The sequence below is a fragment of the Coffea arabica genome, chromosome 6c (genome assembly GCF_036785885.1).
Source record: "Coffea arabica cultivar ET-39 chromosome 6c, Coffea Arabica ET-39 HiFi, whole genome shotgun sequence".
Taxonomy (NCBI): domain Eukaryota; kingdom Viridiplantae; phylum Streptophyta; class Magnoliopsida; order Gentianales; family Rubiaceae; genus Coffea; species Coffea arabica.
The window spans coordinates 13,846,130-13,918,218 of NC_092320.1; the positions used below are offsets into that span (position 1 = coordinate 13,846,130).

The following is a 72,089-nucleotide window of genomic DNA, read 5'->3' on the forward strand; positions in this document are numbered from 1 at the left end:
TTGTTCTTGCCCTAGTACTCTTGCCCCGTTTGCACAATTATACAGGCTCTGCATTTGCTAAAAAGCTTGAAATTTTCTCCAATTTTGTACTAAGAACAGCAGCAAAAAATAAAAGCCATCTTGTCACTGGATTACTTAAAATTGCTCCAATTTTGTATTAAGAACCGCAGCAAAAGATAAAAGCCATTTGTCACTGGATTACTCAAATTTTACATTTTTATATGTTGGGTATCATTAGATTCTCTCGCATTTATCTAACACTCTTATCCCTTCCACAATAACCAACAACTGAAATGGGATACCCTAAACAATGCCCCTCAATACATTGGTCCCTAGGTTGGATTAGATCAACATTGGATCCAAAAGTTCTTCTTGATGGGATACAAACGGTCTACATATGATTGGACTCTCTCACCCAAAATTTAGTTGAAGGGGTAAACTTTTCCTTATCCTTTTCACAATTGATATGACATAAAGGTACAAAACCAACAGAAGAATCAAGGATACTAAAAGGGGTGCTTTTGCCATCAAATTTAGAATTGATCAAATTCACGTTAAAGAAGCACAAGACTCCTTCCAAATTGTTTCGTGGAATAGACGAAACTACCATTTCATTTAGCAATTTCAATCGTTTACATATCTATACAGAAAGCTAATTGACCAGACACCAACAAGGCAAGAAGAAGCCGCTGTCTCACGCCATCCCTATCTATATTAAGCCGACACTAACGTTAGTCCACCCCACCACTTCGTGTATTTCATTGAAAAGAATTTCTGCAGCAAAAGTTCTTCTGGGCTCACCAAAAATGACTCAAATCATGAAATGTCTTGCATCTTTTTCACTCTTCCTATCAGCACTCATATTATCCCTTTGCTCTCCAATCTCATCAGTTAGCCTTGATGGAGCTGTGTCAAGTACATCTTCTCTGGAAGTCCAACAAGGGAATCATCTTGCAGCATATGAAACTAGCAAAGTCTCATTCTTTGCAAACCGGAAGTTAATACAAGTTCAAAGCAAAAGAAGAGGGCGTTCTGTAAGACCACCGGTCGGTGCTGGTTCCAGAACAAGATCATCATCTGCGAATAGGAAGCAAGCATCTTCGTCCCAGTTGAATGCTCTGCCGGTTTTCTCCATTTCATGCATCTTCTTCTTCTTGGTTTAGTTAGTACTAGCTACTACCATTGCAAATGTTATTTATAGAACTAAGGATATTCGTGCAGCTATTCTTAAAAGGTGAAACGTCTCCTCTTTACAATCCATGGAAGCTTCATCATCCTAGAAAACTCTCTGCCTGTGTGCTCGTTGGAACTTGTTTGTAAATTGCGGAATTCCTTTGCACATATCATTTCAGTGGATTGAATTGCTAGTGAGTGATTTGTGCTTTATTTGCCATTTCCATATATGTCAATTAATTCATTGAAGTGGAATTGTTGCACAAGTTTTTTTTCCCTTTTTTTTTAATTAAAGAAAATGACATACTGAGCTGTTTTTTAGAAGGTATATAGCTTAGATAGGGGGGCAAAAAAAAAAAAAAAGAAAAGGTCTTTGCTGAGACCATATTAAATTTTTGTGGAATCTTACTGAAAACATTAATTTATTTCAGGCAGAAGCAGATCATGCCTAATCTAAAAGTATTGCAAGGATTTTTTTTTTTTTTTTTTTTTTGGCGCAAATGACTTCATACTTGCGGTATAATCATCAGTCAAGGAAGCTGAGAAAGGCATTAAATATATCTAAAGGCTATATGATTATATCCCAGACAATGACCGCCATAAAATGTTCGGGTTTCTCTTGTAATTCGTTCGTTTTCAAGAGAGAAATAGCCTTAGTGGATAACAAAAAATGAGTTGAGGAAAGTCTTATCTCCAATAATTTTAACTGCCTGGTGGATTTGGCATTTCTTGAGGCTAAGAAGGGTATTGGCAACTTGGAAACTATAACTGGAATTCAAGTTAACTGAGATTATGAGCTATGTGTAAGGAGGCCCTGAACTTGTATCAAATGTTGATCCAGCAAGGATACTCACTGTGCTAATGCCTTAAAATGTATATATAATAATATAACTGAAATATTATTGATTTGACTCGTGATACAAAGAAAAATAATAATAATAATAATAATAATGAAGCCCCTGCTGGTTTACAACCAAATTTATTTCATAAATTAAATTTAAAAGTTGAATAGATGGAAATAGACTTTTCAAATGACGTGCATGAACATAACATCACCAAGTTCCACAAGATTTGGTACAACTTTCTAATTTTTCTAAAAAAATAAAATTTTTGATGAATTTGGTAGGCGTAGAAAAGTTGTTAGGACATTTTTGTCGTGCAAAACTGCAACGGTTTGCTTGAGTTTGGGTTATCGAAAAAATTTGAGGCTAAGTGGCAGCTATATATAGAAGAAGAGACATTAAAAACAAGGGAAAATCGTCCAAAACGTCCCTCACATTTTATAAAATAACTTTTTTCGTTCCTCACTTTTAAAAGTGTAATTTTATATCCCTTACATATTCACATCGGACAAATTTAGTCCCTAACTAGGTTTCCGATCATTTTTTGGCGGGAATCCATTGTGTGCAAGGCACGTGATCATTTTTGAAGGGTAAATTTGTCAAATTATATTTTACATAATCTGATTTATAGTTCTCCACATTTTATAAAACAAATTTTTTCGTCCCTCACATTTTATAAAATGATTTTTTTCATCCCTCACATTTCACAAAATAAATTTCTCCATCCCTCACATTTCAAAAAATGAATTTTTCATTTCTCACTAATTATGTGTGTGAATACATTTTTTTAAACACATGTATATGTTTATTTGATTTTGCTTCATAATAATAGTATAAACACATGTATGTAATTGGCCCCAACTTGCGGGCTATCTTCTCTTTTTGTACGATTATGACTAATATTTACCAATAGAATCTTAATTTGCATATTCTTATTGTATTTTGACCGAAAATAGCTTTATTGCCTAACTTAACAATGAATGCAAGATTATTTACTAACTAATACCAGATGAAATCAAATGATCACGTATAATATATGGTATTCGTATTGTTAAGTGAAATCAAATAGACACATACATATATTTATGCTATTTATATTATTAAGCAAAATCAAATAGACATGTACATGTATTTAAACAAAATGTATTCAGACACATTTTTTTTTAGGGTTTCCCTCACATACATAATTAGCGGGGGATAGAAATATTCATTTTGTGAAATGTGAGGGATGGAGAAATTCATTTTGTGAAATGTGAGGGATGAAAAAAATCATTTTATAAAATGTGAGGGACGAAACATTTTGTTTTATAAAATGTGGAGGACTATAGATCAAATTATGTAAAATATAATTTGACAAATTTACCCTTAAAAAATGATCACGTGCCTTGCACATGATGGATTCCGGCTAAAAAATGATCGGAAACCTAATTAGGGACTAAATTTGACCGATGTGAATATGTAAGGGACATAAAATTACACTTTTAAAAATGAGGGACGAAAAAGGTCATTTTACAAAATGTGAAGGATGTTTTGGACGATTTTCCCTAAAAACAAACACTAATTTGGAAACAGTAGATTTGAAGCAGCTATTTGAGTATTCAGATACATATGACCGATGCCTTTAGAGGCCCAAAACATGGCAACGGCCTTCTACGCTTAGTTTTGAAACCCACAAAAGGTAAAGCCGCCCGTTCTTTACTTACTGGACGCGGCTATGAGCCCGTCAGTCATCCCTTCAGATCCAACCCGTTTCGTATGCCTGATTCCTTCAGTAGTTATTGCTTACTTTGTGTTTGTTGTGATTATTATGAGATTATCCATACGCTTGATTAATGTTTCACACAACTTCTAGTTTTCCATCATAAGATTGTGGGAAGAAGAAACAATTATTTTGCATCATAATATCAAGCTCAAGCTCGAGCTCGACTGAAAAACGCCTTTTTATTATTAATTTTTCAACCCCCATCCAGGCATGGAGTTCAAATGCTTCACAGAAAACACCAAGGAGATGCATTTCATGTATGTGTTTAAGGCTTGAGGGATTAAAGAGAAAAAAAAAAAAACGCAAAGAGACAAACTATTTATGACTCCATATTCTATGTTAAAACTTATCAACAAAACCTAGTTCAATATTTTTTTTCCTGCAATAGATTGTAAAGTGTAGAATTTCCCAGAAGTCGTGTGTTGCATACACGAGCTTTTCGAGAATTCTATCAGATAGCCGTCTGTCAGGACGAATCGACACCTATGGTGTGATTACTTCAATATTAGAGACATATGATCTAATTAAGTTACTGATGTAAAGAATTTAGCTTGATTTTTGTCGGTCCATGCAGCTTCTTCCCTGTCAAGTTCACCTGGGCAGTTAAGAAATATGAAAGCAGATTTTTTTTTTTATATATATAAAAAAAAAGGGCAAACCTTATGAGGATTAGAAGATTTGCATGGAAACATGCACCCAAAAAAAGGAAGTTTTGCATAAGAAATGTGAATAGGTTGCAAGCAAATTGAATAGGTTGCATAAGAGTCGATTCGGTCAAATCTTGATTTGAATTTGGTCAACATCGAATTTGAGTCGAATTTGAGCCAACTAATTCAAGCTATCGAACTCGAGTTGAGTACAAAGAAATTCAACTCGTTATTTCGCTAGTCGATTCGAATATATATATACATATATGTGTGCGTGTGTATTATTTTTTATTTTAATAGTAAAATTACTTATATATTTTTATTATTTATTAAGAAAAATGACTATTTTATTTATTTTTTTAAAATAAAATAATTATTTTTTATTTTTTAAACTCGAGCGGGTTCAAGTTCGAGCTTGACTAGGCTCAAATTTGAGATCGAACTCGAACTCAATTTTTACATTGAAAGTTCGTCGAGACTCGATTCAATTAGGACAAAACTTGACTCATTTGCTGCGGTCCTAAACCTGAGGAACCACGTTCATGGAACACAAGTTGTTTAAAACAACACTAAAAAGAAAGTGGGGGGGAAATTATATCACCAAACAAGTCCAGTCCTCAATCTAAGCCGATAATGAGCATGAGCATGTGCAGCAGCATTTCCTGTTCCCTATTCTACACACATGTAGAGTTCTGCAATGCTACTTGTTGATGTTGAATGCAATAGCAATCGAACTTAGTGGTTCCAAGTCAAACACCTCAATGCCTATCCATCAGAAGCCTACTGTAAAGCCACGATTATTGCCAAAATTTCAGCATGCTCTAAGTCTAAATCAATAACATTTTGCTAAACCCCTTGGATTAGACAGCCAGTACTCCCCTATATCTGTACATATCATCACGCGCTAGTGCTTCAACCTTCGCCTTCCCTCTCTTCCAAGACTCATCAGCATTAAATCTCAACCCTTTCTCAAGTGGCTTTACCCATGTCCTAATCAATTTATTCGGTGTCTGAACTCTAGCAGCCATCCCTCACGTAGCGGTTTTGATTTATTTTTTTTTGGTAAGTATTATTTGAAATAATTACTGTAGTACTTTTTATGATGTGGTGTATGTGAGATAAAATATAAATTGAAAATATAAAAAGATGAATTAAAAAATATGTTTACGATGCAAGTAAAATATTATCTGAGATAATTTGGCAATCCAAACAAACTCTTTTATTCTGCAAAAGTACTTAATTCAAGGATTACGTGATAATTTTAAAATTTTAATAGTAGATTCTTGATATGCTTATCGCGTGCCACTAAATATAAACAACCTTTGCACAATGATGCTATTTAGCCTCCTAAATGTACCTTTATTTTTTTAAAAAAAAAAAATCTCAGAATCTATAATAATGTTTGCAGCTCTTCTTGAAGATGTCATGCTAATTATCAAGTCTAAAGCCAAACTGATTAACATAGTCGAGAAACCAAACCAACTAGTGATTTCAATTTTGTAGCCGTCCCAGGCAGGAAGATCCCCTGATTTGTGGGTCGCTGTCCTCTTATAATTATTACTGGTTTACTGGTGACTGTCTCGACATGCAAAACCATCATTTGTGAGTATGGGGCCAAATCTTATAGGACATGTGGCTAAGATTGGGATCAAATCCAATGAAACCGCCTCAAAAGTCCAAGCACGTTTATGCTACCCATTCCAAAAATTTGTTCTGGAAGCAAAAATTGGATCAATTGCTGATCAGCCATTTATGCCGGGCATCTCAGTCAATAATGATAAAATACAAATATCCTTTAGTAACTGGATGGTGTCTTACTCTCAAACTACAAGGTTGAAAAAGCTAACAAAGAATTATACCCATTCATCTTAAACCATTTAGACCCTTGTTAAATATATTCTTCATGGGTTGAAGTCTCAAATTGCAATTTCTTGGACTACTAGAATTCATCATTTCTGAACTTGATGGATACGTCTACACGGTTGGAGTAAAAGTTTGCACCAATATCGGGCTTGTTTGGTAGATAAGTTTTTTATCAAGTTTTTTTGTTACAAGTTTTTTAAAAATTATATAGCTACAGTAATTTCAAAAAAAATTTCAAAAATTTTAAATTATACATTTCAAAATATTCAAAAAAAAAATACACTTTAAAGATTTTTTTAAAAACTTTTACAGTAAACACGTGAAAAATTCACTTGTCAAATGGGCCTATCATTATATGCTTTTCCTGGAATGAAATCATGAGGTGCCAGCTACTTGCCATTTGGTCCAGTGATCATCACCATTATGGTGATGCTGGAGGGCAGGGGATCAACCCTGCCTCTCACAATTTAGCCACAATATGTCCCTGCCCGTTCCCTTAGACTTTCCTTAGACTAGATTAGAGTATGTTATATAACATCTCCCGTTGCCGGGAAAAAAAAAAAATCATGAGGTGCCTATTCGGTCATGAACGGGAAGTCGGTAACAAGCACGTGATTTGTGGGGAATTGAATCAATGAAGATATTAAAATAGGGGACCATGGCATGATTGTTCGTAGAGTATATATTTTGTGATCCATGCAAGGTATACGTATGTACATATTTAGTCACGGGTAGGGTACAGCCATACCCTACTTGCAAAGCGATCGCTCTAGAAGCATGGCCACGGTTGTCCAGACCATCACAAATTGAGCAGCTTTTCTGGTAATAGAAATTTGTTTTCTGTTTGGATTTGGATTTTCTTAGTTTCGATGTAGTTTGATGCCTAGTTGGGCAGGTTTCTTTTTTATTTTGCTAAGACAAATTTTGAATGGATTCAATTCAGATCACCGTCACGAAACAGAATATACATTCAGAATCATAGATCTCTTGTAGAGATTCTTATGTATCATTCACCAATATAGTTCTCGCACAGACAGCGGCTAATCTTTCAATTATGGCTGCATAGCATGGCGAGTCTAGAACGTCCCAGGGATGTTGTAGTACAACAATTATTGTCTTCCCGTCTGTGGTTCATACAACAATTATTGCCATCGGCTTGCAATATGAACATCTGTGCTTTTTTGGACTTTTCTTTGACGTTAATAATGTCACATCCTTCAACTATTCTATAAGGAGTGTAGAGGGGACAAAGACAAAAGCCAGCCAATTCTGAGAGATTGAAATTTTGTGGTGAAAAGGGTGGAAAGGCATGTGAATTGTGCGGTGCGGTTGAAAATTTTATGATGTTTTTGGTGTTGAATGCTTCATGATTGTACTAGCATCAAATTTTATTTCATTTTTTTTTATCTATTACCTAATATGCAAATCAACTTGATTGCGAAATGTACATCTTAACCTAACCAACATTAGATTGTGCAATTGTATATATACATGTATATTTACTGTTTTTAGTTGCTTTCAAATTCTCTATATCATTGATCGTTTATGCCATCAAAGCAAATTCCAATGGGCTTTAAGAGGTACGTTCTTTAATCAATTTCAATTCCTTTTCAATCGTTTGTATTCTACAATCCAATCCACGATTCATAAGTATGGACTACAAGTCTTCTTGGTCTTCTATTGAGAAACAACTTTTTACGGATCTTGACAAGTTAATTTGGTGTCATTGAGTTTCAAGTGACTTGTCTTCTTCTAGCGGTTAAAATTGAGAACTCAGAACTTAAAAATTTTTAAAGATTCTGAATTCAAATCTCATTTCGCCAACTTATACGCAACATTGAACTTTAGCAACAAAAGAACGATACATTTCATTCCCTGTGTAATTGTCCAAATTGAAACCACAGAGCAAACAGGAAAACAAAGCAGAAAATCACATTAACATGGCCTACAACCTCAGAATCTGTCTTAGAATTAGACTTGGAAGGTATTGCTCATTAAAGACCCCCAAAAAAAAAATTTAGCCCCATTAAAGACCTTTGGACAGCAATTTTTCTAAAAAAAATTACTATATTTTCTGCGAACACATTTTTCTGGAACCCTTAGGACCCCAAACTGGAAAATAATTTCTAGCCTTTCGTCCAATCATCTTCTCACTAGATGTGCTCGGTGGCGCAAGGTCTTTCGCAAGTTCGGTATCATTTTCTATATATTATATATAAAAGTCTAGTGGGGTGACACATGCAAAGTTGAATCTAGCTTTTAAAATTAAAAAACGTTGTCTTTGATTTCATGCAGAGCAAAATACCTGCTCTTTGATTTTTGTCTTGGTATAATTATTGTGTAAGGTTGATGAATCAAAAAAACCTAGTGGCTGCTAACTTTTCCATGATCCACGTTTTGATTTTTTTTCCCCGCTAAAATATTGTGCACGCCCGAAATGCTTCGGGAGCAGCCATCGTTACAGTCAGCTGCCCATGAACACCCAAGGCGCACAATGACAAGGGTTAGGTGCCGATTCCTTTTCAGAAACTGAAATAAACTCACACCCACTTAATTAGACTAAGCACGAAAGTTAACAGTTAAATCGATCCGAAAACAATACAAGAAGAGATCCACAAGAAACATACATCCAACCAATTGGTGAAGACGGTGCTTCTAGGGTTAGGTGCCGATTACGTTCTCACGGATTGGGTGGTCGGTGCCAAATGATGGGATGTTGCATTTATTGCTCTGTCATGGCTGGGACCAAAAAACTTCTTGTTTGAATAGTAGGTTTTTGCGAAAATTTTTTATATTTTTTATAAACATATTTTTTAATTATATTTTTACTTTATATATATCAATACAATATATATATATATTTTTTGTATATAAAAATTTCTAAAAATAATAATTCAAATGGGTTTCAAGGGTGCCAAATGATGGAACTTTTGTCCCCTCGCCAAAAATTTAGATTTATAAAGACACATTTTTAAAATTTTTTAATTTTTTAAACGGAGCAAATCAAAACCTAGGCTCCTAAGACTTTGGATTGTTAAGGAAAAAGTGACATCACTTTGCTTGATAATAGTCAAGTTAAAATATACTAAAATTTATTGAGAATATGCTCAAACTATTGCTTTTGGGCATATAATTCTCACTGCCCACAAACCTTGAAAGACAAGAAGTTGGAAAAATAGTCGCGTGACCTTTGCTCAAACTGACATTTCAAAGTGGTGTTGTAATTACACGTACCTATTTTATTACGTAGGAATTTTGAGCACAAAACCTTCTTTTCAACTCTCAATTTTTTTTTTTTTTTGTTCCTTTCCTTAAGGGCACTGGCACAAGTTGAGTTGAATTAATCTAGTTTAGTAGCTTGCCGGATGATATTTGTGTTCAGCAGTAGACAATTAATATGAGAACCGTGTTCGTCGTTAATATATAAATATTTTATAAGCAAAATATGGCACCAAGAATATGTTCTGATTCATGACGATTTGAGGGAAAATCAAACTGACTTTTAAATATGATTAAAAAAAAAAAGTAGACAATTGATTGGGATCGTACCCTTTCTATACCCAAAAAAAGAAAAAAAAAATCACAATTCTTGATCTATAATTTGGAGCAAACGCTCCTCAATTAAGATAGATGTGCCGTTCCCATACCCAAAAGTCTCGAATTTTTCTTTGCAGCTGAACCTCGTTTGAACGTTGGGTGATATCTAGTTAATGATTAGACTGATTCCTTCTAGAACAAATTATATCTCACAAGTTCAAACCACAACAGCAAAAGAGCATACGGTATATTTGCTGAAATAAGCATTCATATCATCTTTATTTATGCTTGTTTTAGTCTCGACCAGTTAATTCAATAGGCTCCAGAGCCCTTTGGCTGTTTTGTTCTTGCACGTTTCCTCGGAATTTGCAGATACTTGTCGGTTCAGACTTTTGGCACAGGAATTTCCGCTCACGTTTTGACCTAGACTGCAGCGTTGACAGTCAAACTAGCAATAATTATCGTGGAAAATATAAACAACTCATCTCTGTTAGGTTTGGTTGGATAGGAGTTTATTTGGATGATTTATTTGAAATAATTACTATAGTACTTTTTATAATGTGATGTATGTAAGATAATAAGATGATTGAAAAAATAAAAAGATAATTAAAATTTGTGAAGTAAATTATTTTATCTGAAATCATGTCAATCGTTGTGTGCCAGAATTATAACCTTGGCAAATCAATCATGAAATAAAGGGTTAATCACATTTTATCCCCTTAAAGATTATCCAATTTCTTAGTTTACTTCCTAATCTTTAATTTTGCTCATGTAACCCTCATTAGGACAAAATTGTCCTTACACTATTTTGACTTTTCATTGACCTTGTTTTCCTTTCTTTTATTTTTTCTTCTATTTCTTCTTTATTTAATTCTTCCTCTTTCCCTAAAAAATTTTCACTTTAATGATTGAAATTAAAAAAGAGGAATTGCAGAGGTCTATCTTTTCCTTAAATGATTAAAAAAAATATTCAAATCACTTTTCTAAAATACAATTTTTTTAGCATTTCAATTCTTTTAATTTTAAGTTTTCCTCTTTCCTTTCTAGTTTCTCATTTTATTCTCAAGAAAATATTATAAGATGAAATTGTTTTCCTTTCTATTATTTCTTTTTCTCTTTCTTCTCTCTTTCATCCTTCCCAATAGAAATTTCATTTCAACAAAAATTTTTGTTTTGAGTTTGTAATTGCATATTTCTGGGTGAAGGTTTAAAAGGCATCAAAAACTAATTTTGATTTTTTATATGATGCCACGTGTCATAAATTTCAATTGATGATTATTAATCAGGTCACAAATTCATTTTAAGATATTTTCTTGGGAATAAAATAAGAAACTAAAAAGGAAAGAGGAAAATTCAAAATTAAAATAATTGAAAGGCTAAATTTTAGGAAAGTGATTTGAATATTTTTTTAATCATTTAAGGAAAAGATATATCTTTGCAATTCCTCTTTGTTAATTTCAATCATTAAGGTGAAGATTTTTGTGAAAAAAGGAAGAATTAAATAAAGAAGAAAGAGAAAAAGAAATAAAAGAAAAAAATAAGGTAAATAAAAAGTCAAAATAATGCTAGGGCAATTTTGTCCTAAAGGGGATTAAGAGAACAAAATTAAAAGTTAAGAGGTAAACTGAGAAATAAAATATTTTTTAAAAGGATAAAATGTGATTAATCCTGAAATAAAATTTAAAAAAAAAGAATTATACCTTCACCCACCTAATTAGTAATTGCAGGCTTATTATTCCGTCCTTAGAATATTCATCACCTTTAACATGACTGATGATGCAATACCGTGTCCAACGAAATCTTTTACTATTGGGGGCCTGAACCTTCAATCAAAGAAATGGTTTTTTTTCCAAAGTATACTGTCAATCAAAGAACTTTTTTTTTTTTTTTTTTTTTTCCAAAAGTTGTGCCTTCTGGCGTGACTAGCAAGCACATTGAACGTCAAAAATCAGGAAAAGCAGACTTGACCCAACAGTTGGAAAAATACACAAACCTTCCCCCGGTGGAGAAGCGTAATGGAGAAAAAGACACCGCATGGGGTAATTTATTGACGTAAAACAAAGGTTCAAGGCTGGACATGCACGTTTCCCCCCTCTTTTTCTCTGCAAATATCTTACTTCTAATTATCAACAATTTTTCCTCCAATTTTTCTTGACGTTTTACCAAAACAATTATTGTTGCTCTGGTTTTGCATGTTTTAGTCCCTCATGTTTCATTTTAACATGTATTTGTTTCCTTAAGTTGCAATATTTACCAACAAGTTTAGTTTAGTCCCTTAATTTTATAAAATTTACACTTCTGGTCGGTTATCTTGAATTCTCAAATAGCAATAAATGTGTCAAACAAATCTTTTGGGTTAATTTCTGGATAGGTGGCCAAAGACGTATAAGAAATGCAACTGTCCAAAACACACGGAATAACGATGAAGGGGAAATAGTTTTAGCTTACTAATCCTCGGCAAGAAAGTCGGCCTTGTTTGGATTGCTTGTTTCCGTCGGAAAATATTGTCGTTTTCTGTGATCACATTTTTCTATCACCTTTTTTCCTCACATATATCAAATCGCTACAGTAATTTTTCTATGAAAAATGATGGAAAATGCAATCCAAACACAACAAACTTTCGTTGAAATAGTCAGGTCAACTAGCAGATTTCTAATTTTTATTTCTTCAGCAGAATAAAATTTAACTTTCACTAATATCTACTATACTTAATTTAAATAAGCCTTCGTCGCCTAAACTTTATTTAGTCAAGGAGTGATAAACTGGAATTGGAGTGTCGGCATAACTCCCTTTTTTTTTTTTGTCAATACAGGGGTGTCCGGATCAATCCTTACGGGGTCCGACTAATCCCCTGCAACCCGAGAGAGGAGGCCCCACTCCATACCAAGCACGTTAACAACGAGACTCGAACCCTAGACAAGTCAGGAAAGTCGCTATACCCTAAGAAGGGGAAGTGGACCGCTCGAGCTACCCTGTGAGACAGAAGACCAGCCACGTATAGTGCCGGCATAACTCCCTGTCAGTCATTTTCAAACATTTATTTTTTGTAACTGTCAAATCACTAAAATGTAATTATGGCTGCATCCTTGCTATTAATTAAAACTTCCCTTTTGTTGTCTTAGTATGGTAGTAATTAGCAAGAAAGAATGCAATCGATGTAAACAGTAGGAACAGGTGATAGATTAAAAATAAGGGCAAACTACATTTTAGCTCTTTGTGATTTACTAATTTTTTACATAACCCCCTACAGTTTCAAAAACTATACACAGGCTCTCGTGATTTGGATTAAATTGCTAAAGTGACGAATGCAATTTATAACGGAGTCAACTAAAATGTCAAAAATGCCCCCGTATAAAGTTGAAAATTATTTATTAATCATGGGGGTTTATGTATATGTTTTAAAAATCATAAGATAGTCATATGGTAAATCACTAAACTATAAGGGGGTTATATGATAAAAAATATAAAATCATATTGGGTTATATGCATGTTATGCTTATATATTTTGATCACTTCAACCATTTTAAATTTTAAACAATGGTAATTTCGATATTTGTATATGTTCCATTATGAATGATTATTTTCGTCATTTTGACACTAGAATACAAACTATGATAGATTATATATAGTTTTTAAAACTATAAGAGAGTTACGTAAAAAAATAGCTATATCATAGAGAGGTAAAGTTTTTTTTTGCCCAATAAGCCACTCACAGATTCACCATCTAACACCTATTTTTGCACTAATCTTCTGTACTTAAGCTTATTTTAGTCAAGAAAGAAGTTATCTTTTGGGTATGCAGTGCTACATAGATAACTCCTAGTCCTTGTCATCCATTTTCATCATTTTTTGGGTAACAGTTTGGCGATTAAAACATAATTAATCCTTGTTATGAATTATTAATTAAGTTCAAGTGCTGTTTTATACAGTAGTGTTATTTGTATATTATATAGGCCACATATTCCTCCATCAAATTTACAACTTCAAACTAATCCGCCCTTAATCCTTGAATAGTTAATGCTAGTTGTAGGATAATACAATTATTCATCCTTAGTGCACGGTTTCTACACAGCCATCAATCGGACCACAAACTATGAAGGAAGAAAAATAATTTGATTTAGTATGATGCGCTGGAGTGTAATGATTGGGTACGACCTCGCGTAACTGTCAATTACCATAATGCTATTGCTAAATAACAACGCGAGAGTATATTGTGAGATATCTTTATGGAAAAAAAATGATGACAAATTATGACTTCAAAAGAGTGAAAAAAAAGGGGGAAAAATGAGTGGGATCCTTTTCATAATGTTTTAAAATTTAAAATTTAAATCCATTAAATTATTAAATTGTAAGTACTAAATTTGATATATATGAGTGTATATCACATTAAAATTTGATACATTTGAATGCATATCGCATTAAGTGATTAGTGGATAGCCCATCATTTATTTATTAAAGCAAGTTTTGTATAAAAAATTCTGCCTCACTTAATTAATATATTTTAGTTTTAATTATCAAAGGCATCTGAACATGTTAAGATCTGAATCCATTAAATTTAACAATAATTTTAGAAACCTTCCCTGACGTTTCTGACTATTTCACTTAGTTCTTTTGAAATTTTTAAAATTACACTTACCTCCCTTGATTTGACACTTTGATAATCAAACCTTAAAATAAGGTCAAAAAATTAATGAATACTGTAAAATACCCTTATCTTATAATGTTCAATTCATTCTTCTAAACAATTGTAAATAATTTGACGCAATTATAAAAATAAAAAAGGAGATTCAAGTTTTTCATACCAATATTTATTATTTAATAGTCAACTATAACAATAAATCTTTTGTTATGATAAGCTATTTTTTATAGTGCTTTATTGGGAATATAGATTCTTTTGAGATAGAGAAAAAAATGCTACCTTGTGTTTTTTAAGTTCATGGACTATTTTTTTAATAAAAGTTTATGGACTAGTTTAGTGATGGAACAACCATAGTTTGGTAGTGATTGTGGGCCATTTGTTTTTAATTATTGTTGATTTTGATACAAAAAAAGAGCTACAAAAAAATTGGATGATATGAAAGTCATAAACAAAAATTACTAATTTAACGTTTGATCTAGATAGATATTGGCGACAATATTGATAATTCTTCTATACTTGTAATGAAATATTAGAGAAATGAATAAGAAGGCAAAACGAAAAAAAATTATAAAATTCATCCTCAGTATAAACATGGCAACAAGAGAGTTTTATTAAAATATTAAAGTTAATATTATTGTCATTTTAAATGGGTAAGGAAGGTAGGTATAATTTTTGAAACTTTAAGAGAGCCAAGTGAAATTATAAAAATCTCAGGGAAGGTTTCTGAAATTACCTCTTAAATTTAAGTGCTGAATTAGTTTATCAAGTAATGCTACTTTGTTGTGTTTATCAATTTTCATAAGGATAAAGAAATTTCGTGGGAAAAAAAAAACCTTCTAGTGCTTCTCATGCCTCCTTGTTTGATCCATTTTAGTGACCTAATTCATGTTACAACAATATGCTATACTTTGTGGTTCCTTTTCCTTTTTTGTTAGGCAACAATTTCATGGTATCTGAATCATTCGCTGATATGATTGGTATCTACAGTTGTAGCGCAATAACACAGAATGTTTGATCACACACTTCTCGATATTTGAATTTAAAACGAATGGCTTTATCCCAACAGCGAAAACTCATGCCTGCTTTTTCTTTTCCTTTTGGCCAAATGAATTATGAGATGATATGATATGTTCCTATTATTAAAGTTTCAAAAAGCGACAAATATCTATTGCACCTGATTGTACGTGTATATCCTGCGGCCCCGTGGCTGGCAATGCAACACCATAACAAAAGCCATGTGGTTGGCTGCTTTGAAGCTTCAACAGGCTTAAAGTTTAAACCTGATTTTGCATTCTTGTGAATATATGAATTTCTACAAATGCAGCTTCCAATGTGTAAACAGCTTGTAAAGGACCCAGCAGCCCAAGGCCTAGCAAGATAAATCCCCTTTCCATATTTATGCCAGTAACCATCTTAAAATTCTTTATTGATATCCAATGAACGTATTACTAGAGAATATGATACGAAGTCATTATCCAAATTAAAACTCCGTTGGAGTGTTTGAATTCTTAATTATTTGGAAAAAAAATATTGTAGCATTCCCTCAACACATTATCCTCCAAACTAAAACATGTGGGCGTGTTTAACTTCTTCGTTATTTGGAAAAAGAATTTTAATATTTTCTAAACACAATTTCTAATTATTTTTTTTATTTTTTCTATAAATTTTTTTATTTCATACATATCACGTTACAGAAAAGATTATAGTAAATAACAAAAATGAATTTTTGGAATAATTTTCAAATCGAGACGCCCTTGGAACCCATAAATGTTCCAAAGTCAATTCAATTCAACATTTTAAATAACCAATACACATCTTTTTTTTTTTTTAACCTTTATTTGAGGATGTGGCATTATCCATCTTTTAAATGTCTCCGCCAATGAATTTCTTAATGAATTGGGCCAGAAGAGAAGTTGATTGTGCATAATCACAAGGGACCATGCCCGGGTAAATCTAGTTAACATAATGAAACCCTGTGGGCAGAGTAGCATCAACTGAAACCTCATGGGTGTTGGACTGCAAATAGCACTTTCCTTAAACTAATTTATTGAACGTGAAAGGTGATCCATTAAATTGAAATAAATACTTTATGTTTCAAGTCAATAAAGAACGAAGTAAATACTTTGTGTTTCAAGTCAACAAAGAATATATATATATATAAAAATTTAGGGTATGAAATCATAAAAATGGCTTTTTGCTTTTGCCGGGACAGGTACCATGTGACATCCACGTATATTCTTTCCTGTGATTGCCATTGGAAAACTTTATTCAAAGTTAGAATGAAGAGAAGTAATTTAATTAAGGATAAATTGTTTCTTTCGTCAGAAGGAAAAAATGCAACGAAAGGGGAAAACATCGACCTTGTTTGGTAATCAAGTTTTTGATCAAGTTTATTTGCTATAAGTTTTTTAATAACTTTATTTATAGTAATATCAAAAAATTTCTCAAAATTTTTAAACTATACACTTTAAAATATTCAAAAATTTACACGTTTCAAAATTTTTTTTTACAATTTCTACAATAAATTACAGTAAAATTTTAAATAAACATCCAAAAAAAACTTACTTGTCAGACGGGCCATCTTCCTTGCCAATGTGTTTTCCTTGTCATTTCGCTAGCAAAAAGCCAGGAAAAAGTGGACCTGGCTACTACATTTGTTGTGGTGTGAAAAACATGGGCACTTTCACAAGTGATAATTTCTCATTCAGCTTTGTGAAACGTTAGATAAGCCCTGTGCGGCAGTCGGATACTATCATTTCGGCCAGCCAACAATAGCTGTGTTTCCTTGTCATTTCGCTGGCAAGAAGAAATGGAAAACAGTTCACATAGCTGGATGAGAAATTATCACTGTGAAAGTGCCCATCGTGTTTTTCACACCACAACAATGTAGTACAGGAGTGGCCGGGTCCATTTCTGCAACACATGTTCAATTGTACGTGTTTTTTTAAATCTTTCTCTACGTTAATGCAATCCTCAAGAGTGCCAACACATTTTCGTGCCGAGACTAGAAGTGGCCAAGTGAAAGTGAAGCAGAACTCTTGAATAGCAAAGAAAGGATTGAAGAACACTTGTGAAAATTGAAGAGCAAAGACGCGACAAGGTAAGTGCCAAGACTGAAAGAAAATGTAGGACATTTGATTTGGTATTCTATCGTGTTTAAATTGCTATTTTTAGGAGTTTTTTTTGTAGAAAATATATTATAGCGATTCGATATATATATATATATATATATATGTGATAAAAGGGTGGTTGAGAAATGTATTGACGTCTTAACTTAGTTCAATTGCATTTGAATGAGACCCACTCTTAAATATTAATGGCTCAAATTGGACATTAATGCAATTTCATTCGAAATCTGATTATTAGGCTAACCATTTTATTTAATGGCTCGAATTTGACCCTTTTATTCATCTAATAAACAAAAAAAAAAAGAAGAAAGAAAAAAATAAGGGTAAAATACAAGGAACCTCCTTGTGGTTTCGCGAAAAGACACCTCACCCCCTTATCGTTTAGAAACCTACACATAAACACCATAAACTTCATAACTAAAATGGAAATTACCTTTTGAACCGGCTTAGTTACCGGCAGAAGGTCAAATACCTTGGCAGGCTGTCCAATTCCTTCACAAAAAAGAAAAAAGCTACTGTCCAGGGAAACTAATTTGTACAACGTCGACCAAAGAGATATCTGCGATTCGACTTCACTCTCCCACCCGATATAAGCATACAGAAGAGAGAGAAGGCAGAAGCGAAGAGATCCGCAACACTCCTCCTTTCTCCAGTCTTGCAATGGTATCAGCAGCATGCGACACCACCAAAGCAAATTTGCTATGAATCAGATCTGCCATACAGATTGACAAGAAACGAGCTTTGTCAGGAAAATTGGTGCTGATAATCACGTGAATGCAGATGTCGAAAAGAAATGTTTGCCAAGCTTGAGAAGATTGAAAATAAGAGATTGCAGTTGTTACGGACTTCGAATCTGAGGAGAAGAAAGTGCAGTGAGGCTTGTTAAAACAGAGACCCAATGCTTCAGGTCTGTAGGAACAACATTGATGAAAGAGGGAATATGGTATCGCAAGATTTTCCATCCAAATTTTTTATTCTGAGTTTGAATATCCTTCAGAACACTCTGCAACATGAGACGACCTTTAGTAGTGAAGACATACCTTTCATTGTTCAGAAACGGGAGAGTTGAGTTCTAGCTTTACCATGTCTGTCATTGAATGGATCCTCTGGTGAAAAATTGCTAAAATACATAACCAGTTCAATTTCCATATATGGCAAGCAAATTTAGTCAATGAAATTCCATCTGGAAGTTGTAAATTTTTAAAAACCAGAAGACACACGGATCAAACACTTTATCCAAAACCTGTGCCCACTTAAAAAGCAAAAAGACAAAAAAAAAAAAAAAGGAATTAGCAGAAGTTGAAATACTGGTCCTGCGGATTTATTAACTATTTGTATTTGTAGCCCTGGGTTAGTTCTTCACTACATTAATTTCGAAGAGATCGGTTAACTTTGGCTCAGATCTGCTTTAGCCTTTGGAATTTGTTTGAACCTTGCCTGAGTGTAGCAGTCAATGAAATCCGATGTTGTAATTTCGATTCTTTAATCTGTAGTGGATTACTCTCCATTCATGGGGATCGAGAAGGGTGCTGTTCTGCAGGAAGCGAGGGTCTTTAATGATCCTCAATTGGATCCTAGGAGATGTTCACAGGTCCAGTTTTCAGCCTGTCTTGTTACCTGGTATTCGACCAGCACATCCGGTTAAAGGTCAATTTTCACTTTAGTAATGAAGTTTAAGGTGTTTATGTGTATGTTTCTAAACGATAGGGGAGTAAGGTGTCTTTTCGTGAAATCACAAGGGAGTTTTTTGTATTTTATCCAAAAAAATAAAAAGGAAGAGAGAGAAAATTCAACGTAGCTGTACTATAAATATGTACAGCCAGCGGCAATTACAGTCGTTGCCTGGAAAAGAGAAGCCTCCCTCTTTCACAAGACACTTTTGTGGTCATCTTTCAATAGCCGCTCTTCCTCATCACATTCCACCAAGGACAAAGGTACGGGTACTTATAGCCAAGCAAAATTGCACAAAGTCATTTTCCAATTTGCTTCTGAAACGTCAGGACAAAAAAAATCTGTAACTCTAACACATAAATTTTCAATTGACTTCCAATTCCTCTATCTCATCTGCCCTGCACTTCTATTTATCTAGACCATTTGTCCGTCTACACACCTTTCTTCTCCATCCCAGCTCGTTTCTGACAAATCCCTTTCGTCAATCAACAAAACTCTTTACATATTTTCTGCTAAATCTCAGCTTATTTCATCTTGTTTGATCAGCGTGGGAAGCGAGAAAATGAAGATAACCGTGAAGGAAACAGCAATGGTTCGTCCAGCCCAACCAACACCCACAAAGAGGCTATGGAACTCGAATTTGGATCTTCTGGTAGCAAGAATTCATATCTTGACCATCTACTTTTACAAGCCTAATGGTTCTGCTAATTTCTTTGATACCCGTGTGCTCAAAGAAGCATTGAGCAATGTTCTTGTCTCTTTCTACCCCATGGCTGGGAGATTAGCAAGAGATGAAGAAGGAAGGATTGAGATCGACTGTAACGGTGAAGGTGTACTCTTTGTTGAGGCTGAATCAGACTCGAGTGTCGATGATTTTGGTGATTTTGCACCAAGTTTGGAGCTCAGGAGGCTCATCCCGACCGTCGATTGTTCTGGTGACATTTCTTCTTACCCCCTCGTTATTTTCCAGGTAACCTTTTAGTCCTCTTTTGAACAACAAATTTTACTACTACTACTACTACTATTTTTGCTACCTTAGTCCTTTCCATCTGAGGCGGTGCTTGTTGAAGGTTTGACCGTCAAAGGCTTGGATATATTTTTCCACAATGAAATGAATAATGAACAATAACCGAATGGATACGTTGTCTGAAAGTACTTGTCTCTAATCCAATCAATCTGGACCTCATAAAACTTATTTGGAAAGTCTAGAGAAACGTGGGCAACTAAGGGGCTGCTTTTGGCTGTGGAGAGGTGTAGCGAAATTTGATTGGGGCATGTTTTCTCCCTTGACTTTTCTCCCCTTGTCTAGCCATTATTGATTTCATTTTTTATTTCATCAAATTCTTGAACTTACAAATTTTGCATTTGATTGTACTCTTTAGTTTGATTTTGTATTCTTCATGTGATGCTTTGTTCAATATGTTAAATTAACAATACAAGGTGCGTTTCGTTCACGGACCGGAAAAGAGTGGATTTTTTTTTTCTTATTCTTAGGACTGTTCATTTTGGATTGACACAGATGAGTAATGTTTATGTTAGATGGGATGTCTTAGAAAATAATAATAATATCTCATCCTGTGTTTAGTTGGAAATTCGTGAGGAAACAAAGGTCAATTGTGATCCGTATTATATGGGGCAAAGATTATATTCAAATGTGCAGTACTTTACTTTTTCCTCGTTGTTTGAATTGCAAAGTGTACTGTAGCAATTTGATATAGACAGTCGATTGAAAAATATATTCACGAAAAATATAGAAATTTTTTAATGAAAACTGGCTTTCCAAACACCCTCAAGTCCTTTATACTTTGTTATCCCAAAAAAATACGTACTTATCTTTTCTCGTTTGTCTCTAGCAATGTTCATTTTTCCTGAAAACAATTTGGATTTTGCAGGATAATCTCTTCTTAGAAAACCTTGAGTGTGTTTGGACAGTCAATTATTTGGCCAAATATATTTGCTGACATCACCATTACAATTTCCAATACACCTTTTTATCTTCCCAATTACCTTTTTATCTCACATACATCACATCACAAAAAGTGCTACAGTAAAATATATTTCAAATAACTTACAATCCAAACACACTCAAGCTTGTGTCACACAAAAGATCTTGTAATAGCGTAAGATTAATTAACTATGCTACATCCTATATTTTAATTTTGTGCAAGTTTTAGCGTTTGTGTGTTCAATTTGTGATACAAAGAGCAGTTAGGGCACCCCCCCCCCCACAAAAAGAAAAAAAAATCATAATTGATGTAAATAAGTGTATATAGCCCACATTAAGTACTTCCGGCTTGAAATTTAAATCCAAGTCTGAAAAATTCAATACGGTAGACGGGTAGTTACTAGTTTACAGTTAGACAGACCAACATTTACTACCCTTTTACCGGTGGCTATGAATGAATTCTTTAAAGTCACGTGAGGCACTGACATGAATGAGGTACAATATAACAGTCTAGACGATTTGCTCACGTTTCGTCCACAAATAAAAGAATTCTGGAGGGGTCCTAGTACGGAGTTCGGTACGGGTGGAGAAAATAATCGTGGAATAAATAGATCCAAAGACCATAAATCTAGAAAAAAGGGCCACACAAGTTCACTCGATTCACAAGGACGTGTCACTTTCTCGTAAAATGTCACGTGTTCGAAATTTGTTAGCAATGTGTGAATTACGATAATGGGTGATTGGTAAAAAGGTTTGTAAGCGACCTATGATCCCGAGAGCATACTTGGTCCGTGATAGTAATCGAAATCAAATCCATCTAAATTTTATTATAGTTAAAAAAAAAAACACGGTCAGAATTCAATAATTTAGAAGTATATAACAAGGTAGTGAGAAGTAACATGTTTTACAAGACAAGAAAATTAATTGATATTGTCCGACACTTTTAGTTTGGTACAAATGGTTTGTTTTCCTAGTACTTTTGTGGATGGTGTTTTAGTTTGGCTACCATGTAAAGGATGAATAGGGATTGAGAAATGTAAGCCTATGCATCATCTACTTGAACATCAGGAGCAAGTAAAGTATCCAATACTTTATGACGGGCAAAAGATCAGAATAGCGACAGATTGGTATTCTAGTGTTGTTAGCTTTTGGTGGCATAACTTTGTGCTGAACCAGTTTCAACCATATGGTTCAAAAGGGAAACATGGTTGGTGTTCACCACTATCGTTTAATCATTTTTGCAACCGGAGGACTGAAATAGTCCCCACTCAGAAAAAGTTGATAGGAGAGTTAGGAGCTAAATTTTATACCTGTTCAAATTAGACTCAAAGTTAATAGTGTTTAGACATTTATTAGATTTTTCAGTTTCGTCGCTAAAACGATGCAATGCAATGAGTTTCTCTTTCTCTAGTCTCTTAGAATCCATGTGCTTCAATAGGAATCATAGATTTGAAATGTTTGTTTTTTCTTTTTTTGTTTTGGTAACATAGCGTCTGTTCGTAACATATTAGGGTTTGATTTGATAGGTAACTCGTTTCAAGTGTGGAGCAGCAGCTCTTGGAGCTGGGGTGCAGCACAATTTATCAGATGGCGTTTCATCTCTGCACTTCATCAATACATGGTCAGACATAGCTCGTGGCCTCACCATTGCTGTCCCTCCGTTCATTGACCGGACACTTATCCATGCTAGGGACCCTCCCGTGCCTGTATTCGAACATGTCGAATATTATCCGCCCCCTCAACTAAAATCAGATTCAAGAATTCAAGAACTCAAAACAGGCCCTAGGGCAAGTACCACAGCTGTACTAAAAATCACACCTGAACAACTTAGCCAGCTTAAAGCTAAGGCCAACAATGAGGGCAGCACTTATGAGATCTTAGCAGCACATATATGGCGTACTGCATGCAAAGCACGTGGCCTCACCAATGATCAATCCACCAAGCTGTACGTTGCCACTGATGGCCGGTCTAGGCTGATTCCTCCCCTGCCTCCTGGCTATCTAGGTAATGTGGTCTTCACTGCAACTCCAATTGCTGAATCCAGTGATCTTCAATCAGAGCCCTTGACCAATTCTGCAAAAAGAATCCACAATGCCTTAGCAAGAATGGATAATGATTACTTAAGATCAGCCCTGGATTATCTTGAAATTCAACCTGATTTGTCTGCTTTGGTTAGAGGGCCTCGGCATTTTGCTAGTCCTAATTTGAATATCAATAGTTGGACAAGGCTTCCGTTTCATGATGCAGACTTTGGCTGGGGCAGACCTATTCATATAGGGCCGGCAATCATTCTTTATGAGGGTACGGTATATGTATTGCCAAGTCCAGGCAAAGACAGGACTTTATCGTTAGCTGTGTGCTTAGATGCCGATCACATGCCACTCTTCCAAAAGTTCCTGTACGATTTCTGAGAAATTTTGAAATATCAACAACAATCAATAATCAAGCTTCTGGAAGAGAATGGATGGAATTACCATTTTTAGATGGTACAAATCAAGGCAGCCTCGTGACACTTGTGATTGGATTGGGACTCTCTTTTTTGTATTGGTGTTTTGCTTAGTGATTTTCCCATTTTCTTTATCATGGCCAGAGCATTAATTAGCTGGATAGAAATGCTTGATTGCTTGTTCCGCTTGCAAAATAGGGCATGCCGCAGATGATGCGTATTATCAAGGACTTGTTGCTATAAGCCTTTGACTGGTTGCCTATTGCCTCCTATTTGATTGTTGATGTGTGTCATTATCCCTTCGCGAATCTTTACATCATGAACGGTTGAGAGTTCAGAATTAGTTAAATCTAAGGTGCATTCGAGTCGAGGGGACCGTGTGTAGTGTGACTTGAGGTAAAATAATTGAATTTGAGCTCAATATCGAACTCGTCGAGCTTTTTTAAAAGTCGAGTTCAAACTCGAGTATGATTTCAGTTTATCTTATTCGAGTTTGAATTTGAGTTCGAATTTAATTAAATTTAATTGAGTCTAATCAAAATCAATCGAATTTAATTCGAGATTAATCAAGTTCATCTAACAAAATTAGGGAAAATTGTCAATTTAGTCCTCAAACTACTTTACTAAAGCCGATTTGGTCTCTCAACATTTTATTGCATGAATTAAGTCCCTTAACTAAAATTCTTGTGCCAATTGAGGACCTTTATGGTGTCACCACCCAAAACACATGTTTCTGTACAGAAACCAACGGCAACGCAAGGGCTTTTTTGGAAGTACACAGTAGGATTTCTGCGGGAAGCAAGACAGAAATCATTTTACATCCAAATTGGGGGAAACCTTTAAGTAACGAGAAAATAGAGGATTCAAGTGAAGAGAAATGCTGGGGGTGGTGGTGATGCTGCTGTGGGTGCAAGGACTGCTGCTTCTCCTCGTGCTCACTCTCCTGCAAGGGGGAATGTTAAAGTTTTGAATGAGAGCTAGAATCAGAACCAGCAACAACCGATGTCACTCAGTTGAAGCAATTCCAAGAAGGCAGAACATTCTCCCTACAGGAGAAATCCCTCGAGTGAGATTGACACAATTGTGGTTGCTGAAAATATGTTTTTGCCTGGTAGCAAGGCCTCTAACAGTATCATCACCCAGGTATGCATGCTCAGAGCACTATTTGGTGGCATCAAACATTTTTTTTTTGTTTAATTGCTTCTATTTTGTTAGTGAAGCCTACTTATTACTGTTTTTCTTTATACCACTGTTGCTTGAGTTTAGTGATACATGAAAAAAATAATGTGGGATATATTAATGATTTCATTCACATTAGTCTCTCTTGTCTACAATACCCAAATTGGACAGCATTGTATCTCCAATGTTGTGTGGATTAAGGCTAGTCTATATTGTCTCTCTTGATGCTTTAGATTGAGGTGAACGATCATTAGTAAAGCTATTTCCATATCTTTGAATAACAAATCCTAGGACTAGTCTAATACTGCTTGGTATACTCTAGCAGGCACCCATTCAGAAGCCAAATTCTGATTACACAACGAACAATAAATTTGCAGTCCAAGGGGCTGAGAACAAAATTAGCAGCAGTAAAGGTATTGCAGACCACAGTGCGACCAATCCGAACTTAAAATATAAGGAGCAGCAGCATCTGATATCTGAAGTGGCCAAGGCTCCGCAAGCAATCACCTCCAATGTCGCAGTGAACACGGTCAAACCCCATGGCTCCGCAAGCAATCACCACCACCCGCAGCATTTCTCTTCACCTGAATCCTCTATTTTCTCACTACTTAAAGGTTTCCCCTAATTTGGATGCAAAATAGTTGCTGTCTTGCTTCCCGCAGTAATCCTACTGTGTACTTCCAAAAAAGCCCCTGCGTCGCCGTTGGTTTCTGTACAGAAACATGTGTTTTGGGTGGCGACACCATAAAGGTCCTCAATTGGCACAAGTATTTTAGTTAAGGAACTTAATTCATGCGATAAAATGTTGAAGGACCAAATCGGCTTTAGTAAAATAGTTTGAGAACTAAATTGGCGATTTTCCCAACAAAATTAATATTTTATACGTAATTTTAAATAAAGGATATTATTGACATTTTATAATAATAAATATAAAAATTAAAAAATTTGATTAAATTCGTCGAGCTTTCGAGTATAAGAATTTAGGGATTAATCTCGACTCGTGAGGTCAAACGAGTAACTTAAACTCGATCAAAGTGAACTCAAGTCGAACTATTGATTGAATAGCTTTCAACCTTTAAGTCAAATTATTTGGTTCAGTATCCCTTAGTTACATGTACAAGTTGATAACGTTCAATTCCTGAATTGGGTCCCCCCCAACACATGCTTTGATAGGACCCGTGCACGGCAAAGAGTTCAACTCATAAATCCCTTTCAAAAAGATAAAGGATAAATCACTGAGGGACAGATTTCTTACTGGACGTCTTTCACTGTCATCTCCAATTAGTATTTTTCTTGTTTGACAGTAAGAAAATTTAAAACATATTATTTGAAATAATTATTATAAGAGATTATTTGAAATATTATTTAAAAGAATGATTGTAACGCTTTTTATGATATAATATATGTGAGATAAAAATTATGTGATTTAAAAAATAAAAAAAAATTATTAAAAATGTGTTTGTGAAATAGACAAATAAATTTGTAAAATAATACCAATCCAAATACACCCATTGAATAAATCCAGTGGGCTCCAACAAAAGGAGGCGTGTAATGGTATCCTACTAGATATATATAGAAAGCAAGGACAGTTACAGAATTTCGAGAAGTGACTGAAAGGTTGAATTTCTATGTTGATGGGATTAACATCCAAGTGAAGCACATGTTTAGCAGAAAATAATAATGGTTTGTCTAGCCAGAGCTTTAACTCGTGGTTTAAGCGTTAGTTTTATGAAAAAAAAAAATTGAAGTTTACTAGAGGTTCTTATTTACCTAAACGTTAGTTTATAAACCAAAATAGATCGAACGTGTTGTCTAAATGTGCAATAGATGTAATTATGGCTGTGTTTAGTGTTGATGAAATCATAAAATAATAATCAACAGATTGATAAGAAGTTAGTCTTTATGTTGGGATACTGAAATTTCAGTCTAACTACCAACTAAAGTGTTTTTAATTAGTAGGCTACTTCTCAGAACCATTGTAAAACCATCTAACGTATTAGTGATATGTTCTGACCTTAGAATGAGGTGAGCTTTACCCCTAAACTTTTTTTACTGACTGAAAAAGGGGAGAAATAATGAAATGATATGTGTATCAACCAGTGTAACACTCATTGGAAAAGGGTTTTTTTTTTTTTTTTTTTAATATCAGATGCAGATAGTTAGTCCCCCTATTAAACACCTCTCCGTTAAACAAAAGCTTAATTATTCATATTGATTCTCTCAAATTGATTTTAAACACTTGATTTAACTGTAATTTACCAAAAATATTAACACACTTTACACCTTTATCAAGTACTAATTGAACACCAGTTAGACAAACTCGTAAAATCTACATAAAAAATTTCACACATAAATCTTGGGAGACTGATAATTATATGCTTTTATGGCTAGCTGCAAGTTTTATTTTTTTTTCCCGAATACTAATATCATGTGCCCTCATTAATGTTGTTTGGCTGTAGTGATTATCATCATACCCTCTCGATATTATGCCAAAAAAGGTCGCGTGATCTAAGAGCTATGCGTGCATCACAAATCACAATCTCCAATTAGGATTAAAGTTCCGTTTTCCACAGAAAACTCTTTGTCAATCAAAATTTATTGGGTAAAGGAGAAAGAAAAAAAAAAGAAAATTGCATTTATAGGATGAGAAATGTAATTAATATCAGCTAATTATAATTGCTTGTCAAGAAGAAAAATACAAATAGTCTTAGCGTGGATAGATAATTACATATGAGTGGAAACTTAGGCGTTCAATTATTGTGATGTTAACACCATTAATACTATGCAGTATATAGCTGCAGAAATCGACTTCATTCCAGTCCACAGATAGTTTTTTTTTTTTTGGTCGAAACGATAAGTTTCTTTCAGCCCACTGATAGTGCTCTAGAACTTTAGGAATACTGCCAATATGCATTTACTATTGCATTATTTTGGAGTCGCTGTGGAACTGTGGAAGAGATTTGGATTAAAGTCGTATGTGTCGATTGTCAATTAATCAATAATCATACTGAGTAATAATCACCTTTTGTTTTGTTTCTTTGCAGGTAAATGCAAAAGGTTTGGCGACCACCAAAGTGTTGGCAGGAAAGATGATTAGTCTTGATTGTGAAAGATAAAGGTTAGGATTAGATGATTAGTGAAAGATACATTATTTTGAAAATGAGTTGTGGTGGCTTTTCCCCTAACAGCCATCTCCCAACCCTATGTACGAAACCACCACTACATTTGCGGAATTTACCTAGCACGAAACAAAGTTTTATTTTATTTTATTTTCTCTTCTCTTCTCTAGGGTGAGATTTAAAGAGCGGAACGGGGGAGAAGGAATCACAAAACAATAAGATGCTATTTCTTTTTGTACCTTTCTTTTATTTTAATTAGAGCTGTCAATCGACTTTTATGAATTGAATTTTAACAAGTTCAAACTCGATTCACAAAATAAATACAACTTTAGAACTCGGGCACAGATTAAATGGTACACCTTCTGCAAACATAAAAACCTTGTCGTATAAGAGCCTAAAATAAGTTCAACTCACAATGTTACGGGTATAAGCAAGAAAAAGAATACTCCGCAGCCTACATTTCAAGAGACAAGTAGGGAAGCTTGTTTAATTACTGACATCAACTGTGGCCTTCTTTCTTCAAGCCACAAGTGAATAGCAATAATGCAAAGACAAGTTTTCAGTATTTAATTCTTAGACCCTTGCTTTTCTTGAGGATAGGTCTTGCCATAGCAAAATACTTGTGGTTAGAACAAGACATCAATGTATGTAACCAAGGTATTGTCTACAAACCATAACTGTCTAATCTTAGACTTCACATTGCTCCGGAGGAAAATCATTTGAACTCACACAATGTGGTGTCCGCATCATAGTCTTTAGTACATTCTCACGAATCTACGGTTTCACCACTCAAAATTAGGCCTAAGCCTAGGTTCATATTATAGATCTTCTCTGCCCTTCTTCCATGCAATCTTTTCTTTTTTTTTTTTTTTTTGAGAAGGTTTTAAGCATGCATGTATATTAGACTCTCATGCGTTGTTGTCTAGTTGATAACCTTATTATGATGCATGGGATCTGAATTCTTTAATAAAGAAGGGCGAGAGAAGGTTTCATGATTATAAAAATTGACTTGTTTACACGCATCTGAAAAATGGAATCACATTATATGGAATCACATTATAGTACTCCCTCTGTTCCAAAATTTTTGTCATACTTTTTATTTTTGAGATATTCTAAAATACGGCGAATTTCTCGAAATAATGTTAAAATAAGCCTTGAATCAAATACAGAAAAGCTACCAATCAGGACACAGTAAAACCTAATCAGAATAATATCGTGCCTGTTTCATTTTTTTTCTGTCATACAAATATCTTCTGCTCAAACCCAAAATTGTAGCAGTATATCCTTCGTCACCACCTTCAAGCATTATTCTACAAAGAACAAAATCCGTTTCAGTCAGTTTAGGGAAAATATAATTAGATTTCATGATATATATGGCAAAAGTTCAGCAAGATGAGTGATTCAAATAGAAAATACTAGTAACAATTAAAGCACTAAAAAGACAACACCCCTACGCTAAATTTTCCCATTTGGATCTGTGCCGAAGTAGTACTAGCAGTAGTTGTCTGTTGGAAATTCAATTCCAGTCCAACTCAAAGATGGTTCACAACCCAAGAAACATTTCTAATGATGTTAATCGACACTTCAACAATGGGTAATACTCAATGAGGTGTTAGTGTTCCACAGTCAAACTAGGTAGATAGGTAGGTATCATCAAATCCTTCTCTTGATAGTAAGGGCACGAAAGGCCCAATGAGTAGCCCAACAAAGCCTGGACCCAGGTTGCATGCCTCTGATTATTTTCTGAGTTCCCCTTGGTGGCGCTGGCACAGGCGCAGACCTGGGCATGAATCTTAGACATGTATGGAATGATTTCAACGAAGAAACCGAGATTCCAGCAGGGAACGGGGAATTCATTTGAATCTGCCGCTGTCCCCCATCACCATTTACGGAGTTCTACATGAAAACCAAGATGCTTTGTCAGTGCACTTCAAGGTTGGATCACACAAATAATAGGAAATTGTGACAGGAAAGCACCAAAGCATGAGCAGCAACTAATAGCCCGACATCAAAAGCCATAGACACAAATGGTACACAGAAAGCAAACCAAGCCTACAAGAGGTAGGTAAATTGATCCCCCATTGTTCTTGTACTAACCAAACATAATGAACTTCCAAAGATAGCCTGATAGGGACTCAAACAAGTACCTAGTTGCTTCAGTAAAACAACAGCAATGTTGATACTGCCTGCGTCTGAATATTAGTCCACAGACAATTGCATTGTATTTTACCCAAATGACTTATGCGGTGTGTCATAGCATAAAGATCAACCTCGGGCTGTATCAGAGTGCATTGAGATACTTAACTAAAGTACACATCTGGGCAATCCGGGTTGTGGCAACTACGCAATAAAGTCTAATAACATAAAAGCAATTTCAAAACTAGATCACCATCGCTTTTGACGATCATGTGATTTAAGAGTACCTTAATTAATCTAACAATGTTCTGAGCATAAAAGCGTTCAATAAGAAATGTAGTAAAGAAATCTTTGTTGTAGCACAATGTAATGTATAAATAGCCTTATACCTTAGTCTGGGGTTATAGCATGTTAAAGCTCCTCTCATGCAAAGATTAAAAATGCTTTCACAACCTTGTTTGATGTCTCTTTTGATATATATAGGCCAGAATTTTTGGGATAGTTTCATTCTTGAAAACATGGAACATGCAAAAGGTTGAGAAAAAGAATGTATCTTTTAAGTCAATTTACTAGAATTTCAGTTTTTAATCCAAATGGTCACTATTAACAGAAGAAAAGGAGATATTAGTTATTTATGCGATTCCAACCTATCATCCAGTTGACACCAGTCAATTGGAGAATGTTACCTGATTGAAGTCAGACCAGCTTGACTTGGGCTGCAGTATATTGTCAAGAGCCATACTGAGTCTTGCTGTTACAGGGGGAAAAGGAAACAATTTAGCAATGATCCTTTTGCCCAATTGAACTCTTTCTTCACATCCTTTTGTTTAATTTAATTTCCAGTTTATCTTTCACAATCACTAATAAGTGACCAAAAAACATGTAGATGTTGACCATTTACCTGATTCCTGGAGGTTCAATCTGGTCACCATGCTTGTTCCGCCACATTGCCAGTATCAATTCAAGAACAAATAGGGTGAAGGTCAGTGATAGCTAGTATTGCATCAATACTTTATTACATTTCACAATTCACACCCTTGCGTTTAGGCAATATTTCTGCTAGATCCCTCAAATTATAAAATAAATTACATTAAGAGCCTCTAACAGACAATGGAGGACAACCTAGGCTCACCTCAGAAAAGGTTCTAGCCTAAATACCAACTGCATGGAGTAGGGAGGATGTTGTATTGCAAGATCGTGGTGGAAGCTTTGGTTTTTCACGCCCTTGATGTGGTAGCAGAAAAAATTTAATAGGAATAGTTTCACGAACTAATCCAAAAAACAAATCAGGAGTTGATACATGATAGTACCCCAAAAGGAAAACCAAGATTCAACAAGAATCCCATCTAGATTCAACAAGAATCCAACCTTGTAAACACTCAAGAAAAGGAAAAAAATCCAATGCAGAAGTATTAAAATTTTAATAATAATGTCAAAAGCTGTCCAAATAAATCCTAGGAACACTTATTTATGGGCCTTAAGTATTATAAATTGAAAAGGAAAGAAAATACACTTGAAATCGGCAAAAACGAATAAAATCAGAATAGCAGCCACCTTAGAATTTCTTTAGTGTGTTGCAGATCTGCATAGCAGATCCAAAAGGGGAGTCTCAGCCCCCAATCTGCAGCTGGACCTGATCTGCATGCGGATCACTTTTAGAAACAGATCCTGCACTATTTTTCCTTCCTTCTTCCTTCATGTACTCCTTTGTCGACAATTATAGCTAATAATAGGAAAACTAAATAAAAATAACTAAAAATACTAATCAAAACTATGAAAACTACCCTAACTAAGAATCCTAAAACGGCACCTTGGGCGGCTTTATTGATACGGACTACGGACAACGGATTAATGAATCTAGGATCCTTGTTCGGGATCAGCCACAAGTGGCCCCCTCGAGGGTGATGGCTTTTGGGCCCATGGCAACATTTTAATTTTCCCCAAATTTCAGATCTTACTACTTTTGTCATTTAAAACTTTCCAGAAAAAGTCCCAAAACTTACATAGGCGCAATTATTTTCTCAATGGAGGCCAATTGGGTAAAACTTCAGGGGTAAATACTGTGAAAAAAAATAAAAATGGTAATCTTACCAAACACAAGCTAGGTGATGGCACTAAAAAGAACAAGAATTTTTCATAGAATCATGAAAACGAAGAAGCATATAAAACTACCTATATAATGCTTGCCAACTTATATCAGACACATCAATGTCCTCCGTCTTCAAAGCAAACCCCAAATCTGAGCAAACAAATCACATTTCGTACAACGATGTGTGGTGGTATATCATTCTGAAAGAGAAAGAAAGCTTACTTAAGTTCAAGATGAATAAGAAAAAGTAGTGGTACCAAAATAAAGTGCTGGAAATGCATACCCCAAGTGCAATGAAGTAGCGAAATCTATCAATGGGACCGCCAGCCTTATCAAAAACATTAAGCATCAATCCCATAGAACCTATTGCATCTTTCATTTGCCTGCACCTGTTCAACTCCTCATTATGGGCAGTACCCATTAACTTAACCTCTTGATCAAGTAATAAAGCTAATTCTTTTAGGATGCACTGCCCAATAAAGGATCCATCAACACTGTTATCAATAGCCGGAGCAAGTAATTTTTCCCTAGCAACCAACAATAGAGCAACTAGCTCAACAAGTCTCCCCTCATGAACATTTGAGGAACTTATCACCTGCAACTCTTCAGTATGCAAGGCCAGCAGTTTTAAGGTCTCCAATGGCTCTGCCTGTCAAAAGGGATAACCGATCAAAAAGGTGAACAGCATTCCTATACTAGTTTAACGACATACAATTGTGACAGGTGAAAAGGTTTAAAGAAAGAAGGGAAAGACGGAAGCACCATTTCCGGCAGGCAAAAAATATAAATTAGCTTGAAGATCGATTTATTGGGACTCCAATCACGCAGGAATGGATGACAGCCTATTGCCTCAAGTGCCACACTTAGGGGAGCTTTCCACTATATCTTGACCCATGAACGCTGCAAGGAAGGGAAGTTAAAGCTCCATGCTTCAGAAAAACATCTGTAAGGCCGCAACATAAATTTTCAGCTGCATAGTGCAATGGGTAAAACCCACATTTGAGCGTCACATTAAGATCCACAGATAGTCCAGTCTTTCCTTCCAGCAATGCCGTGGCACAAGCTAATGCTTGGTGGGAACATATCCACATCAGCACATCCTTTGAGTCAAGTACACTTTCGTTAGTCACAAAATTCTTCTTTTCCAACACCCTTCTAACCAACGAAACAAATCGAGACTTATTATCAATCCGAATAAGATCTTCAACTTGCTTATGCAACCTAAGTGCTTTCTCACAGTTGTATTTCTGCCATATCAACAGAAGCTGGTAAAGATACAAAAGGGGGAGAGAAACAAAGGAAAAAAAATGACCAAGGAGTACTTTATTTGCACATAGTATTCTACCACCATCCAAGATGAATAAGAACACCTACCTACTTCAAAAGAATTTTGTAGATGTCATTGCATATTCAAAACCATGCAAGAAGTCTTTACACTTTTGAAACGGCCTACTACCTAAACATCTTGCACATACTGGGGAAAAGAAAAACTAGGATGCAACAGAAAAGCTACACTACATTCCTAACAATGCAAATAGGTTCAACAAGAAAGCAGAACTACTGAGGACAACAACCCACTCATTCGCTAACCTTGCCAACTCATTGGAACCAACAAAAGTATGACTAGGAAAGCAATCAGCAGATGACACAAATAACCTCACGAAGGATCAGAAATGATATCATCTCAAACATATATGTTCCTAACTTACAAAGTGAACTTCGGTCTTTTATTTCTTTCAAGGACACCTGTTACACACTCAAACATATGCTTATTTCCATGTTTAGGTTACTCTAAATTCCAAATCATGGATAGCTTATGAAGACCACAGCATATAAGTGCAAACAATGCTCGTACCAGTAGTACAGAGTTGTGGACAGATCCATTATATAGATTATACAAGAGTACGTAAATTAATGCGCCTGAGCAGGAATTCAGTTACCAAAAGCAAATTGAAGGCGAAACATGATAGTGAGACAAAATCAAGATTTAAAACACGTGCAATTAACACGAAGTTTGATGCCAAAATCAACACATGATCTGCAGTAGTTGGCAAAAAAAATAACCAGAGTTCTGTCTTTAATAGTATACTCTTCTTGGGAGAACAATTTAGAATGACTTTTTTCATAACGTGCTGCTCTGGAAATTGAACCCGGAGAAATTCTGTTCTAAATAGATTTTCTCTTCTGTTGTCCCAGAAAAATAATAGAAAAGAAAAACATTAAAAGTAACTTTTTTTCCACCCAATTCAATGTACTGCCCTGAAAATTGAATTCGAACAAATTTTGCCTAAACAAATCCTCTTTTCTTTCTTTTTTCCATACACAAAAACAGAAAACAAAAGCGTGAAAAATTACATCTTTTTCAGCTAAAACTACAGAAGCTAATTGCAGCATTTTTTTTTTAAGCACACAAAAGGTGGGGCTGGACAAACAATTTCCTTTTTGTTTCTCAAGTGTCTTGAAAGCATATTATTTCTCCATTTTTATTTTTTCTGTTCCTCAAAAGAAATTTAGCAATAGACAGAAAAACAGAAAATAAGGAAAGCAAGAGAGTGAAAATACCACATAATCAAGCATGTTGACCTCTCAGACTTAAGACTCAGCTCCTGTGAAGCTCCTAAGGAAAAAGTGAAAAATCAGGGTGTTCTATGTTATCAGAAAGCAAACCTCAAAGAAACAAGGGCAGAAGACTGAAAATAAGGGCAAATTATCCAATTGGCCCTTGAATTTTTTGTCTAAATAAAAATAAGTCCCTCATCTATTTTTTTGTTGACTTTAAGTTCTCGAACTTGTAAAATTGGACACCCGTGACCCTTTTAGCCAGTTTCTCCGGTTTTGCAACCGGAAAACCAATTCACAAGAATGCCAATGTGCTTCTTCAAAGGGCTTTTTTGTCTGCATTTTCTAAGCAAAAGCGAACAACTATGCTTAATCCGGAGATCCTGCGCCCTACTCCCGCTATCAGAGCCAGATCCAAACGATGAGTTATGCTTAACCCGCCTCAGTGAATCCCTTCAAGACCCATTAAAGAACCTCCAAAACTGGAGCAAAGCTACCTTCAGTAAGTCTTGCCAAGGCTTCACCTCCTTCCTCCAAGGCTCCACCTGCAACAACAGTCGGGTTTACAAACTCTCCCTAAAAGGCTCCATCTCCCCCAATATCTCCAGCTGTACTAATCTCCAAGCACTCGGCCTTTCCTCCAACGCCATCTCCGGCCCTATCTCCCTTGACCTCCAATACCTCGTCAATCTTGCTGTCCTGAACCTCTCCTCTAACCGCCTTTCCGGCCCAATCCCTCAACAGCTCACTCTCTGTGCCTACCTTAATGTGATCGATCTCCATGATAACCAACTTTCCAGCCTCATCCCTCAACAGCTAGGATTGCCGGCCCACCTCTCGGTTTTTGATGTTTCGAATAGCAAGTTGTCGGGTCCGATACCCTCGTCCTTAGGAAATAGGAGTGGGAACCTGCTGAGGTTTAATGCGAGCTTCTACGAGGGGAATAAGGATCTGTACGGGTACCCATTGCCGCCGATGAGGAGCAAAAGGCTATCGGTTCTGACCATTGTGGGGATCGGATTGGGAAGTGGGAAGTGGGTTGTTGAGTCTGGTGCTAAGCTTTACAGCTATTTACGTATGGTTGAAAATTTTGAAGCAGAAAATGGATGCTGAAGAAGGCAAAATTAGTCAACTCATGCCGGATTACTGATTCAACCTCTTTTTTTGTTCTCTCTTGAATTCTTCTTTTTGTTAAAAAAATATATTATTAATGGAGCTGCCACTAAGAATCAATGGCTGGATAGGATTGGATGGAACTTACAGGTATGTTTAGGGAGATGGTGTTAGTATTGGTAGTAAGTTAGCTGTAGTAGTAAATTTTAGTGGCGATGATTGTGGCGGTGCTGACTATGGAATTGTCCCCCGGAGACAACTATGGCGGTCTCGCCGAGACCAACGGCTGCAATGGCATTTCCACTTGGAGGTTTGGACGAGAATAGTGTTTTAGCGGCTAATTTTGATAGGACTGATGTCCAGAGTGGGGGAGAATTGGGTAGTCGAAGGAATAGCTATGACTATGCTAGTGGGGAGATTCCTAAGAGCGGTGGTATCACTCTCCTGCAGAGAATGAGGAGAGAGAAAGCGGCGGCAACGAGGGTTTTGCAGAAATGGAGGGAAGAAAGAGGAATTGTTCCTTTTTTTCTTAGAAAATGCAGACAAAAAAGTTTTTGAAGAAGCACACTGACATTCGTGTGAATTAGTCTTCCGGTTGCAAAACCGGAGAAACTGGCGAGTCACGAGTGTCCAATTTTACAAGTTCGAGAGCTTAAAGTCAGCAAAAAAATAGATAAGGGACTTATTTTTATCTAGACAAAGAGTTCAAGGGCCAATTAGATAATTTTGCCCCTGAAAATAATAAGAGATTAAACCAGGATTTTCTCCACCTTTTTCCCTTCAGAGTTTTAGGCGAAAAGAGACTGAGCAAAGGTCTCACCTTTAATCTCTGGCGTCCTGGTGTGGTAGATCATAGATGGGAAGGCACTCCGCCGCAATTCAGAAAGTTTTTTTTTTCCTTTCGGGTAGGGGGCACGGAGTTTTTAATTAAGGCAACGATTGAAATTGAAGGGAAGGAACGGAAAGGAGCTGATCTAGTGGAAAGGAAAAGTAACGTGCATTTTTTTTTTTATTGAAAAACACATAATGGGAGGAAAGCAAAGAAAACTATCACACATGTTTTTATCCAAAAACACATGATAGGAATTTTAGAAAATTTAAAATTTTCAATTTTGATATTCTTTTTCTCCATTCCCACCCACTGTCGAAACCTAACCAAAAATAGTGAAACCTTACCCCTCATTTTTTTCTTCCAATTCTTTTTTTTCCCTCCTTAAAAACCAACATAAACGTCAAAAAATCTTATTACTCCATTTTCTTTCCTATCCTTTCCTTTCCCTCTCATTCCCTTAGGGTCTGTTTGATTCAGGGATGACATATAATTAGATTAATTATCCTGTGTGATCCCATATTTGATTGCATTTTACGCTTAAGATGACACATTCTAATTAATAGAATTAATCCCCCATTCATGGGATAAAATAATACCACGAGGGAGATAGTCATCTTAGATTCCGTTTGATAAAACTGAATCTGAATTCTGAAGTCTGAATACTGAAACAATGAATTTGCTGAATTTTAAACACTGAAAAAAAATTTGTAAATGTCTGAATTTTAATGTTAAACTTATTTATACTGTTTAATAAATATTTATAACTGAATGTTTAATAAGTTAAATTTGACAATTTTGCCCTTATATCTTTTCATCCAAAAAAGAAATAGAACCTATGATTTAATTAGCTAAAAATGTTAGGTATGAAAATGACAATATTTACTTTTAAATCAAATTAATATAAAAGATGAATTATATTATATAAGGAGTATGAAGAATAAGTGAAAGTCATTCAAAAGGGAGAAAAGAGAAACAGAAAATCATTAGATAGAGAATATTAGATTATTTAATTATATAAGAATTTTGAATATAATTAAGAAACAAGAGTAGATTTGGTAGATAAGATAAGGTAGTTAAAGTAATTCTATTGATTTAAAATTAAACATTCAGTTAGGATTCTTGTGCTGAAAAAAATACACAAAAGTTCAGCACTACTTAATAAGTTCAGCAAATGGATTTTTGTGCCTGTTTGGAACCTAAGTTTTTTGGGAGTTTGTCTAAAACTTTACTATAGTGCACTGTAGAAGTTTTTGAAAAAAATTTGTAGAAGTTTTTGTAAGGTGAAAAACTTTTTTGTAGAAGTTTAAGATAAAAAACTTTTTTGTAGAAGTTTTTGTAAGATAAAAAATTTTGTAAAAGTTTTTGTAAGGTGAATTTTTTTTTCCTTTCTTTTTTTCTTTCTTTCTTTTTTTCTTTCTCTTTCTTTTTCTTTTTTTTCTTTTCATTTTTTTCTTTCTCTTTCTTTTTCTTTTCTTTCCTCTCTTTCTTCTTTTTCTTCTTCCTTCCCTCTCCCGCCACCCTTCTCCTCCCTTTCCCCTTCTCTTCTCCTCTGCATTTCCCCCGCCAGCTTCCTTTCCCCCCCAGCCCCTCTGCCCCTTCCCCCTCCCCTCTGCACGCCATCTCCTCTGCCCCGCCAACCCTTCCCCCGTCAGCCCCCTTCCCCGGCCAGTCCCTCTGCCCCGCCATCCCCTCCCCCCGGCCAGCCCTTCCCCCGCTGCCACACCACCCCCTCCCCTGCTGCCGCGCCACCCCCTCCGCCCCTTCCCACTCCCCTCTGTACTCCACCCCTTCCCCCCGCCAACCCTTTCCCCGCTAGCCCCTCTGCCCTGCCTCTTCCCCTTCCCCTGTGCCCTTTCCCCCGTTGCCCCACCACCCCTCCCCCTCCCTCTCCCCTCTGCCCCCGCCACCTCCCTGCCCCTTCCCCCTCCCCTCTGCCCCTGCCACCCCCCTCCCGTTTCCCCTTCCCCTGTTTCCCTTCCCGTTTCCCACCACCCCTCTTCTTTCTTTCCCCCGTTCCCCCGTCAGCCATAGCATTGGTGTGATTGGAGGGAGAAAGAAAAATGCAGGAGGAAAGTAACTGTTGCTGTTGCATAGGTCGGGGGAGTTTGGCCAAGGAGAGGAGGGGGAGAGAGGAGGGAAGGAGAGAGGGAGGAAGAATGGAAGGAAAAAAAATTTGGGAACGCCGGCGCCGGAATAGGTGGCCGCGCCGAAAATGGCGACGGAGGTGGTGGCCGGCGATGAAGGTATGGTGGATGGGGTGGGGGAGAAAGAAGAAGAAAGATAGAAGTTTTTTGTGTATTAGATATTTTGAAGTGTGTAGATTAAAAAATTTGATAAATTTTTTTGGGTTCCTGTAGCTAAAGTTGTTAAAAAAACTTGTAGCTAAAAAACTTGGCCAAAAAACTCACTTCCAAACAGGCCCTTTATTTATCAAACACTCAAAACATCTGAATGTCTGAAAAAGTTCAGATTCAGCACTTTTTTATGTTATCAAACAGACTGTTTAAATTAGGAAAATTTGAAATAAAAAATTTTATCTCACAAATTCCAATCACCTTTTTATCTCACGTACATCATATCATAAAAAAATGCTACAGTAATTATCTCAAATAACTCATCCAGATAAACTCATATCCAAACAAACTATTTAGTCATCTTGGGATAACTAAGGGATAGGATAATAAAATTTTAAACTAATTTACCCTCACAAATAATATAAATTTATACTCTCATAATTATATAACCTTACCCTCACACAGTAATATAACATGAATGGACTAATTTGTCCCTACTAATTAATTTAAGGTTTTTTCACTATTTTGCCCCTACTACCAACATAATAATATTTGGACTAATTTGTCATTGCGAATAATACAAATGCATACTGAATATTATATAACCATTCTCTCACATAATAATATAATAATAAACAGACTAATTTACTCCTACTAATTATATCAAATTTTTTGACTATTTTTTCCCTTTTCATTATTTTAAATTTTTGACAAATTACTCCTATTAATTAATTTAAATTTTTAAGCTAATTTACCCCTACTTATATCATAATAAAAGGACTATATTGCCCTTGGACTAAATTGCCCTTACTAATTTATTTTCCCAACCAAATTCTATATAAATACACACCCTTATCAATTGGGTTTTGCAAATGAGGGTTTCAATAAGCCTAACCTTAATCCAAAGAAAAATTTTCTATACTGACTTGAGATTGGCTCATTTAAAATTTTTAGGCGAGTTGGATTTTATTAAATTTAATCCTAACTTAGCCAAAACTCAACCTATTATTTAATTGAATTTCAAATTTAGATTGAAAAAATCATGTTAAAACCTATTTTTAAGGGTTCGAATAGACTGAGTTTTAGTGAATGCAAATTTTTATATGTCAAAACCTCTTATTTGCTTTATAATTCTAAAGTTTCAAATTATTTTATTTTAATAAAAGTTATAAATTATTAATTTATTGTATAAAAACAATCCTACAAATTAAGGGGTATTTTGGTCATTGAAATAGTAATTATATCTCATTCAATCTCCAACCAAACACAAGATATGATTATTCCTAATGTATCCTATCCAATCCAAAACAACCAAACACTAGATAACTTGTATTAATCCCAAGATGATTCAACCCAAGATTAATAATCCGATAATGAGTCATTTCATCTTATCCATTTTGTGAACCAAATGAACCTTTAAAACAAATAGTGCATTAAAAAATAGTATATCCATCACCAATAAAATGGTAAGGGTTGAAGGTAAGAGTGTTCAGGTAATTGGCGATCTAGTAAAAAAAAAATTTGGGAATTGGTTTTTTAAAATCAATATCCAATTACCGTCCAAACTTTTGTTTGCTAAATTAGATCAAAGAATCGATAAATTCAGTAATATCTGATAACCAAAATATCAATAATGAGTTAAAATAATTTTATTTTTCTATAAAATATTATTCTAACAGAATAATATCTCATATTTTTTTTAACAAAATTCAATCATCTTAGCACATGATTTGCAAGTTCATAATCTTAAATCCTAACTCATAGTTTCAATTTTTAAACAACATTGAAATAAATAAGAACTCTAAATTTAATTTTCAACCTAAACTACAACATGTCAATTTCCATCAAAATTTGACTTCCAAATATAGCTATAGTTAGGTAATTAATAACTACTATTTTTTTTTTAGTGTAAGCAGGAGGACTCGAACCCGAGACCTCTTGTTTACACTCCCTCCCCCCGTACCACCCAACCCATCCCTCCCCCCAATTAATAACTACTAATTGGTATATTGTAATAGATTAACATTTACTCTTATATTTAGTGATACGTGTGTGTGTAAAATAAAAATTCTGCAATTTGATCGATAATTGATAATTCAGTAATGTATTTCTAATATTTGTTCCCGAATCGTTTTACTAAATATTAAATTTGATTTTTTCCCCAATTCCATTTTACCAAAATTAGAAATCCAACTTTAGATTGAATCGGCCTGTTTTCCAATTTTTTTCTAAAATATGAACCCCCTAGTTGAAAGCACTAAGCCACCTCACGTTTGGCACCGTATGCATTTTCCTTATCCAAGCTTCTCATGTCACCCATTTCTAGCGATGTCCAATATATTTCTCTTCTAGTAATTTCGAATTTTGCTATTATTAAAATATTTCTCCACAAATTATGCCATCAATAAATGAAGGTAAGATACAAATGTGGCAATATGTCTATCTTGCATATATCGTGAAAATTTGAATATTTCGACACAAAATTTTCTTGTTAAAATTAAGGATAAAAAATCTGGTTGACTCACAAACTTTTAAATTAGTCAACTTTTAAACCTTCAACTATTAAGTATATACTGTTGTTTTGTAAAGGGTATGTTTTTCACCCTGTTTGCTAGAGATAATTTTAGAAACCTCCACTAAAGTGTATGGTAATATCGCTTAGAATTCTTAAAGTTTCAAAATATCATTAACCTCCCATAAACGGTATAGTTTTTATGGGAGGTTTTTTTCCCATAAAACCTATACCGTTTATAATAATCTCACCCTTGTATTATTAAAACATTCTTATAATGATTTCAAATTCTACTCTTTTGTGTTGTCTTATATCGATTTTTCTTCCAACTTGATCATAATATAAGATTTACATATTTTGCCTAACAATTTTCTCTTCCATAATGTTTGCCTAAAACTTGTTGAAGTAATGAAGATAAATTTTGTCAATTTGTGTACTATGCTAGTGATCAACGGTCCCATCTTGTTGATATAGGAGTCAAGTGATTGTTCTGAAACTTCAAGTATACCAAGTGATATTATCATAAACCTCAAGGAAATTTTCTAAAATTATCTCTAGCGAAAAATGTGAGGAATTGAAGATTATACCGTTTTATAAGTTTAATGGGCAAAAGTATGCACTTAATAGTTTTAAAGCTTAAAAGTTTACTAACTATATTGTTTGAGGGTAGTTAAGAAATTTTACCCTAAAATTAAATTGTATTTTTCTTGTAATTATTTTAGTATTTTTATTGGAGACATATAGTTTTATTTTCGTAAATTTAGAAACATCACCTGATGTCTCTAACAGTATTACTTGGCACCCTCAAATTTTGAAAAATCTTATTTACCTCCATTATTTTAAGGTTTTTTGTAACATTTGAAATCTATTTCAAACTATAACATTAAAATACTCATTTAGGAAAAAGAGAACATAATCTCATTTTAGATTTACCTTTTTGTTACCTTATTCTGTAGTGCAAAAACTTGTTTTCGTTAATTCTACATATTATTAATATATAAAAATAAAGAAGGAAAGGGCATTAGACTAAAACTTCAAATACATGGTGATTGAAAAAGGAAAAATAAAAGAATAGTACTACTTCCTAACATATATAATAATCTTAACACTTGAGTATACTAATAATAATCTAAACACAAAATCCAAAAGCTTGAAGGTTTGATTCTAATGGGATCAAATATAGTGCACTTTTGAAATACAAAAAGTTAATATTTCAAAATTTATTTGAAGTTTTTGCAAGTGATAAAAGTATTATTTCGTTTATTGTAACGTGTACTAAGTTAATTTAAAGACTTTTATAAATCGTTTTCTTTTTCTGAATTTTTTAGTTCTTTGTCCAAATCAATGGTTTGAAAATTATATATAAACTTGTTGTGATGCTTTCAAGTTGGTACAAAATGTTAGTTTCATTATTATAAAATATTTCAAATTATTTTTGCAACTATTATAAATTATTTGTAATTTAAAAATTTTTAAGTATCTTAATATTTCTTGTCCAAACTAATGATGTGAAAAACTATTAAAGGATCTTTTGACTCCTTTATCATCTTTTAAATTTCAATTAAAGAATTATATTGACCAACTTTACTAAAATCAAGAAATAAAATTAATCTATTATGACAATTAAGAGTCCACAAGGAAAGAGTAAATTTAGAACGAGATTATATTCTATATTTCAAAATGATTTTTTTTAATACTCCCACCCGTCCCACTTTGATAGTTCTGTTTTCCTTTTTCGTCTGTCTCAAATTGTAGTTTACTTTCCAATTGAAGAATGTAGTTGTCTTTTAATTTCTCTAAAATACCCTTATTTAATGTAAATTGTTATTACTTTAAACTATCTTATTTAATATAGATTGTTAGTATTAAATATGACCTATTCTATTTAATGCATTTAGATTTTTCAAATTATATTGATATATGACAAGCCAACTTTATTTATTTAATGTAAGAGTATTTTAGAAAAATAGTAATCTAAATTTATTTTTTAACAAAATTAACTTTTTTTTTAAATTATGCGAAAAAAAATTAAAACTATCACAATGAAACAGAGAAAGTATTATATTTTGAAGTGGGCTGCAAAAGTTGGGAAAAAAAATATAAAGCAGGGACGGGATTTTTCGAAGTAGGGTATCAAGTACTACATGTTAAACGCCCGTGCATGTCAGCCTCCTCGTCTTCTTCGCCCTTTCCTTTTTCCTTCTCCTTCTCTTGAATCTCTGCCACCCACTTGCTATTTAGTGAAGAGTTATGAAAGAGAGAATTTTGGGTTAAAGATTGATTTGTTATCTCTGTCTGCAATTTCTCATAAATTGTATACGGGTAAGTTTTTTTTTTTTTTTTCAATATATTAAAATTTGTTCATACACTAAAAGTCTCCGAGTCGTGCATGGATATCTGATGAGTCAGTACGGGTTGACTCGGATGCTCTTCTGTTCGCACCGGTCTACTATCTCCTGTGACGACTCAGCCGGATCTACTGGGGCTCAGCCGAGTCTTTGAACCATGGACTCACGTACATGCCTAATCTGTCATACATGCATATTATCCAATTTTTGGGTGAACGGTGCATCAAAAAAAAAGGATGCCCTGAGAAGAGAGCCAGTTTGAAAAGGTGACAAGTCGAGACCTTTGGCAAAAAAGGACTCACGTCTGCAGCCGTGTGGTTTTTCCAGCAGGAAAAAAAAATCAGGGAATTTTTTCTGGCAGCTGAGCTGATTTTGGATAAGGCAGAATGGAAGGGGTATGTATGAGTATGATAACTGCCTTGCTGCATCGCATCATCTTAGAACTTTTTTTTGTCTTATATAAAGTTGCTTATCTGTTGCTTCCGGCGGAACAGGAAGAAGACGCAACGACCTCTCCTTGTGATTCTTTTTTGTGTTCAACCAGCTCACTGGCCAGAGCTGGTCAATATCTGAAAATTTTAAATTTCATCACAAAGTCAGAACTGGAACATTTGCCGGATGATGGTAAAATGAAACAAAAAAAAGTGCCTCATTGGTAAAAGTTAAACTTTAACTAGTGACACTGAAAAGTTCCATTATGAAAATTTAAACGAATTAGTGAAAATTTTGTGAAACGAATGCTCGTATCCAACTGACAGGAAAAGTCAGAGAGTGTCGTAATGATGGTGGCGCATACATGACCTGCGTCGGTGTCCATAATATTCTTGGAATAGAGGTAAATTTAATTATTATTATTATTATTATTATTAATTAAAAAAGGGGAGCATAGTTGGTGCATACTGACCGATTGAGTTCGAAATGAATTTGATAATTTGAATCCACTATGATGATAATTCAGTTTGTGCGCTGGATTCGAAATGAATTTCTTGATTTGAATCCGGTTAACACTATATCCATATATATAATGAATTGAGCTTACCATTATTTTATTTAAAGGACAAAAAGAACATTTAGTGTGTAAATTAAGGAGAAAGAAGTATTAATATGTGAAATTTTGTATTATTTTGGGCTACAAATTAGAAATAAAAATGATACTATTGAGAAAGATAAGTGATAAAAAGGATTCAGGACCTAACAAAATTGAATTTGATGACATCGTTTTATTTTATTTTTTATTTTTTGTGAAAACGATTATACGCTTTTTCAGCTTTGAATTCCAAAAGAGGTATAGGTACAAGATATTTGGAGCTCAAATAACAGATAGCACCGATTTTATTGTACTGAGGTACCAATTTTGTACCAATTCACACTTCTAAGTAACGATTGTATACTACATAGGCATGATACTAACAAAATTGCTGTTGATTATAGTTATTTTTTTTTTTTATTAATTTTTAGATGATATCTTATGCAGCATGTTGGTTTATCAGTACGACTTCTGTGATATCTATCTATCCTTTTGAGAACTTGAGATACAATGCAAATATTTAATCACCGGCATGGTCCTAAAGAAAGAAAGGAGATGTGTACTGCTAAGCATGTAATATCTAATATCTTGTATTTTAGTCACTTGTAATATTTAATATCTTGTATTTTAGTCACTTGTATCTTTGCATTTTCTTTCTTCCTTCCTTCCTTCCACAAGTGACTAAAATACAAGGTATTAGACATTATGCCTAGCCGCACACATCTTCTAACAATGATGTTACATGAGAGAAGTGACTAAATTACAAGATATTAGACATTACATGCTTAGCAGCATGCATCTTCTAATAATGATGTAACATGAAAAAGGAAGGAAGGAAGGAAGGAAGAAAGAAAGGAAAGAAAATGCAACGAGATAAGTGACTAAAATACAAGGTATCAGACATTTCATTCTTGGTAGCAGACATCTTCTTTCTCAAGTTACATCACATTTAATGCTTGGTAGCAGACATCTTCTTTCTCTTGTTACATCACTTATCTTATATTTTAGTCACTTATCTCGTTGCATTTTCTTTCCTTTCTTCCTTCCTTTCTCATGTTACATCATGATTAGAGTCGAATTATATTCTTGACTCCCATCTTTGGTATTTTTAATGTCATAATACTAAATTTGATCAATTTTTTGCTACAGGGTGAAGTGATTAGACTGCGTATAGAGTCTAGGACGCTTGAAGTCTCTATACACTTAGGCAAGATTAGTTTAGACAGTTTTTGTTTATGTATTGTCAAGTGGCTATCTAAATTCAAATTTCTGTAAATTAAGTGACTTAAGATCATCCGTGTGTACATTTAGATGATCTGAATGAAATAGCATGACAGCATGATCTTCTGCGGCCACATGAATATTTCAACGTGATTCACCCAGATATGTTGCTTCTCCCAAGTTTTAGGTTTTATTTATAAATTGGGAAAATTAGATTGCTCGCTTGAAATTTCTTGTGTTGTTTTGTTTATTTGTACAACTATTTCAATCATCATGAATGTTGAAATATGGTCCTTGCCTCTGAGTTTGTGCTTTCTCTAGACGCCAAGAGTAACTGTGTTGGTTCTCTCTCTCTCTATGATTCTTATTATTTTCTATTAAAGCAGAGGGTACACACTTTTCGGCCTCCAGAAGGATATGTGGATGAAGAAATGGAAGACTATATCAAGAATGGTTATCCTTCCCTAGAAGATGAAATTACTTTTGCTGTCTCACATGATAAGAAAGAAACATTTGTTACTTGGATAAATGGGATAACCTACAAAAATGATATACCTCGATGGTGTGTGGATCGTATGTTTCTTTTTGACTCCATAAATTGTATGGATGCTGTTCTGAATGGAGAAATGACAGGAAAAATTGATTTTACTGTTGATGCTGTTCCACACAACAACATGGGGAACTTCCTGCATTGCATAAAGCAGCTACTAGTCAGGCCTGTAGACTGACTGAGTTATTTCTTGGTATTACAGATCAAGCAAATGTCAGATTGGATTTTAAGGATGTAAAAGGGTGGTTGCCGCTGAATTTTGCTCTTGAGAATTTGAGGTATGATTTACTTCTAAATGGATGATGCCAACATTAGTTGTTTGTAAGTCCCAAAGACAACCAAGAGGGGGGGTGAATTGGGTTGATTAAAATCTTAACCAAATAATGCACTTTTTCTTTAATAAAAATTTACCTTCTTTTCTAGTAATGATCAACCAAGTAGATTAGAAGACAAGAGCAATATAGATCAGAAAAACAAGGATAGATAAGTAATGAGAATTTTATTAAACAGAAAAGTAAGATAGGGAATCAAACCAAGTGTCTACCAAGCTAACCTCAAGCTTGAAGACCAAATACAAGGAAGAGCAGCTTCTCTTTGATGAAAGAAGATCAACTAGATGTACAATGGAGGGAGCACTTCCTCCTTGCCCTAAGCCTCACTTAGTCAAGTTAGGAAGTTTTACAATCACTCAGAAAACCCTCAACAAAGCTACACTAAAGATCCTTTCAACCACAAAAGAAATGCTCACCAGAAATTCACACCACTTTAAAACAAATCTAGCTTTGGAGACTATTTTCTAACTAAAATATCTCTTGAGATCTTGTAAACAAAGTGTGCAAAAGTCCCTGCTTGGTTCTGACCAGTTTGATTTTAAAGGGAACCAGAAATGGGCTTCATCAATGCTTCCAACGGATAGAAGGCAGCTGAAGAGTCAATTAGCCGTTGGGGCTGTCGGACGTCCGACGATCGAATCATCGTCCGAACCAATCGTCCGATGATAGCCAAGTTGAGGTTCGGACGTCCGATGAGTTTTTTGTCGTCCGACAGCACAGCGTCCGACCTTGGGCCGAGAGCTAGCAAGTTAACTTGGAATTTTTCGGACGTCCGATGCTTCCATGTGAGCGTCCGACGGTGCTTCCTTCCTGATGTTCTTTATCTTTTCGGACGTCCGACAGTTTCCTTTCGGCCGTCCGACCTGCTTGTCCTGTTTTTGCTTCTCATTTTGGTTGTTTTGCATTTCATGACATATTTGAACCTGTTTCTTGGATAGACAAAAACACTTGTATTTGAAGAAGGTTAGACAAATATTTCAAAGTACCAAGAATGACAAACTAGACATACTTAAAAGACAATATCTTTGATCGAAACAAAACAATGACTAAATTCATTCATATTATTCCAATCTTGTTTGCCACATCCAAAGCAACGTAGTCAGGAGATAAACGAACATATGCTTTCTTTGTTCCAACAGACCTGATCAAAGTGTTCACTTTCTTGGTCTGTATAAACAAACTTTTGTGATCATCAAAACCAAGAATAACATTCTCCCCCTTTTTGATGATGACAAAACAAAAGTTTGAAATGAATTTTGATTGATTGCAATGAAAACTCCCCCTTTCTAAATAGACTAGAACTCCCCCTTTCTTAGTGAATCATAAAAAATTTGAAAACCTCCCCCTCACTAGGCTGCCCAACCGAGTTCCAAAAACATGACAATTAAGCAACTCACAACCAACATATTACCAATTCAATCCATCATCAAAATCCAAATTTAATTTAAACCATCAATCAGATCCAACATATCAATCATCAATCAGATCTCTCCCCCTTTTTGTCATCACAAAAGGGCAAACCAAAAACATCCATCTTATACACAAATACATCTTATCCACAAATGCAAACCAAAAACAATTCATTCCATTCACACAAACAGAATAGACAAACTTCACCAGTACTTAAACATCACCAATAACTTCCATCAAGATACTTAGACCACCAGTACTTAAACATCACAGGACTTAAACATAAATAAGAATATCCATTATATTACACCACAGTACTTAGAACATCCATCAAAACACACCAGAAGAAACTTAGAATATTCATTACATAACATATTCATTGTTGAATTTCACAAACACCTAAAAGAGACAAACAAAATGCAAATGTCCTAAATGATGATCTAAGTGGATCCAGGTGTCCTCCGAGAAGGCTGATATTGGTCGAGATCCTCCTCTTCAGTTTCTTCATCATCTTCAGCAGCTTCTACAACTGGTGTCTTGCCTTTGTCTGATGTGGAAGGGCCATGAGGAGTCACAGGAGTTGATGGATTCGGATCTGGAACAGATGAACCTGGATCAGTGGTTTGAGGTTCTTTGTCATGTGAGACTTCCTCAACCACAGGTGGGGGAAAAAGAAGATTCTTTTTGTCAAGAAAGGCAGTTTGTTGCTCAGAAGACATGGTGAGCATTAGGCCATGTTCTAGAAGAAGAACATGCTGTTTGAGTTCATGAAGAAGCTCAATTACTTCATTACTTGAAGATGAAGATGCTTTAGTGGCAGACCTCCTAGGGTGAATAGGAGTGAGTGAAATGGGAAAAGGATCATGTACAGTCTTAGACCTCTGTTCACTAGATGATGCCCCCTTATATGCCCACAGATTATCTTTAAAAACAAGATTTTTTCTTTCAAAATATGCTTTGGTAAAGGCATAAGAAGATGCTTCTTTGGGACAAACACCTAGAATTGGAACTTTGTAAAACTCAAAAATCTTTTGAAGAAACTTTCCATAGGATAGTTTTCTTCGAGAGTCAGTAGCATATCGAAGTAAAAACTTGCACATGACAAAACCAAAGTCAATCCGAATTTTTTCTCGAAAACAATAAAAGAGATACAACTCCATTTTGTTTGCATCAGTTCTGTGCCCATCAGTGGGCACAAGCAGGTTTGAAATGATAGTAAAAGCAATTAAATTCACAGGGGCCAGATCATTCAACTTAGCATCAGCAGGTGAGGAAAAACTTCTTTTGAAATAGGTTAACATTTTTGTCCCATCAAAATGATTTGCAGCAGTAGGGAGCTCTTCATAGGAAAAGAAATTAGCAACCTTATCTTTGCATAAACGTTCAATGGTAGTATTTAAAATGGAATTCACAGTATCAGAATCAAAGAGTATGTCTACCCCATTTACCCTAGACATGATCTCAGTTTGGTCAGTTCCTTTCCTAAGGTTGGCAAAAAATTGATGCAACATATCAGGATAGTAGACATTGGGCATGGAAATGAGATGTGACCATTTCTGGAAAGCAAATAGACTCAGAATGGAATCTAAACCTATGGAGCGAAATTCAGAAGGGTTTACAGTTCTTTGAGGGATGACACCCTTCTGGGATATCCAGGCGTATTTGTCTTTCGCAGCATCATCAAAGAATGGAGGGAGAGGGACTGATTTAGGAGGCGGTTGAGAAGAGGTCCCCTGTCCAGATTCTGGTTGAGAAGTGGATTGTGGAGTAGGCCGTGACATTTGACCCTTGATAGCTCCTCTTTTGAAGCGTTTAGATGTCCGTTTGACAGTAGGAAGATCCTTATCCTCATCCCTGAGTGGATGCTTGCGTCCGGCAGTAACTTTTCCTCCCCTTAGATTCACCATTGTGTGAAATGTGTGTGATGAAGGATGCAAATGATGCACACAGCAGTAGGGAAGTGAATCGCACAAAAATTTTGGAACAAAAAACCTTGTAGAAGATTTGACAGAGCGGTTATGAAAAGATAGGGTTTTGAGGAAAATTTGGGGATGTGCGAAGTGATAGATGATTCTGTGAAATGATCAGGAAAAGTGACTCGCAATTGATCAGGAACTGTTTTGGTTGAGTCAATTTTGAAATGAGAGTCTCAGAATGATGTGAATTTGAGAGTGAGAGATGAGAGGGTTTTCGTCAGAGAGGAAATAGAATAGGAAAAGTCTGAAACAAATGAGGAAGAAAGTTGTTTTTAAAAAATGAGCCATTGCACTGTCGGACGGCCGAACGAAGTTGTGCGTCCGAACAGGCGCAATCTGGAAAATGGCTGAAGAACATCATCGGACGTCCGTTCATCTTCTTTCGGACGTCCGAAGACCCCAAAAAATTAAGATGATTTTTCGATTATTCCTAATTTTTATCTTAGATGAATGAACTGATCTAATGGCAAAGCTTTTATGAAAATATCAGCAAATTGATCTTTAGAGCAAACAAAATTTACACATATTTCACCTTTTTGAACAAGATCACGAATAAAGTGATACTTTATATCTATGTGCTTTGTCCTAGAATGATGAATAGGATTTTTGGTCAAATTTATAGCACTAGTATTATCACAGAATACAGGCATGCAGTCATACATCAATCCAAAATCATTCAAAGTGTGCTTCATCCATAAAAGTTGAGCACAACATGCACTAGCGGCAATATATTTCGCTTCGGTTGTAGACAAAGAGATTGCACATTGTTTCTTGCTAAACCTAGAGACTAAACAATTTCCAAGAAAATGACAAGTTCCACTAGTACTCTTTCTATCCACACGACAACCTCCAAAATCAGCATCCGAATAACCATATAGTGCAAACTCATTAGATCTAGCATACCAAAGACCATAGTCTAATGTACCTTTCAAATACCTAAAAATTCTTTTCACAGCATTCAAATGTGATTCTTTTGGACAAGATTGAAATCTAGCACACAAGCAAACATCAAACATAATATCAGGTCTACTTGCGGTTAAATAGAGTAGGCTTCCGATCATACCTCTATAATGCTTTTCATCCACATGATTACCTTCTTCATCTTTGTCAAGCTTTGTAGAAGTGCACATAGGAGTTCCAACTTGTTTTGAGTCCTCCATGCCAAACCATTTCAGCAATTTCTTGGTATATTTTGCTTGATTTATAAAAATTTCCTCAAGAGCTTGATGTATTTGAAGTTCAAGGAAGAAATTTAATTCTCCCATCATACTCATTTCAAATTCATTTTGCATAGTGGTAGAAAAATCCTTGCATAGATACTCATTAGTAGCACCAAAAATAATATCATCAACATATATTTGCACAATAAGAAGGTTATTCAACACTTGCTTAGTAAAAAGTGTGGTGTCCACAACACCCCTTTTGAAACCATATTCAATCAAAAACCCACTTAGTCTTTCATACCAAGCTCTTGGAGCCTGTTTTAGACCATACAAAGCTTTAGATAGTTTAAACACATGATTTGGAAATTTTGTATTTTCAAAACCGGGGGGTTGATCCACATATACTTCTTGATCAATAAAACCATTTAAAAAAGCACTCTTAACATCCATTTGAAACAATTTGAAGCCTTTAAAACATGCAAAAGCAAGAAGCATTCTAATAGATTCTAATCTTGCTACGGGAGCAAATGTTTCATCAAAATCAATTCCTTCTTCTTGAGCATATCCTTTAGCAACTAATCTGGATTTATTTCTTACAACAACACCTTTATCATCCAACTTATTTTTAAAAATCCACTTTGTGCCAATGATAGGTTGATTTTGAGGTCTATCAACAAGTGTCCAAACTTCATTTCTCTCAAGTTGATTAAGTTCCTCTTGCATTGCCAAAATCCAGTTTTCATCCTTTAAAGCATCATTGACATTTTTGGGTTCAAAAAGAGAAACTAAAGCAAAATTGTCAATCAATTTTCTAGATGAGGAACGAGTGTTTACCTTCTCGGATGGATCACCAATTATAAGATCTTTTGGATGATTTTGGCTGAATTTCCAAGCCTTGGGAAGATCTTTGAGTGGATCATCATTTTTGTCTTCATCTTCCACTTCTTGATCATTATGAACTTCATTTTCCATTTCAGTTGCTGCTAGTTTAGAACTTCCTTCATTTCCAATTGATAGCTTTTCCATTCCTTCTCGAACACCTACATCATCATCCTCACACAAACTTTTGGAATTATCATCATTGGTTTCATCAAATGTTATATGTATAGTTTCTTCAATCACAAGAGTCCTTCTATTAAAAACTCTATATCCTCTTTTATTTTCACAATAACCCAAAAATATTCCTTCATCAGATTTTTTATCAAACTTACCAAGATATTCCTTTAGATTCAAAATAAAGCATTTACAACCAAATACTTTGAAATAACCAACCGTAAGTTTCTTATCAAAAATCAGTTCATAAGGAGTTTTCTTCAAAATAGGTCTCAAGAGAATTCTGTTCATCACATAACATGCGGTGTTTACCGCTTCAACCCAAAGATATTTAGGCAACCTACATTCATTCAACATAGTTCTAGCAGCCTCTTGGAGAGTCCTGTTTTTCCTTTTTACAACACCATTTTGCTGTGGAGTCCTTGCAATAGAAAACTCATGTGTTATACCATTATGATCACAAAATTCTGGAAAACCACAATACTTGAATTCCGTCCCATTATCACTTCTAATCCTAACAATTTTTAACCCAAGCAGATTTTGCACTTTAGCAAACATTGAAGTAAAATTTTTGAAGGCATCATCTTTATGAGCAAGAAATATCACCCAAGTGTATCTAGAATAATCATCAACAATTACAAAACAATATTTCTTACCTCCCAAGCTAGTGATTTGAGTGGGACCAAATAAATCAAGATGCAAGAGTTCCAAAGGTTTTGAAGTAGATACACACATTTTTGGTTTAAAAGAAATTTTTGTTTGCTTCCCAAATTGACATGCATCACATATTTTGTCCTTATCAAAACTGATTTTTGGCAAGCCTCTAACCAACTCCTTTTTCGAAATTTCCTTTAGTAAATCCATATTAAAATGACAAAGTCTTCTATGCAATAACCAAGGATCTTCATTTGAAGCTTTAAGACATTTTAAGTTAGAAGAATCAACTTTATCAAGAATCACAATATATATGTCATTAAACCTCTTCCCTTTGAACACAACATTATATTTGGAATCAAGTACAATGCATTCATGCTTTTTAAACAACACATACAAGTCTTTATCACACAATTGATTAACACTAAGCAAGTTATAACCTAAGTTATCAACCAAGAGCACATTATGAACAAAAGTTTCACCATCCTTACCAACATCACCTATTCCAATTGTCTTAGCTTTCACATCATCACCAAATGTTACCTTTCCACTTGATTTTGATTTCAGCTTTATGAACAAGGAAGGATCACCGGTCATGTGCCTTGAGCAGCCGCTATCAATAAACCATTTTGACTTGTTTGATCCTTTAACTTGAAAAGATAACGTGTTTGGTACCCTTTTTAATTTTTGGGTTCATAATAGTTAGCATTGTATCTAACTAACCACATGCACTTCATCCCTTTGTTCAGATTTCTTTTCACATAGCAATTACCTTTCAAATGCCCTCTTTGACAACAAAAATCACACATAATGGAAGAGTCCTTAACATGTACTGGTTTGACATATCTCAATCCACCTCTTCTATATGTTGTGAAACCATGTGCAATTTTGTTGTGTGCAAATGTTCTTTGAAAAGTAGTAGGATGTGTAGATAACATGTTCCTTTTGGTAAACTCCTGCTTTCTTGCTTTCAAAGTCTCATCCAAGTTGTCCATTCTTTTTTTCAAATCACCATGTCTTTCCTTCAGCATTTCACAAATATTTGTCTTTCTATCAAGCTCATCTTGAACATTACATCCGACTCTTACTAGACTTTCATTGTCGGTCTTTAGTTGTTTATTTTGTTGAAAAAGACTTGCATTTTCTTGAATGAGAAAAGCCATTTTCTGTTTTAACTGCTTGTTTTTATCATAAGATTCCTTCAAGGCATTATGCAGTTTTTCAACAAAAGATTCAATATCATCATCTTCATCATTATCACTTTCAGATTGAGAGTGTGGGGAAGTTACCTCATTATTTCCAATAGCCATGAAGGCCATTTGAGCTGATTCTTCCTCTTCTTCAATTTCCCCTTCGGAGTTGCATTCATTCCAAGTAATCTGAAAGTTGTTGAATCTTGGCTTCCGATCAGCTTTTCCATCTTTCATCTTCTTTATGGGGCATTCGTTTGCATAGTATCCAGGCTGTCCACATTCGAAGCATTTGTCCAACTGTTTCTTGTTGAAATCTTGTTTTCCTTTGTACTTTGTGATAGATGGCTGATTCTGGAATTGATTGCTAGGTCCTCCCCTTCTAAACTTTCTTTTATTCAAGATTCTCTTGAAGCCTCTGGTGATGAGAGCAAGATCATTATCATCATCATCTGAGTCTTCATCATCCAAGTGAGCTGTATCATCTTCACCTTGAGTAGTCTTTAGAGCAATGTTTCTCTTTGCTCTAGCATCCTCTTCCTCCTGCACTTTAGATTTCAGTTTCAACTCATAAGAGATTAGTGAGTTAATGATAGATTCAATAGGCACAGAACTTAAATCCTTAGATTCCTCTATTGCAGTCACTTTATTTTCCCATTCTTTGCCCAAAGCATTGAGAATTTTCCTGTTCTTCTCTCCCAAGGTGTACTCTTTGCCCAACGCCTCGAGATCTTTGATCAAGTCAGTGAACCTGCAATACATTTTGTCAATATCCTCAAGAGGTTCAATTTTAAATGATTCATATTTCGTGACCAAGATGGCTTTTTTCTGTTCTTTCACATTGTCACCACCCTCATGGATTTCTCTTAGTTTATCCCACATTTCTTTAGCCGATTTGCAGCCTTTTACTCTGATTGATTCATTTGAATCTAGGGCACTATAAATAACATTCATGGCCTTGGCATTCAATGTGAGGTTAGTTCTATCTTGAGCATTCATTTCAGCTCTTGTTTTTGGCCGAAGCAACCCTGTATCTGTATCAAGAAAGTTAGCTTCATGCGGTCCTTCACTCACAATAAACCATAGTTCAATATCAATAGATTACAAAAAGATAATCATCCGTTCTTTCCAACTAACATATTTAGAGCCACTGAACATGGGAGGCCTAGTAACAGATTGCCCCTCAACAAACATAGCATGACTGGTTGTCATCTTTACTCCAAACCGTTAGAGCTTAATCTCAAGGAAACCAAACTCTGATACCAATTGTAAGTCCCAAAGACAACCAAGAGGGGGGGGTGAATTGGGTTGATTAAAATCTTAACCAAATAATGCACTTTTTCTTTAATAAAAATTTACCTTCTTTTCTAATAATGATCAACCAAGTAGATTAGAAGACAAGAGCAATATAGATCAGAAAAACAAGGATAGATAAGCAATGAGAATTTTATTAAACAGAAAAGTAAGATAGGGAATCAAACCAAGTGTCTACCAAGCTAACCTCAAGCTTGAAGACCAAATACAAGGAAGAGCAGTTTCTCTTTGATGAAAGAAGATCAACTAGATGTACAATGGAGGGAGCACTTCCTCCTTGCCCTAAGCCTCACTTAGTCAAGCTAGGAAGTTTTACAATCACTCAGAAAACCCTCAACAAAGCTACACTAAAGATCCTTTCAACCACAAAAGAAATGCTCACCAGAAATTCACACCACTTTAAAACAAATCTAGCTTTGGAGACTATTTTCTAGCTAAAATATCTCTTGAGATCTTGTAAACAAAGTGTGCAAAAGTCCCTGCTTGGTTCTGACCAGTTTGATTTTAAAGGGAACCAGAAATGGGTTTCATCAATACTTCCAACGGATAGAAGGCAGCTGAAGAGTCAATTAGGCGTTGGGGCTGTCGGACGTCCGACGATCGAATCATCGTCCGAACCAATCGTCCGATGATAGCCAAGTTGAGGTTCGGACGTCCGATGAGTTTTTTGTCGTCCGACAGCACAGCGTCTGACCTTGGGCCGAGAGCTAGCAAGTTAACTTGGAATTTTTCGGACGTCCGATGCGGTTGATGAGCGTCCGATCCTTCCGGACGTCCGATGATTCCATGTGAGCGTCCGACGGTGCTTCCTTCCTGATGTTCTTTATCTTTTCGGACGTCCGACAGTTTCCTTTCGGCCGTCCGACCTGCTTGTCCTGTTTTTGCTTCTCATTTTGGTTGTTTTGCATTTCATGACATATTTGAACCTGTTTCTTGGATAGACAAAAACACTTGTATTTGAAGAAGGTTAGACAAATATTTCAAAGTACCAAGAATGACAAACTAGACATACTTAAAAGACAATATCTTTGATCGAAACAAAACAATGACTAAATTCATTCATATTATTCCAATCTTGTTTGCCACATCCAAAGCAACGTAGTCAGGAGATAAACGAACATATGCTTTCTTTGTTCCAACAGACCTGATCAAAGTGTTCACTTTCTTGGTCTGTATAAACAAACTTTTGTGATCATCAAAACCAAGAATAACATTGTTGTGTTTCTGATCCTGTTTATGATAGTAAAGTATAAATCGGATGGAAGATCTTCAAAATTAGTTTGACTGGATGGTTTTGTTGTATCCCTTTCACACATCACAGGTCTCCAAGCTCAATGCCTGTGTGGATAAATTCTAAAGGAGACAAGCATAAATCCTACTGGATGGCTAATCCAATACCACAGGGACCAACTGAGATGGTCTTCAAGTTACTTTATTATCTGCTTTGGCCGTTTTCGGTTTGTACTCATATTAGGCTTTGTTATTTTCATTTTTTTTTGTTAAGCATATGTTTTGGTTTCTTTAAAGGTTTAATTTATATAGGTAACTTAATATTGATGCATTTTGCTGCTATATCTGTAGTCCTGGAAATCGCATGAAGACTCAAAGCCACTTATGATCCCCCTGGAGTAGTTCTGAATACTCCCCTTCTATTTGCCTTTCCCGTGACTCTCTTCCTTTCTCCCCTCCCCCAGCTCTGTTTATTTGAGAAATTTTGCATATGGCTCTTGTGCAATTATCTGAATTTGCAACGTTAACCTGTGTTAAGGTGCTCAATATTTGGTAGTAATTAATATCATTTTGTTTTAGCAAATGGTCTATCTCTGTTCCAAAATTTGAAATTGGAGAAATGGTTCTGCGTTTCATTCGTTTTCTCTTCTTTTCCTGTTTGTGCATTTGCACAAGACTGTCATTTCATGTGTATGGATTTCCCTTCTGTTTTGTGGGAGGCGTATATGCAGTAAATGAAACTTTTTGTATGGGATTTGTTAAGGCATGGTTATAATAAGAACAGTAATTGAGAATTCAAGTCAGATTATGGTTGTAGTTTCAATAGGTGTCACGATTGATGTCTGCAGCAATTATCTCATCTTTTTTTTTTGTTGCTGGGACAGAGATCTGCTCTGGAAGTTGTGAGATTGCTGGCGCAGAAGACCAAAGAAGTTGAATTTGAATTTTTTAAATATGTGAAAGAGCAGAAACTGGTTGAATTAGCAGGCTTGTTGTTGGTGGCTCATGAAAAGGTTATGCCTGGTTTAGAAGAACGTATGAAGATCCGCAATTTTGTCTTGAAAGAAGCTGCATTTCTGAATTTACAAGAAATCAGGTCCTTGTATGGCTCTGGTGATGAGAAGTCCCTACAAGAGGTGAAAAAGAAGAAGGTGGAGATGGAGGCAATACTATTATTACTTGAAGTATTTGACAGAATTGGTGATAAACTTTCGGCTTATGTTCAGATAGTGCGAAAACTGGTATTGACTAGTTTTACCTCTTCAAGGATTGAGGTGGTCACTAGTTTAAACTAAATCCTAATAGTTAAACTAGAGAAGCATACAATGTCTACTCCAAGCTTCTCTTCTTTGGTTGTGTTGACATCATTATATTGTTCAACAAATTCGGTGTTATGTTCCACTTTTTGAATTTTGGATGTGAGATTCGATGCATGTGACTTGTATTTCTGTGATAGGTGAGAGAGGAATATCTCGCCAAAGAAATTGGCTGGATCTTGGAGAAAGCTGGATTTTCCATGAAGCTTGAACTTTTTGATGAAACAAGAAGGTTTTGGTGTCAAGGACTTTTTCCCTCCCCCATTCCCTTTTCTCTGAGTATCTAGTGATACTGTACCACAGTACATGGACTTATTGCAAACAGAGTTTACTTAACATGACAGAATTTAGCATGAGAAGTAAAAGGATCTGACAACTGCATTTCGGTGATAACATCATCCCCTGAAACACTTAACTTTGTACTAGAATTGCGCAGAGTAGAAAACTATAGTTATCGTTATGGTGCTCAGACAGCTGCAACTTGTTATGTTTTAGATTGAGATGCATTGTACTTAATAAAATATCTGAATGTAGCCTGGGTTGCTTGCTTAGAACTCACATTTTTATGTCAAACTCTAGCTTATTGCTTAGCTTTAATTCCTATTACTATGCCAAGGATCCAGTCTAAGTGCAATTCCAATTCCCAAGTCCAGCACTTGCATTTATGATGTTTGCTGTTTGCATTTGATTGGCTCATATTGATGTAGTCTTACTATTTAACTCTATAACTTGTTCTTGCCCTTCTCACACTGCAAAAATTTGTAGGGGAATAATTGAGCATGAGTGGTATTTACCCTTTCTAGGTGATTCTTTTGTACTTTCTCATGCAAACATGTTTTTTAAACTTATAAAGGTGAATTGGCTCAAGAATTGCCATTAACTTGTGTAATGATGCAAAATACAGGGGACACAGGTGCAGAAGACACCTTTTACATTCTTAATCGCATCAAACGTTTGGAGTCACATAAGATGGCTTTGGGTTATCGAAAAGTATGTCAGTTATGTACATCACGTCCTATATTCTTTAGTTCCGGTTGTTTTTGGCTCTACCTTAGTCTCTTGGACCATAACCTTTGTTGCATATAGCTTGTTCATTTGCATTACACTGAAACTCGAGACCATAGCACAATTCAGGCCATTACAATATTCATTTAAATTAACATCATAGAAATTTGAAGAAAATGGTAACTTGTTATGTCCTGTAGTAAACTAATACTGTCATTCAATTTCCTGCCCATATATCTGATGCTATTCTGATCTAAATCTTATAGTATGATACCTGAATAGGATTTTCTACATTGATACTGGATACATGGTCCAACTAAAGTACTTCTGCTGCTTGTCTCATTTTATAAGCTGCCTTCAATCTGTGGGACGCCTAATCAGCAAGTTGTAGCATCTTCAAGTAGCTGCTCCCAATGGTCTTCAGCTTCTGCTCTAAAATCATTTCATACATTCCATCCTGTGAGGGCCAGTGGTTGGTGTTCTGGTTCTGCTACATGGGAGAATAAAGCATGCAACTGGTTGTGGGATTTGCCATGCAAACGTCGTCTTCTTAGAGATAGCCAGGATCTCCCTTCAGCCAATAGGGTGCTAAACATGCAATACAGGAAGGTATGGGCTTGTGTTGTGGCAACTTTAAAAAGGGGAACAAGGCTCATCTGAACGATTATTGAGGTGGCCCTTATTTTTCCTCCGTATTGGTAGTATTGGTGTTATACCTGGGGCCCGTATTTCTTACGCTTGTTTAATGGAATGTTTTGAAGTATTGGAGATCTTAGCATTTGTTCAAGTAGTTCAGTGTAAACAATGACACCCTACTGTTGTATGACTATTCTGCACCTCTCTTGAAGGTTGTTAGTAGGAAGATGGCTGCCAATGACTTTGTGTTCTTGGCCCTTTCTGCTATGAAATTTATACCTTTGAGATCACTATTTCCTTGCGTTTCAGCATATTCTAGTTTCATGATATGTTGAACTGCAGGTTTGATTTTTTGTTGAGTCTGTGTCTCTTAACGTGCCTGGAATTGGTTTGGCACTTTTGTATTTGCTTCCTTAGCGATAATTGCACGGCATATATTGCTAGCTGACCGTTGTTGCTATTGAAAGGAAACGTCTTGTTGAAAATGCTCCAAGGACCATATTTCTTCTGTTTCTCGCTAAAATTGAAGACATCGCATTTGATTGCTTGGATGGTGTACGTATGCATAAGTTTGCTCGTTGTCTAAATGACTAAGAGGCTCTAAATCCCTATGGCTTGTGTTTTTGTCTCGCATCTCTTCTATAGTTTCATGCAAATATGGTGAAGCTTTAGTTCATTGGGCTTGTACTTTGTACTGCACTCGATAACTGACGAATTTTCAAAATGACTAATTTAAAGTTATCAATATACTATTCCTTTTCTCTTCTTCGAACCGATGTGAATTCAAAATGTCATCGGGTGCAAATTCTAGAGGTGATTTGCATGGGTTTTAGAGGTGACCTGGTCTGATGTGGCATTCTAAATATAAGTCGTACGAATTTTAGAGGTAGTCCCCATCTGATGTGGTACTTGGTTATTTAGATTTTAGATGTGACTTCCCATCGAGCGTGGTATTTTATCCCTCGTACTTTCCCACGTAGTCCATCAAATGTGGCACTTAATCCCTTGTAAGCCCCTCATTGAATGTGATACTTAACCTTTTGCACTCCGTCGCATAGTCGAGTGACCCCCATCGAACATGGTATTTAACCCCTTGCACTTTCTTGTATAGTCAGCCGATATCAATTCAAACTGTCATCATGTGTAAGCCCCCAATTGAATGTGATACTTAATCGCTTGCACTTCCTCGTATAGTCTAATGGCCCTCAGCAAACATGACATTTAGCCTTTTGCACTTCCTTGTATAGTTGGAGCCAATGTCAATTCAAACTGTCATCGTGTGTGAATTCTAGAAGTAATTTGCACGGGTTTAAGATGTGATATCTTCTGATGTGGCATTCTAGATATGGCTCAAATAGATTTTAAAGATAGCCCCCGTCTATTGTGGCACTTAGTCGTTTAGATTCTAGAAGTGGCTCCTTATCGAACGTGATACTTAGCCCCTTGCACTTTCTCACATAGTCCATCGAACGTGGCACTTAATTCCATGTAAACCTCCCATCGAATGTGATACTTAATCCCTTGCACTTCCTCGCATGGTCGAGTGGCCCCCATCACATAGTCGGATTTTAGAGGTGACCTCGTCTGATGTGGCATTCTAGATATGGTTCGTACAAGTTTTGCTTTTTTTTTTGTCTAACTCATTTCCTTTTTTCTGTGTGAGTTTCGGGAATATCCCCATTCATAGGTCCGAGATCTACATCTATGAATTCAATGGTCTGGATGATCAACTTTGCAGTCAGTTGTTAGAATCAATAGGTCTTCAAGAGATGGCTTAGAACCAATAGTTCATTATCGAATGGATCTTTCCATTCTAATACTCTATCCGAGAGTTATCAGTATTTATCAAATTTGTTCCTATCTAACGGAACGCTACTGGATCAAATGACAAAGACATTGTTGAGAAAAAGATGGCTTTTCCCAGATGAAATGAAAATTGGATTCATGTAACGGGAGAAAGATTTCCCATTCCTTAGCCGGAAAGATATGTGGCTATGCTATGAAAGAGGGATTAAGTGGCCACCTAAAATTCGAGGAATTCGTTGAGAGTTAGGATAAATTCGTAGACCGGGTCGATCGATCCGTTTTAAATTTAAAATATTTCTATAGGGCCCTTTCCTATTCCTTCTATGTCGCAGCGTTAAAACCAAAAAATATTTGTTGTTTTCTCGATGTTTTCTCGCATTTTCGATAAAACCTTCTCGTAAAAGTATTTTAACGATATTTTCGGTAATATTAGTAGATGTTATTCGAACCACTCTTTTTTTTATCCATATCAGCATTTCGTATAGAGGTTATTATCTCAGCAACAGTGTCCCTACCCATGATTAAGAAGCGATTGCAATTGTTGGAAATACTAGGCCTACTAAAGGCACAAAAATAGAGGGAAAGTTAAAAGTTATCATAGAATGGGTGCCGACCATTCCCACTCGTTAATACATTGAGCCCCATAAGCATATCTTGAGTTGGTACTGAAATGGGATCCCCAATAGCTGGAGACAAAAGATTCATATGAGAAAACATAAGTAAACGAGCCTCCGCTTGGGCTTCCAAAGATAAAGGTTCATGAACAGCCATTTGATCCCCATCAAAATCTGCATTGAATCCCTTACAAACTAATGGATGTAAACAAATAGCACGCCCTTCTACTAAAACGGGTTGGAATGCCTGTATGCCTAATCTATGCAGAGTTAATAGCTACATACACACATATTACATTTTGACCTTGTTGATTGAGAATCGTATCTGTGGCTAGAGGTAGCCCCTATTTGATGTGGCATTTAGCCCTTTAGATTCTAGAGGTTACCATAACCCACTGACTTAGATTCACCTCGCACTTCCTCACATAGTCCATCGAACATGGCACTTAATTCCTTGCATGCCCTCTATCGAACATGGCATTTAGCCCATTGCATTTTCTTATATAGTCAGAATCATAATTCATTGACTCAGATTCACCTTACGCAAAGACCACGCGGGATTCGATCTAATACTATTTGTAATGCCTTGCACCAGACGAATGCACTAAAGCAATAATGATGAATTCTTTGATACTAGCAAAGGGATTTGATCCCTCAACCAATTAATCTTCCTAACCGGTTTGGCTGCTGGTTGTTTTGTGGTTCTAGTGGGTCCCATGATCCTTTTCAGCCATAAACATATTTCTTGATCCACTTTTTATTTCAAACACAGCGCATGTGTTTGGATAGTTAATTTTTTTTAAATAATATTTTGTTTATATCATAAACACATTTCTCGACCTACATTTCTATATTTGCAATCATTTTTTTATTTCACATACATCATATCATAAAAAGTATTACAATAATTATTTCATATTTGAAATAATGGTGTATTATTTAGAATATTATTTGAAATAATTACTGTAGCACTTTTTTGTAATTTGATGTATATGAGATAAAAAGGTGGTTAAAAATATAAAAAAATGTGAGTTAAAAAATATATTTATAATGCAAGCGAGATATTATTTGAAAAATTTGGTATCCAAACCACTTTTGATTAAACTGATTTTACGTTAGTCATGGTAATCCATTTGTAGTGGATAAATGGCAGATACATTTTAAGTCATGTGTGCCGCAATGGAACTTCTGTCCCACACCTTATACCACTCTCTGTCCCACTTTTTATTATATTGCTATTTCTCCTTCATAAACATCATGTTTTAGTTTTTTTTTGTTTCCTTAAAATCCAATAACTATTAATTCAGTAATACACAAAATTTAACAAACTCAAAATACATAAAAAATGAGATTTTTTATGAATTTTCTGTTGTATTTTTTAATTTTCTATTATATATTACTTTTTTGAAACTGTTGTATTTATTTTTTACTGAATTAATAGTTATTGAATCTTAAGAAAACAAAAAAGAACTAAAACATGATGTTTATGAAGGAGAAATAGCAATATAATAAAAAGTGAGACAGAGTGTGGCACAGGGTGTGGGACAGACGATCCGTTGCGCATTTGTGCGGTGCGACATCCTGCCTGATTTTATATAATAATAATAATAATAATAATAATAATAATAATAAGGGATAATTTCAGAAACCTCCCTTGAGGTTTCTGACACTTTCACTGGCACCTCCTAAGGTTCTCAAAATTTCACTGACCTCCCTTGCTTTTGAGTTTTTGGTAACAATGCAGTCCAAATCTGATTACAATATTATTTTCATGTGTGAGAAGGAATTTTTATTCCATGGAAGCCCCTTTGCTCCTTGTATTAGTAGAAGATTGAAAGAATAATAAATTATTAGAATGATTACTAAAGTTGAGGGGATGTAAGTACAATACAAAAAATTGTAAACACTAGATGTGCCAGGGAAAATGCTGGTTTTCATAAATCTTAAGTCAACTAGTATGTTATCTATTTAACATAACTTAAGTAACTAATTAAACTAATTAAATTACCTGCGAGTATTACTTTCACATAATTAATTTATGTTAAATACAGAATCTACTAGTTTCCCTTTTGTAAAAATATGAGTGTAATACTTTTTGAATTTTATTTACAACCATTTGTATATTTAATATAAATTAAATGATTCAGAGTAAAATGCCTATAAATAGCTAATACTTTATTCATATAATAGAAGAAACTCGTAAAGAGCTAGTAAAAAGTGGGTAATTTATTTTTTTTACTTTCACGTATTTAATTTATGTCAAATACAGAACCTAGTAGTTTCCCTTTCGTAATAATATTAGTGTAACAATTTTTGAATTTCACTTATAAACATTTATGTATTTAATATAAATTAAATGATGCAAATTAAATTGCTCATAAATAGCTAGTACTTTATCCATACAATGGAAGAAACTCGTAAAGAACTTGTATGTTTAGGAAATTTTTTTTTACTTTCAAATACTTAATTTATATTAAATACAAAACATGCTACTTTTCCTTTCGTAAAAATACTTGTGTAACGGCTTTTGAATTTATTTGCAAATATTTATGAACTTAAGATAAATTAAATGATTCAGAATAAAATGCCCATAAAACCTGGTACTTGGTTCATGTAATAGAGAAAAGCCATAAAGAGTTGGTACTTTATAGGATATTTCTTTTTTAAAAAATATTTAATTTATGTTAAATAGATAGCCTACTAATTTTTTTTTCCGTAAGAAGTTACTGTAATATTTTTAAAATTTTACTTAAAAACATTTATATATTCACAGCAGGCACAAAAATGGCGCCTTACTCCCTAATCCAGCTTAATTCATGTATTAGCCATCAAGTTTTTGTTATTGTTGTTAAGTTTGATTAATCACTTTAGATGCTTTTTTCTCCAACTAAACGGTAGTAATACACTTCATCTTCAGTAATAAAACCCAACTTCATAGGATATATTTGTAATTTTGGCCTTCATGATGTCAGCAAAGGGGCCCAATTTTCTATCAAGGGAGGTCAGTGAAATTTTGAGAACCTCAAGGGGTGCCAGTGAAAGTGTCAGAAATTTCAGGGGAGGTTTCTGAAATTATCCCTAATAATAATAATCAAGTTGAAGTGCAACCGCCAGTGATTAAGGGAAGGCTCTCAAGGCTTTTCCCTTTGTCAGATAAGTTGGAACTCTAGTCCTTTTGGACACGTTTGCAAGGCACTCGTGTGTAACCAAAAGGAGAAAGCACTCCCTGCGGGACACACCTAAAAAAAAAAAAAAAAAAAGGAGAAAGCACTCACTTGCACCTGTACGTAACCAATAGAAAAAGACTAGGAGGGATAAACCGCGCTTCGCGCGGTGGAGTACAAAACATGAATGCTCATAGAAGCATTACAATTATGTAAATAGTAGTTGGAATTGCTAATAAGTAATTTCAGATAGAAATTAATATTGGAGTTATATGTATCGATTAACAACAGAAAATTGTGGGATAAATGTAACAAGATAATCCAATAACCGAAGTATTTATTGTTTTAGAAAAAGAAATGTCGTTACACATATAATAAGAGGATTTAAAATTTACAAAAATACTAATATATTAGATGTTAAATGTATGATGCCATGGATACATGATTTCTTTTCGATCCCATGACCTTACTTACTCTAGTTCCTTAAGTTTAATGCATAAACGACGTATTAGCATAGTGGGAAAAAAAAGGAGATGCCCAATTTAATAAAATGATTTGTACATATTCAAAATGGATCCATTTAATGGAATTGTTTGCGTCCGATGGAATTTAGTTACAGATAAACCAAAAAGAAACCTCTAACAAAGAGAGTCTAATAAATTCAATAACGAATTGTCCTAAACTAATTACATTGATAAATAAGAAAGCATGCAGCATGGAGCTTGAAATGCACAATGCATCTTTCCCCTATCCAAAAGCAATTTTGTTTCTGCTACTGCCCATGGCAAGATTTGCTAAGTTTTCCCGCAACAACCTAATCATGAAATTATAACGATAAAATCTTAGTATATATTCCATTGCAATTAGCAATGGACCTCGGCACCAATACGTAGAAACTGGAAATGGGTCAGGAGACATTGATTGATCCCAAAACAAACAAGATAAACTCGACAACTTTAAAATTTGTAATATTTATACAAAATCTAAACCCACATTTTCCCCTCTCAAGAGAAGCATGATATATATTTTGTCTATTATTAAGTATCAAAGTAAAGAGATCTAAAGCATCTTATAAGTTGTAGAGTTAGAGCAACTTGCATGGTAACTCATAATTCCACCAAAGCAGATAAATTGGCTACTCTGCTATTTCCAAAGAATTGAAGTTAAAAAGAATTCAGAATGCAATCTATTGCAGTATGGCCATCCATGTATATCATCCAAAGGAAGAAATTGGAAATATGCTAACTACCAAATGATCCTAATCTGAAAGATAAATTTGACAAGTTTTAACTCCAAAATATCCCAACATATTAAACTCATTCCGTTGTCGTAAAGTGAAACATCGAAATAGCAACTATATTATTATTTTTTTTTGAAGGAGCAAGGAAGGGGCAGAACACACAGTCTTTGGAATGATCCTACAATGCAAAAACAAAGTGGAAACTTATTCATCATAGGGAGGACATCTTTCTATTATGTTAAAACAATACCCGATTCCAAAAGTCAGAGGCATTGAAATGTAAGCTAGATTGCATAGTTGCTTTTATCCTCGAAGAAGCTTGAGATATTCTCATCTAAGAATGTGTTTTATAGATCTAAAATTTAAAATCTTTTGTGTCTGAAAAATTTAAGGTTTGATAGCTCAATTCTTCATTTAGCATATGATAAGTATTAAGAAACTATAAAATCATGAAGGAATATTTCTGTACCTGTAAAGGCAAAACCAAGGTTTGTATAGAAGCCTTTATAGGGAAATTTTCCATGCCATAATAAGCGAAACTTAATATTTGACACTTAATAATTGCTAAGATTTTTCAGACTTTGGAAACACAGAACAAATGCAACTGATCATAAAGAAGTCCTATAATTCTAATCTTCAATTGGGAAAGAAAAGGAAAAACACAAAAGAGAAGGAACTGTATCGAGTCCTATACCTCAAGATGAGTGTATGTTAATCCAAACCAATTCTTGCTTATGTGAAACCGCTGCTTTCTTAACTGCAAAAAGAACTGCTCAATGCTGTATCCAATGCTCCCCAACTGATTATATCCTCTGGAAGGCCCACTGTAGGCTTCAAAATCGAATTTAGTAAAATCACCTGTCGGGATTGCGGCATTAAGTTTCTGCTCAGAAAAAAGATTCATGTAAATCAGTCGAAAATAGATGTATAACAAAGTTTCATGTATTCATGTTAAAAGCAAGAAATGGAAGTTATGAGCCAATTCCATAAGCCAGTCTAAGTGAATTGCTTGGGGATGGTAACATCTCCCATGGACATGGAACTACTAATATTGCCTGATGGCAAAATGCACTACTCCAATTACATCAAACAGATCCAATAGTGAGACAAAGTAATAAGGTTAACAGAAACCAATAGTGATACAAAGTAATTTAAAAGCTTCCATTTCAGTGAAGGTTTTCAAGAACAAGACAAAGCTTTTCTTTTGCTATATAGTCTAGAAATTGCAAATGCTAATTAATTAGAATGGAAATATTCAAATCAAGAATAATTACAGCAGCTCTTAGTTAAAGCCCCAATTAGATAGAGAAAAGTCATTTCAGTGGTATATTTGCACTCTAAAACGATGTCAATATGATTCTTTAGACATTTGCAGATGTTTAGTGCACTTGAAACAATAATTCAAAATCAACATCTGGCATTGCAGCATAAGAAACACATAAGATGTCCAACCTTTGGAAGTCCTCCAATCCTAAATGCAATATCCAAAGCAAATGAACCTGTGGACACAACTGGAACTTGTTTGACAGGGATGGAGCAGCCAAGCTACATGATAGAACCTTTTCCAAATGATGCAGTGGTATGATACATTGCCTACTTGAGTGCCAAATTTTCTTTGACATCTGACTTGGATTTTCTTCTACCTTCCATACAAAAAATGACTTATGTTCATAATGAACTAATGAAGCACAAAAAAATTGATATGTTCTACTGCAGAAAGAGATAAAGTAGGTACTCTCAAGCAGAAATAACACAATCCCAGTCAAATGTGAAAAATATCAAGCTCAACAAATTTCAGCAAAAGAACTACACTGAAAAGAACTCATCTTATTCAAAGAATCACATGGGGGAAAAGGGTCAAGTGATTGTTACGTTAAGGATGATGCACTTAATGTTAAAATACTCCAGGAGGGAGGTATTTTTACCAAAATATGGCAATAAACTTGCATACTTGAGTGCTTTATAATTTTTAGTGAACAGAAAACCCCAAAATATGGGAGAAAACATGCAACCGTCACATTAAATAAACACGATGTTTGAAGTATTCAAACACTAAGCAAATATATGTATTAGTTTTAACTGGTCCTGGCAAGGGGCTAAAGCCTAAAAAGATAGGCTTCATATGCAAAAGTTATTTTACTTTATCTATTTTTGAACCCATCAAAATGATCACCTATATAAAAAGGTATGAAGACCAAATGCAGTCCAGTTCAGTAGGAAAATAAACTTCGGGCGCTTTTTGGAGGAAAAGTAGGAGAGCATAGTGGATGCCCCTAACAAGCCTTTCCTATAGGTCTACATCAACAAACAACAAATTCATGTCATGACTCATGAAGAAAGTGAGAAAAAAAAAAGAAAAGCAATACTAATTGACAAACGATGTCAGAAAACATGTCAAACAAAAGACTTTTTCTTTAAACGGTTTGCAAGTTCAACAATTTTTAAAAAGAGGAACAACTTCTGCAAGCTAACAAAGTACAACATTTGACTTTCCTAGTTGATAGGAAATTATAGTATAATAATTTATTCGCAGCTTCCAACTGCTAATAACAATTATAAACACTATATTACACCTATAATTTCAAAAAAATAGTACAAACAAGACACAAGTACCGTAAAAACGTTGAAACTCAACAAAGCTGTGAAAAACATATATGAGAAAAAGCTGAATTTTTTTCCTAAAAAATGCTTCAAATTTCTACAACGGGCTATTACCTATCATTAATCCTAACCAAAGTGTTCTCCAAAAATACAAAGAAAGTAAGAACAAAATCTTCCCTATTTTAAGTGGCCTTCCTTGTATTTCTGGTTTGGTAGGGAAATTACCTAAGAGGGAGGTTGCAGAAACAGAGCGCATCCGAGAGAAGAAGCATTTCGGAGAAGCCTCGCCATCATATTCAAAGGCTTCCACCAAACCCAAAAATGTCATTGGCCAAAAAGAAAATAAAAAAATGAAGTACAGGAAAAAATAAATAAATCATAGAAATTAAGCACTTTACATTGGAAATTTTCTGTTTGCCTCCTATTGTTCAGTTTGCTGCATAGAAATAAATCTTTCAAAGGCTCTTTAGAAATGCATCAATACTTTTACACGTCCCAATTCAGGACTTCTATGCACTTTAAAAAGGAAAAAAAAAAGATACACGTATAGGAAAATAAACAGAGGGGGCAAAGGGAGATCTTGTAGACTTTTATTTTTTTTACAGATGAAGAACAACCATATAAAAAAAAGTCACTCGATTTGAAAAGGGTAAGAAAAATCAGGAACAACAATATAAAAAAATAATCTGATTTGAACGGAGGATGAAGGGTAGCAAAGGAGAATAAATTTGGTAAAAAGAAAGAAAAGTCCTAAACCTTGAGCTGGAAATGATGCTGGCCACACGCTCTGGGGGATTCTAGTAATCAGTTGGGGGAATTTGTATGGACGGATGGATGGGTGGAGCTATAAACTGTAAAGGGCCTCAATGGTGTGTTAGTGTAAAAGCACTATGGTTCATGCGTCCACACATCATATTAACAGTCAACAGACACTTGAAAGTAGCTATGCATTTAACTTCAAAGGTGACCTCTACATGATGAGATTGACCCAAGAATGTATAGCAGTGAAAAGTCACATTAAGGGCACCCAACCTTCTTTCTCAACCTTTGCTTGGAAGACATTAAATATATCAAGCAAACAATGAGCATCAGCAGCTGCATACGCCTTTTGCTCCTCACTAAGAGGACGGTGCAACCAATCACTGCATTGAAGTTCCTAAAGCATATGCATCTCACCATGTAAATTATCGAAAATGCAATCAAACACAATAATAAAACTTGAGAATGGAGCTAATGGCAAAGCCGTTGGTAAAGTAAGAACCTTTGAAAGTGAAACACCCAACATTTCTTGGCAAATGGTTGCCAAGCTCTTGATTTGTCTTGGTACCTTTCTTCCTGAAGATTGCTTATGTTGTAGATAGCTGTACACACTTGTAATATCTAGAAAAGGCTCCACCTATTCTGACCAATTATCAGTGAAATGGTATCACAAATTATATCAACAAAAAAGGGTAACTGCAAGTCTGCAACATCGTTAATCTAACCTATTTCATCCTCTGAACTATGTTCTCTACCAAGAAAACAAGTAAAAGCCACGTACAATCCAGAAAAATAACAACATTGTCAGCAAAAAAAAAAATCGCTATTTAGGAGGAGCAATATTGGTCCAAATAACGCACATGAGAAAAATTCCACCCTTTTAAAAAGCATGTATTACCTTCATCAGCCAAAAATTGAAAAAATAAACGCATTACCTTGACCAACCAAAAACTCAAACATAAAAAAGGTGAAAAGTATAAACAGAATTTGGAGGGGAAAAAGAATGAGTACAATGAAAATCGGACTCACCCTATCGAAACCAGGATCGCAGCCTTGAGAACAGAAAGTGGACGATAAATATACCAAATCTTGTTTGAACCTAAAATCTAATTTGAGATTATCATGGGATACAAACGCTTTGCGCAATAATTCGTAGATTGACGGAAGGGGAAGTAGGGATAGGTCGAGAAGGAAGACCGGCGACTCGTTGGAATCCGGGAATAGTCGGCATGCGATTTGGAGGATAGAGACCGTGGGAAAAGTGGATTGGTGGCTGCGGAGGGCTTCCATTCGGTGTCGATTCCAACGACAGTGGAGTGAGTCAGACTCCAACACAAGTGAGTGAACTCGGCGGCGAAGAGGTTTTGGAAAGGAAAGCCAGGAGAGAATATGTGTTTTGTGTAGTTAACCCTAAGCCGACAACCCGCGCATCGCGCGAAAAAAAAAAACTAAAGGCATGCTTATAGCACGTGACAACGACGACGAAAAAGCAAATGAACAGTAACACCCTTTGGCTCTTAGAGTGTTATGTTAATATTATGAGTCACAAACGCGCTACGCGCGATGGAAATCGAAAATGCCCTGGCCAGTTTTATATTGACCAAACAGCATAATATATGAGGTATTAAAAATAGTAATTTATCTAGAAATCATTTAATTGGTTTGTTTGGATAGGGTATTATTTGAAATATTATTTGGAATAATTACTGTAGCACTTTTTGTGATGTGATGTATGTGAGATAAAAAGGTGGTTGGGAATATAAAAAGGTGGGTTGGAAAATGTGTTTATGATATAAGCGAAATATTATTTGGGATAAGTTTTGTATCCAAACACTCTCATATTATTTGGCTGTAGTTTAACACATAAACCACTAATTGCAAGTCAAGATTTTGGCTGTTACAAATGATCACCCACAAAACAGATTAACATAGAATGCAAAAAAAAAATGTACATAAATACTTATAATAAATTAAGCCACGTACAAACTAAAATG

General features: G+C 35.1%; 3 protein-coding genes, 2 long non-coding RNA genes and 1 pseudogene across 12 annotated transcripts; 5 read left to right on the forward strand and 1 right to left on the reverse strand.

Moving 5' to 3' along the window:
- Positions 1–19,396: 19,396 nt before the first annotated feature.
- LOC113692589 (shikimate O-hydroxycinnamoyltransferase) lies at positions 19,397–23,910 on the forward strand. Of its 2 annotated transcripts, XM_027211011.2 has the most exons (3): positions 19,397–19,525; positions 19,809–20,232; positions 22,734–23,910. In XM_027211011.2, exons 2-3 carry the CDS (start codon positions 19,825–19,827, stop codon positions 23,616–23,618), a joined length of 1,293 nt encoding a protein of 430 aa, XP_027066812.1. In that variant the 5' UTR covers positions 19,397–19,525; positions 19,809–19,824; the 3' UTR covers positions 23,619–23,910. The 2 variants fall into 2 exon arrangements, with proteins under 2 accessions (XP_027066812.1, XP_071909096.1); XM_072052995.1 differs by lacking the exon at positions 19,397–19,525 and having other exon boundaries at positions 19,565–20,232.
- Positions 23,911–29,022: 5,112 nt separating this feature from the next.
- LOC113692416 (uncharacterized) lies at positions 29,023–35,046 on the reverse strand. Of its 7 annotated transcripts, none has more exons than XR_011815865.1 (7): positions 34,739–35,028; positions 32,939–33,423; positions 32,460–32,825; positions 30,989–32,376; positions 30,774–30,838; positions 29,406–29,847; positions 29,023–29,261 (listed from the first exon to the last, which is right to left on the reverse strand). XR_011815865.1 is itself a non-coding variant. In XM_072052996.1 (6 exons), exons 4-6 carry the CDS (start codon positions 31,017–31,019, stop codon positions 29,605–29,607), a joined length of 339 nt encoding a protein of 112 aa, XP_071909097.1. In that variant the 5' UTR covers positions 31,020–32,376; positions 32,460–32,825; positions 32,939–33,423; positions 34,739–35,028; the 3' UTR covers positions 29,291–29,604. The 7 variants fall into 6 exon arrangements, 1 of the variants encoding a protein (XP_071909097.1); XR_011815868.1 differs by lacking the exon at positions 29,023–29,261 and having other exon boundaries at positions 29,291–29,847; positions 32,939–33,076; positions 33,174–33,276; positions 34,739–35,046; XR_011815867.1 differs by lacking the exon at positions 29,023–29,261 and having other exon boundaries at positions 29,291–29,847; positions 32,939–33,076; positions 33,174–33,423; positions 34,739–35,046.
- On the forward strand, positions 35,039–36,631 carry LOC113692415 (receptor-like protein 44; annotated as a pseudogene).
- A 6,972-nt stretch (positions 36,632–43,603) lies between these two features.
- On the forward strand, positions 43,604–47,949 carry LOC113694117 (uncharacterized). The gene is made up of 3 exons (XR_011815869.1): positions 43,604–44,229; positions 46,835–46,910; positions 47,509–47,949. It is a non-coding gene; the product is annotated as an uncharacterized lncRNA (long non-coding RNA).
- Positions 47,950–57,053: 9,104 nt separating this feature from the next.
- Positions 57,054–58,572, forward strand: LOC113692273 (uncharacterized). Its single transcript, XM_027210661.2, has 3 exons — positions 57,054–57,181; positions 57,839–58,195; positions 58,411–58,572. The coding sequence occupies exons 1-3, from the start codon at positions 57,059–57,061 to the stop codon at positions 58,555–58,557; spliced, it is 627 nt and encodes a 208-aa protein (XP_027066462.2). The 5' UTR covers positions 57,054–57,058; the 3' UTR covers positions 58,558–58,572.
- A 510-nt stretch (positions 58,573–59,082) lies between these two features.
- LOC113693945 (uncharacterized) lies at positions 59,083–60,201 on the forward strand. The gene is made up of 2 exons (XR_011815870.1): positions 59,083–59,260; positions 59,627–60,201. It is a non-coding gene; the product is annotated as an uncharacterized lncRNA (long non-coding RNA).
- Positions 60,202–72,089: the final 11,888 nt, after the last annotated feature.

Coding starts and splice junctions, on each gene's coding strand:
- LOC113692589 (XM_027211011.2), top strand. CDS start 19,825: ATGAAGATAACCGTGAAGGAAACAGCAATGGTTCGTCCAGCCCAACCA. Junction 20,233..22,733: donor ACCCCCTCGTTATTTTCCAG/GTAACCTTTTAG, acceptor TTGATTTGATAG/GTAACTCGTTTCAAGTGTGG.
- LOC113692416 (XM_072052996.1), bottom strand. CDS start 31,019: ATGGTGACCAGATTGAACCTCCAGGAATCAG. Junction 30,839..30,988: donor ATTGAACCTCCAGGAATCAG/GTAAATGGTCAA, acceptor CCCCTGTAACAG/CAAGACTCAGTATGGCTCTT. Junction 29,848..30,773: donor GCTGGTCTGACTTCAATCAG/GTAACATTCTCC, acceptor GTTTTCATGTAG/AACTCCGTAAATGGTGATGG.
- LOC113692273 (XM_027210661.2), top strand. CDS start 57,059: ATGCCTGTGTGGATAAATTCTAAAGGAGACAAGCATAAATCCTACTGG. Junction 57,182..57,838: donor ATCTGCTTTGGCCGTTTTCG/GTTTGTACTCAT, acceptor TTGCTGGGACAG/AGATCTGCTCTGGAAGTTGT. Junction 58,196..58,410: donor TTCAGATAGTGCGAAAACTG/GTATTGACTAGT, acceptor TTTCTGTGATAG/GTGAGAGAGGAATATCTCGC.